Consider the following 57,500-nt stretch of genomic DNA (forward strand, 5'->3'; position numbering starts at 1 on the left):
GGGTGAATTCTGGGGGGGCGTGTGTAGTTTATCATTCATGTGATGTGTACATAATTCACCTGCATAGAGATGTTAGTCACAGCATTACCATACAGTGTTTATTCAGGTTATAATTTATGTTGTTACTAGTGTTTTGGTCTATGCGTTTACAGTTTTTCTCGATTGCTTAAGCATGATTTTCAAAACAGGGCCTGTGTTTTCAAAACACTACACACAATTAGCACAACAACACACCAAATTAGCAAAACACTACAGATCCTTTGCAAAATTAAACACGCTTGTAAAAACTATACACTTCTTTTTAAAAACCACACTTTGTTACCATATGAAACACACACGTTTCACATTACTATACTCTGTTTGCACGAGTTAAACTCTGCTGTGATAAACCTAAAACACTTTTAGCACTTCTACTTCCCTATGATTAGAGTAGGCTACCATCAACAAAGTACAAATATAATGTAAATTCACCAAACACTACACAAGACCAATGTTGCAGACTGAAGAAACTCATTTATTTCTCAACACGCCCAAAATGTTGACATGGAGATTCATAATACTGTAACAAAACGTCACTTTGCATATTGTAAGTTACTGTAAAAAAAAAAAACTAGACGTTGTCTCTTCTCCTAGCTGGATCTGGCCAGAGAATTTCATCAACATCGCAGGCAATGTTATCATTAGCAAGAAACCTTGGAAAGAAACGTCTTGAATGACGAATCCATCCTTGCATTGCTGGTACCTCCATCTGGTCACAGGCTTCCTCCATGGCTTGGATGAGGGACTTCAGCCTGGAGACAGAGATCATATACTTTCCACCGCCATGCCAAGAAAAACTCTTTTATAGTGTTGAGGAATGGAGAGTATGGTGGAAGATATAGGACGGTGTTAGCTTGGAGCTGATTGAGTGTTACAGCATTGTTGGCCAAAACCATGTTTACTATCTCCCTCTCTTGCTGTTCTGGGAACATAGGAGACATTTAGATTTAAAATAATTCCCCTTTGTCGTTCCTGACCCTCAATCTTATGTAGAAAACAAAACAGTATACAATACAGTAGTACAGTAAAAGGTAACAGAAGTGCTGATAGTGCATAGAATACAGTACTGTAAGTAGTTACTGAAACCGTGCAGATGTTTTTGATATGTTATTTTTACAATACCTATTTTCCAGTCAAAATGTTCTTACAGTATCACACTTGCCACTGTATATCGGCTTAGATTTGGCTGTTCTCGCAGTCCAGCCCCCCTCAGCGTCAGGCCGTGGTTGACAACGTGGTCAACCAGTGTTGCTCGGATCTCATTTGTCAGATTCGGTCCTCTTTGAGCACCTTCTTGTCTTCATATTCCTCTACCTTTACCTCCAGCATGGCCTCCTCCTCCTCCTCCTCCTCCTTGTCTTAGTCTTTCTCTGACTCTTTCCATTGTGCTTGAAGACCAATGAACTCACCTGCTGCTTTTTATAGCGCAGATACACCTGATTGGTGTGTCTACAATTAAGCAAACAAGTGTTTTCACACCTGATGACTGTGTTGAACCAATTGGTTGGACCGTGTGCTAATTTGACAGTCAGTGCTTTGGTATTGCAAGGAAGTGACTTCATGATGGATTTTTGTGTGTAATGTACGTTTAGTGATTTGAAAGTCACTGTGTGTAGAGTTTTGCAACAAGTGTGAGGTTGACAATGTGCTTATAGTTGTGCAAATATGGGCTGATGCTTTGCTTCTTGAGTGTAAGGTTTTGCTAATAGTGTACTACGTTTAATTTTAGTGTGTAAGCAATCGAAAAAAACTAATGTGTAACGGTCCTAAGTACGGTGACGTTTTTGGAGTCAGTTAGTTCTGTGATGAGAAGCGCGAGCGTCTTAACGTTTAGTTTGAGTTAACTGGTGGATTCAATAAAGGGACACACGTGTCCGCACCGTGAGAAGTTGTCGGCTCATCTATTTTCACGATTTCCACAATATACTGTTTAGTCTGGCATTTCGGACTGGTGTAATAACCGACAATCGTTAAAATCTAGAATAGATTTATTTTTAAATTCATCCTCTTCACTTCAATATGTATGCCCCAGCAGCAGAAGATATTACTGTAACGAGGCTGTAGCCACTGATGGATTAATTATGCAAGTTCATCTTAAGGTAACATATCAAATCACCCTACCCTCTTATAAATCTGTTTAAGGGAAATATTTGACTTTTTTTTTTACTCTCTCTCTTTCTCTCTTCTGCTCCGTCCCTCTCCTTTTTGCATTTGGACTTTGAGTTAAATTGCGTTTGTTAGATACGCTTTTTCTGCTCTCTAACTCTGCCGCTTACTGTCCGTGGTGCAGAAAACAGATGCGTATTAGGGTGCTTTCACACCTGTGGCCCGTTTGTTTTGTTCCGATTCAGGGGCTAAATCCATACAGTTGTTTCGTTTCTTGTTTGTGGGGTTTGTGTTCACAAGGCAACCGTCTGTACCGGTTCAAAGCTGTTATCAAATGCCATGCGCGAACCAGCTGCTCTCTGATTAGTCAAACAGAGACGTTCTATAAACCAGCCTGGACATTGCAGACAGCACAGATGTGGTACACTGTATATCAGTGGATGGGAAGAAAATTCTACTGATATTCGATGTGCCGCATCTTGTAAAATCTGTGCGTAACAACTTTAAAAATCATGGTCTGAAGGTTAGTTTCATTATTATCATTATCATTATCATTATCAGTGGGTCTGACAGTCCAGACTACATCTGGTCCAATCTTGTAAACCACACGAATAGTATCAAGCCACTTGTATCACACCAGCTTCTTTTCTCTTGTGTTACAGATAGGAGCCAGACAAGCCCAGTGGAAACAAATCTTTTATGATATTGACAGACAGAACTCTCTCCGCATGGCTCCAAAAATAACCAGGAAGCATGTATCACTGCCGCCTTTCACCAACATGCCAGTTCCACTTGCAACTCAAGTGTTCAGTCACACTGTGGCAGCCGGTAGGCAACTCATTTTTATTTTACTTTTGACAGCCTGATGGAACTTTTAAAATGTACAGAAATTTACTGAATCAACATATACAACATTTTTATGATGCATCTTACATTAATACAGCAATCAGAATTCAATCTGATTTTTGTTGGATCAAATTGTTATGCCTGTGTATTCTTACATTTTAAATGATATCTCTTCACCCTTATTACAATATCTGATGTAATAATCGTACAATCATAATTCAAGGTATTAATTATGACTATTTGAAATACTTACTGATCATCACAGATTAATTTTCCAATTTTTGGCAATGATTATTAGAGTCAATGTAGATGAAACTTCCTTCACAGAAGCTACTCCGATGACAATCCATGGCGCCGACCTCTTGGACCAGGAAGTGATCAACAGACGAGCGTCCTCATGGACAGCCTTCACTGGATCTCATCTTGGACCTTCAGGTTGGCTACAAAACATTACATATGGTGTGGTCAGAAAAAGGCAAAGGACAACTGACATTTTCCAAATTCTTGTCTTCAACAAACTGAGCAAACTGTACCTGTCCTCAGTAGAGTGCTGAAAACTCTGTAATATGTTACTACAGACCTGGATTCACTCCCCCTTGCCAGCGCGGCTTCATCCTCACAATCCGCAGTGTCATGTTGATTGTCCAGCAGCTGGGGAAAGAATTGGGAGAACTAAAATTCCTCTGTACAGCCAAGCTGAATCAGGACTGCCTTGAGGTAATTAATTAATACAATTATTGAATAGTAGAAATAGTGTGCAAGACAGAAGTAATATTATGTCCTCTAATAAGCCATCTTATATGTTATCTCCCCTCCCCCAAAGAATCTGTTCTCTGTGATCCGTGGCAAGGGTGGACACAGGTTCAACCCAACAAGCAGGGAGTTTGCCTGAGCCCTCAAAAGTGCCTCCATTGCAAATCTTACCAACAACATGGGGAGCAACTGCCTGTCTGATAATGGCACCCTTTTGCTCAGCACATTTCCTGACCTCAGACTTCACCTGAATCCCCCGACATCGTCTACCTCACAGGTATGCATCAACAAAAGTCACTTGTGTATGGCTGCCTGTCACCTGCCCATTGACAATAAATGTGCACATTTGCTCACCCTTTTACAAAACTGTACTTTCTCAATTTCATTTAGACTAGGAACCTGTATATTTGGTCAAACTTTCAATTAAACATACTATAAAGTCCTTATTGACACCTGCACAATGTATATGCATGTACATTCTAATAATTTCTAGTTTTTATTGTTGCACTACACCTTTACACGTGGGTACATTACTGCTGTGTCATTGTGATATATTAGCCAAATCCCCATGTCTTTCCTGGTTAAATAAAGGTAAAAAAAACACCCAGTTCAACCTGCTGTATATGATAATGCATGAAGTCAATAGATTAAAAAAATAATAATAAATGAGTCTAACTCATGCTTATATGTTACATAAAGTGTATTACAGAATGTGAAGAACCCACAGAGGAGATGGAGGTAATGACAGAGGAGATTGTGGTGTCAGACTGCATTCAAGGTGAAGTCTTGACGTTCATATCTGGCTGGTTGATCAGGGAGCTGAAGGAGGACCCACTACTCTCCTCCTGCGCCAGATGTGAGGAACTGCTGATCCATGTCAATCATGCCGACCACAGCTATGCTGCAACGCTTGGAGACTCGAATATTTTCCTTAAAAGGAAAAAATACACACATGAGGCCAAGTTAATTGAACCATCTAGAGTCTTTCAAGAAGCAGTGATAAAGATGGAGGCAAAACTACAAGAGTCACTGAGAGTGCACTGGGCAGAGTGCAGTCTCCGCAGGACTTTGAGGCAGGAGGTGGAAAACTCTAACGCTTTCTCTGTCCTCGCAGAAGCACACCCGGTGCAATTTGTTCTGCAAGAAAAAATAATGGACAAATACATCATGTGCAGGATTGGAGCAGAGTTAAGGAAGGGCAACAGGAAAATAAAGGAGGATAAGACGACAGCCAGGAGAAAACTGAAATGTTTCACCAGTTCGCTGTGAAATATTTATATTTCTGCTTTTCTATTGCAATGCTTGGTATGTTGGTGTCTCCAAGTCTTCCCTTAGCCGTCTTCAGCTTGTTCAGAATGACACATCACTCCGGTTTTATTTGCTCTTCACTGGCTTCCTGTTTCTTTTAGAATTGTTTTTAAAATGTTAAAAATGTTAAATCTAAAATGATAATCTTTGTTTTGCCCTCAATGGGCTTGCCCCTGTTTATTTATGTGAACAAGTGCTAGTTCAGAACTCCACTAGAGGCCTACGGTCCTCAAATCAGCTCCTGCTGGAAGTCCCTAGGACCAGGACTAAACTCTGAGGTGATCGGGCCGTATCGGTAGCTGGACCAGGACTAAACTCTGAGGTGATCGGGCCGTATCGGTAGCTGGACCAGGACTAAACTCTGAGGTGATCGGGCCGTATCGGTAGCTGGACCAGGACTAAACTCTGAGGTGATCGGGCCGTATCGGTAGCTGGACCAGGACTAAACTCTGAGGTGATCGGGCCGTATCGGTAGCTGGACCAGGACTAAACTCTGAGGTGATCGGGCCGTATCGGTAGCTGGACCAGGACTAAACTCTGAGGTGATCGGGCCGTATCGGTAGCTGGACCAGGACTAAACTCTGAGGTGATCGGTCCGTATCGGTAGCTGGACCAGGACTAAACTCTGAGGTGATCGGGCCGTATCGGTAGCTGGACCAGGACTAAACTCTGAGGTGATCGGGCCGTATCGGTAGCTGGACCAGGACTAAACTCTGAGGTGATCAGGCCTTCTCCGTTGCTGGACCAGGACTAAACTCTGAGGTGATCGGGCCGTATCGGTAGCTGGACCAGGACTAAACTCTGAGGTGATCGGGCCGTATCGGTAGCTGGACCAGGACTAAACTCTGAGGTGATCGGGCCGTATCGGTAGCTGGACCAGGACTAAACTCTGAGGTGATCGGTCCGTATCGGTAGCTGGACCAGGACTAAACTCTGAGGTGATCGGTCCGTATCGGTAGCTGGACCAGGACTAAACTCTGAGGTGATCGGGCCGTATCGGTAGCTGGACCAGGACTAAACTCTGAGGTGATCAGGCCTTCTCCGTTGCTGGACCAGGACTAAACTCTGAGGTGATCGGGCCGTATCGGTAGCTGGACCAGGACTAAACTCTGAGGTGATCGGGCCGTATCGGTAGCTGGACCAGGACTAAACTCTGAGGTGATCGGGCCGTATCGGTAGCTGGACCAGGACTAAACTCTGAGGTGATCGGGCCGTATCGGTAGCTGGACCAGGACTAAACTCTGAGGTGATCGGGCCGTATCGGTAGCTGGACCAGGACTAAACTCTGAGGTGATCGGGCCGTATCGGTAGCTGGACCAGGACTAAACTCTGAGGTGATCGGGCCGTATCGGTAGCTGGACCAGGACTAAACTCTGAGGTGATCGGGCCGTATCGGTAGCTGGACCAGGACTAAACTCTGAGGTGATCGGGCCGTATCGGTAGCTGGACCAGGATTAAACTCTGAGGTGATCGGGCCGTATCGGTAGCTGGACCAGGACTAAACTCTGAGGTGATCGGGCCGTATCGGTAGCTGGACCCAGGCTCTGGAATAAACTGCCCCCAGAAATGCGCACCATCACTAACTTTGGGGTTTTTAAATCCAGACTGAAAACCTGGTTATTTAGACTGGCTTTTAATACATAGTATTGATGTGAAATATTCTTAATTTAATTTTAATGGTTTTATTATGTTGTTTTTAAATTGTTTTGTTTTAATGTGGATTTTAATGGAAAACACTTTGGTCACCCTGTGTGTTGTAAAGGGCTTTAGAAATAAAGATTGATTGATTGATTTCGGGCAAAGAGATTGGAACGTCTGACTTCATGCACAATAAAATAACTGCTAAAATCCCATTGAATGTGTGCGCTTCCGTTTTCTCTATAAATATTTCGGATTCATGTTGTTTATAACAAGTTATCTCTGAATATAAAAAAATCTAATTTTATTATCTTTGATGGCAAAAAAAAAAAATCATACAAGGATTTATCTAAAATTACAATTGAGTCTACAGAAATGCCCCAAGTATCATCTACAAGATTTCTAGGATTAATTATTGATGAGCGTTTGTGCTGGAGAGAACAGGTTTATTGTTTGAGTAAGAGAATAAACAAATCTATTGGCATAATAAGTAAAGTTAGACACCTTGTTTCTAAGCAGTGTCTACTTACTCTTTATTACAGTCTTTTCTATCCTCACCTTTCATATTGCAATATTGTTTGGGGGAGTACATTTACAGCTACTCTCCATAAAATAAAATCTTAATTCTCCAGAATGGTTTTGTAAGACTTGCATCTCGATCTGTCTGGGATGCTGCTCCATTATTTAAAAAATCTACAGATCCTTACTATTTATGACATCAACAGTTACCAAATATGCATTTTTCTTTAAAAGATATTTTCCTCAGAAGGAAATGTTCCTGAGCAATTTAGTTCATACGTTACCACAAACTCTCAATTTCATTCTTACTCAACACGGCAGGCCCTAGCCCTACATCCGCTGAAATGTCTGGAATTGCTTTTCCCACTGTTAATGTTTCTTTTGTATTTCATATTCTGTGTTGCCATTTGTTCAGCATAATATTAATATTTTCATGATCATGTCTACAGTATTTTTTTTTATTTTCATTTCATTCATGTTCTGCATGCAATTTTTATGATACATTATTTATTTTTATGATTTTGTATCCTCATAACTTTATTGTTAAATGTTATTAGGTGGGGGCTCCTCATAAGCCTACTGGCTCGCTCGCTCCTCCCTGCACAGTTTCTTTTAACTGCACTTATTTGTGTAATGTTATTTTTATTTCATGTTATGTGCTAAATAAACTAAAACTAAACTATTATCTTGTTCAAAACCAAACGTAGCGTCAACGTTAGCAAAACCGTGTCAAAATTGTAAGCTAAAGTCAACTAAGGTTCGTGAATGCCCTCGCTACCTAATTTTCGTAATGCTAAATATGGCTGTTAGTTATGTAAATATCTAATATCAGCAAAAGAAAATGTAAATAGCCCACTTACCTCTACCGATAACACAACGCAACGTAACTAAAAGCCGCTGCCATGATCCATCCACACGTGGTTCTCCTCCTCCTTCTTAGGAGACAGGAAGTGAGGTCAGAGCGGCGACCACGCCCCTTTAGGAGACCGGAAGTGTATACCATTCCATACCATTGCCAGTAACGGTAATGCGCTATCTTGTGTATAGAGGATCTTTGGTCAAATGAACGCGGAAGGAGTTTCCTCTTCCGCACCCCGGGAAAAACGACACGCCCCTTTCGGCGCAAACCGCAGCCGTCGGCTTTAGGCTGATTTATGGTTCCGCGTTACACCAACGCACCTCTGTGTCGATTTAACGTGGAACCATAATTCAGGCTTTACCCATTCAATTATGCGCTCGGCTCAGAGCGGAGTTCAGCGGCGGGCCGGAGGACGCCTGTCGCAGCCGGGTTTGCGCTGAGCAAACCCTGCCCGAATTGAACATTTTTTAATTTCACCGTGCCGCGGGCACGACATCTCGGCACGTCCAATAAGAGAGAAGGGGGTGGAGGCTGCACCGACTCCTCTCCTTGCGCCGGTAGCACATACAGTGGGGAGAACAAGTATTTGATACACTGCCGATTTTGCAGGTTTTCCCACTTGAAAAGCATGTAAAAGTCTGTAATTTTTATCATAGGTACTCTTCAACTGTGAGTGACAGAAGCTATAAAAAAAATCCAGAAAATCACATTGTATGATTTTTAAGTAATTCATTTGCATTTTATTGCATGACATAAGTATTTGATCACCTGTCAACCAGTAAGACTTCCGGCTCTCACAGACCTGTTAGTTCTTCTTTAAGAAGCCCTCCTGTTCTCCACTCATTACCTGTATTAACTGCAGCTGTTTGAACTCGTTACCTGTATAAAAGACACCTGTCCACACACTCAATCAAACAAACTCCAACCTCTCCACAATGGCCAAGACCAGAGAGCTGTGTAAGGACATCAGGGATAAAATTGTAGACCTGCACAAGGCTGGGATGGGCTACAGGACAATAGGCAAGCAGCTTGGTGAGAAGGCAACAACTGTTGGCACAATTATTAGAAAATGGAAGAAGTTCAAGATGACGGTCAATCTCCCTCGGTCTGGGGCTCCATGCAAAATCTCACCTGGTGGGGCATCAATGATCATGAGGAAGATGAGGGATCAGCCCAGAACTACACGGCAGGACCTGGTCAATGACCTGAAGAGATCTGGGACCACAGTCTCAAAGAAAACCATTAGTAACACACTACGCTGTCATGGATTAAAATCCTGCAGCGCACGCAAGGTCCCCCTGCTCAAGCCAGTGCATGTCAAGGCCCGTCTGAAGTTTGCCAATGACCATCTGGATCATAGACATATATAAAGACTAGATGACTCGTCCGCGCTGCTGCCAATGGAGAGCGACGTCGTCACACGGCGGCCATCTTGCCACAGGAGAGCTCGCTCACTTCAACATTGTGTTTAATGGTGCCTGTACTGCTTAAACAACCTTAACTTGCTCAATTCTCAACAGATTTTCAAACAGTTTGGTCTGTTATGAACGTCAGAGATGTAGTTATGACACTGCATACTTGTGAATAATTATAAACATTGAAAAACGTACTTTTATATGAAAATAACCAGAAACAGATAGCTATGACATATTTATATTAAATCAATATTTCTATAGTATTCTTAGTAATATTTATATTTACATTATAACATATATACATGTATATTATTACCATATAACATGTGTGTGTATATATATATATATTATAACATGTTTATATATTATTACATTATGATGTATTTACATCATGACATAACATCTGTGTATATGTTATAATGTAAATATAAATATTACTAAGAATACTATAGAAATTCCAAATTTAATATAAATACCATGTCATAGCTATGTTTCTGGTTATTTTCATATAAAAGTACGTTTTTCAATGTTTATAATTATTCACAAGTATGCAGTGTCATAACTACATCTCTGACGTTCATAACAGACCAAACTGTTTGAAAATCTGTTGAGAATTGAGCAAGTTATGGTTGTTTTGCAGTACAGGCACCATTAAACACAATGTTAAAGTGAGCGAGCTCTCCTGTGGCAAGATGGCCGCCGTGTGACGACGTCGCAGCAGCGCGGACGAGTTATCTAGCCTTTATATATGTCTATGATCTGAATGATCCAGAGGAGGAATGGGAGAAGGTCATGTGGTCTGATGAGACTAAAATAGAGCTTTTTGGTCTAAACTCCATTCGCCGTGTTTGAAGGATGAGTACAACCCCAAGAACACCATCCCAACCGTGAAGCATGGAGGTGGAAACATCATTCTTTGGGGATTCTTTTCTGCAAAGGGGACAGGACGACTGCACCGTATTGAGGGGAGGATGGATGGGGCCATGTATCGCGAGATCTTGGCCAACTTCCCTCAGTAAGAGCATTGAAGATGTACCCAGGGGGCAAGGGGGAGTGTGCTGCATTTGCCCTGCTATAAAAGGTAGTCCACCACAAATAATACCTATGACCCAGTAGGAACACAACCTATATGGACTACCTGGCCAATTTTTTGCTGGAAATTCAATATGGCCACCTTAATATTGGCCACTTATCAAAACATAGCTTGGTGATAACTTTTGAACCAAATGGGCTAGAAATGCAAACTTGGTGTCTATTTAATGGTTTCAGAGCATGAGAAAACCATTAGAATACTTATTTTTATGATTGGGTGTATCTGGACCTTTAATTTGCATATTTCTAACACGGACGTCCCTGAAAAGGGGCTTTTCTATGCATTTTTCTAGTGACAGCTAACTGTTATGGCAAATAATCTGCTTTTTAAGCAATGTCAACACATTTGGTCAGTTTGAGAATTCATTTCTATGTTGTCAATATGGCTGCAGTCATAAATAACGTATGGAATTACATTTTAGCTCAGATTCTTTCTAGAGTTGTGGGGATGATTGCAGAAAAACAATATGAGAAAACGTCTACAATGTATCTTAAAGATTACATTTTAATAAACTAAATATAAGACATATATACGTAGACGCCGCATCGAGTGTTCTTGCCCGCTGCTGTGATACGTCAACGTCGCCGCCATATTGGATGTTCAAGACTGCGCTGTAAACTAATACAAGTAAATGGACTTATTTTCATAAAGCGCCTTTCTACAAAGAAATGTACGTTTTACGTCTCATTTATTCATTCACACACGCACATAATATATTATTATATTATAATATATAATATAATAAAACAAATTTTCTAATAACAAAATAACCTATTTGAACCATTTTTCAGACAATAAAATAACTGAAAAAAATTGAAAAATGGTTTTGTGACTTGAAATATTTTAAATGTTTATGTAAAATATGCTTTGTTGATGAGAAAACATGTTTCTGTATTTTTCTTATTTTTTGAGGGGGGATATATATTGTTTTTCGGCACTACCTTGTTCTCTATAGCTGATATAACATGAATTACTCCTATGTGGGATCAATAAAGTTCTTATTTTTTCCATCTGAGAAAATTAAATATATTATATTTGGTGGTAACTGTTTCCCAAGTATATTAGTGCGTGTTTGAATGAATAAATGAGACGTAAAACGTACATTTCTTTGTAGAAAGGCGCTTTATGAAAATAAGTCCATTTACTTAGTTTACAGCGCAGTCTTGAACATCCAATATGGCGGCGACGTTGACGTATCGCAGCAGCTCCATGGGAGGATACGTATGTCTATGGGTCTGACCCCTCAGGTCCGGCCAGAACCGTCCCGGTGGTCCCGGCAGTGAGAGCAGACCCACTGGGTCGGAACTTCCCGACCTGCAGGAGACGTAACAGTCCGACTTCCGTCCTGCTTTAGCTCGACTTGTGTCTGGTCCGAACGAGGCCGGACCCGGGCTGGTGTCGGACCCGGGCTGGTGTCGGACCCGGTTCTGGTGTGGGACCCGGTGTGGGACCCGGTTCTGGACCCGGTGCCGGACCCGGGCTGGTGTCGGACCCGGTGTCGGACCTGGTGTCGGACCCGGGCTGGTATGTAGTATACAGTATGTAGTATGTAATATGCAGTATGTAGTATATGGTATGTAGTATGCAGTATGTAGTGTACAGTATGTAGTATGTAGTATGAAGTATGTAATATACAGTATGTAGTGTACGGTATGTAGGATACGGTATATAGTATGCAGTATGTAGTATACGGTATATAGTATGCAGTATGTAGTGTACGGTATATAGTATGCAGTATGTAGTATACGGTATATAGTATGCAGTATGTAGTGTACGGTATATAGTATGCAGTATGTAGTGTACGGTATATAGTATGCAGTATGTAGTGTACGGTATATAGTATGCAGTATGTAGTGTACGGTATGTAGTATACAGTATGTAGTGTACGGTATGTAATATACGGTATATAGTATACAGTATGTAGTGTACGGTATGTAGTATACGGTATATAGTATACAGTATGTAGTGTACGGTATGTAGTATACGGTATATAGTATACAGTATGTAGTGTACGGTATGTAATATACGGTATATAGTATACAGTATGTAGTGTACGGTATGTAATATACGGTATATAGTATACAGTATGTAGTGTACGGTATATAGTATACAGTATGTAGTGTACGGTATATAGTATACGGTATATAGTATACAGTATGTAGTGTACGGTATGTAATATACGGTATATAGTATACAGTATGTAGTGTACGGTATGTAGTATACGGTATATAGTATGCAGTATGTAGTGTACGGTATGTAGTATACGGTATATAGTATACAGTATGTAGTGTACGGTATATAGTATACAGTATGTAGTGTACGGTATGTAATATACGGTATATAGTATACAGTATGTAGTGTACGGTATATAGTATGCAGTATGTAGTATACGGTATGTAAGATGCAGTATGTAGTATGCAATATGTAATATGCGGTATGTAAGATGCAGTACGTAGTATACGGTATATAGTATGCAGTATGTAGTATGTAGTATGTTGTATGAAGTATGCAATATGTAGTATACGGTATGTAGTATGCAGTATGTAGTATACGGTATGTAGTATGCAGTATGTAGTATGCAATATGTAGTATACGGTATGTAAGATGCAGTATGTATGCAATATGTAGTATGCGGTATGTAGTATGCAGTATGTAGTATGCAGTATGTAAGATGCAGTATGTAATATGCAATATGTAGTATACGGTATGTAGTATGCAGTATGTAGTATGCGGTATGTAGTATGCGGTATGTAGTATGCGGTATGTAGTATGCAGTATGTAGTATGCGGTATGTAGTATGCAGTATGTAGTATACAATATGTAGTATGTAGTATGCAGTATGCAATATGTAGTATACGGTATGTAGTATGCAGTATTTAGTATGCAATATGTAGTATACGGTATGCAGTATGTAGTATGTAGTATGCAGTATGTAGTATGCAGTATGTAAGATGCAGTATGTACTATGCAATATGTAGTATGCAGTATGTAGTATGCAGTATGCGGTATGTAGTATGCGGTATGTAGTATGCAGTATGTAGTATGCAGTATGCAATATGTAGTATACGGTATGTAGTATGCAGTATGTAGTATGCAGTATGTAGTATGCGGTATGTAGTATGCAGTATGTAAGATGCAGTACGTAGTATACGGTATGTAGTACGCAGTATGTAGTATGCAATATGTAGTATACGGTATGTAGTATACGGCATGTAGTATGTAGTATAGGTATGTAGTATGCAGTATGTAGTATGCACTATGTAGTATGCAGTATGTAGTATGCGGTATGCGGTATGCAGTATGTAGTATGCAGTATGCAGTATGTAGTATGCAGTATGTAAGATGCAGTACGTAGTATACGGTATGTAGTATGCAGTATGTAGTATGCAATATGTAGTATACGGTATGTAGTATACGGTATGTAGTATGCAATATGTAGTATGCAATGGCCCGGTTTCACAGACAAGGCTTAAGCCTAGTCTAGGACTAAAATGCTGTTTGAGCTGGCTTAACTTTAAGTCACTTGCACAGACATATCTTAAAATAGTCATAGATTTAGTCTGTTCTGGATTAAACAAAGCCAATTGCAAGAGGGTGGATTAGAGCTACTCTAGGACTAAATTGAAGTTTATATTAATCCTGCAAAGAGGCAGGTTTAACTTCGGCTTAGTACTTTTTGTGAAAGGGAGCACAGATGATTTGGGAGCATGGAGTATTTGGAATATCTAAATGAAGACCAATATTCGCTACAGAGGCCAGCCAGACAAATACTTGTGGACAGGAGTAATCCATTGAATCAGTTTGATGAAATAACTTTCCGAGACCGCTTTCGTATGTACAAAGAAGATGTACTGGAGATAATTACTTTGCTTGAGCCTAGACTTTCCTCCATGTCTCAAAGAGGAAGGCCTGTACCCAGTTCTCCAGGTGATTTGTGTGGTGTCAGCAAAGCAACAGCGTGTAGAATAGTTCACAATGTCTGCAGTGCCATTTGTGAACTGAGAAATCTGTACATTAAGTTCCCTGATGCTGCTGAGCAAGCCAACTATAAAGTGCGATTCTACGAATATGGGAACTTCCCAGGAGTGATTGTATTGATGGATGTCATGTTGAAATCAAGTGTCCATCAACTCCTGATGCTGAGGAGTAAAGGAACCGTAAGAACTGGTTTTCCATCAATGTTCAGGCTGTATGCATCCCAATTTAGAGTTTTCAAACATTGTTGCCCGTTTGAAGGGAGCAACACATGACTCAAGGATATTTCACAACTCTTCATTGTGTGCTCAGTTTGAGAGAGGGCAACATAGCGGAATACTAATTGGTGACAGTGCATATCCGCAGAGTTCCTATTTATTCACACCTTGGCCACATCCCACAACAACTGAGCAGCAAAGATATAACAGAGCTCATATTCGCACTAGAGGGATGGTCAAGCGTATGTTTGCAGTGTGGAAAAATCAATTCCAGTGTTTATGCAATACACTTCGTTTTGAGCCAAGAAGAAGCTGCAAGGTGATCATTGTTACAACTGTTCTGCACAACTACCTGAAGCTGCACAACTACCTGAAGCAGTATAATTGTCCTGACCCTCCAATGGAAGACCAGAATGATTCAGATGTGCCCATGCCAGTCCAACGAGGACTTGCACTCAGAGCTGCTTTCACATTGCAGTGCAATATTGCAGTGCAATAGTGTGCTGAAAAATTAAATGAGAAACTCAACCAAGGCTGTCCTAAAATTTAGGTTGTGGTGACTACAATACTCACACTCTTGTCAAGTGTATTTCATTACATTACATAGCTATCTCATGCATCTTTCTTTGAACAACTCTCTCTTCTAATTTCATATCCAATTCGACCTGTAGAATTCTCATTTTCATGTCATGCTCTTCTTTCAGATATTTCATTTTCTGCTCATGAACTTCTAAGGCTAACTTTTCATGCATTGACATCCTTTTTGGTCTCTGCTGGAAGGTGGTGGCAGCATCTTTTCTCTCAGATGTGGAGGGTGCACAGTCACTGTGCACTGGCTCTTCCACCAGGGTTAGAATAATTTCCTCTGGGAAAAGAACACTGTTAGATACAAAAGTGTGGTTACATTTTTATTTGCATTGAATTCACTGCAAATGGCAGCCCAAGCATTGTTCTTCTTATGTTCAACAGCAGCACTATGCCCTTTACTTTCAATAACAGCATGATTTCCCAAAATTTGTTTAAGTAGTTTTTTTTCCATACGTATAGTTCTTTGAGCGTTTCTTTTAGCTTCAACCATGTTTGGTGTCAAAATTCCCTCCAGCAAAACTGTCCTCAATTCCGTTCCAGGTTTTTATGAACACCATTAGGCTAACAGACTGTGCTCCCACTTAGGCTAATGAGGCGTTCTCATTTAAACTTACTCCAGGACTCCACAGTCTGGGACTAACTAAAACAAATATAAGCCACGCTCATGCAAGCCACTTAAATGACCTAGCTTTACTAGTCTGACTTAGGCCTACTCCTGGCTTGATATAAGCCTTGTCTGTGAAACCGGGCCAATATGTAGTATGCAATATGTAATATGCGGTATGTAAGATGCAGTACGTAGTATACGGTATGTAGTATGCAGTATGTAGTATGCAATATGTAGTATACGGTATGTAGTATACGGCATGTAGTATGTAGTATAGGTATGTAGTATGCAGTATGTAGTATGCAGTATGTAGTATGCAGTATGTAGTATGCAGTATGTAGTATACAGTATGTAGTATGCAGTATGCAGTATGCAGTATGTAGTATGCAGTATGTAGTATGCAGTATGTAGTATACGGTATGTAGTATGCGGTATGTAGTATACGGTATGTAGTATGCGGTATGTAGTATGTAGTATACGGCATGTAGTATGTAGTATAGGTATGTAGTATGCAGTATGCAGTATGTAGTATGCAGTATGTAGTATACGGTATGTAGTATGCAGTATGTAGTATACGGTATGTAGTATGCAATATGTAGTATGCAATAGCCCGGTTTCACAGACAAGGCTTATATCAAGCCAGGATTAGGCCTAAATCAGACTAGTAAAGTTAGGTAATTTAAGTGGCTTGCATGAGCGTGGCTTATATTTGTTTTAGTTAGTCCCAGACTGTGGAGTCCTGGAGTAAGTTTAAATGAGAACGCCTCATTAGCCTAAGTGGGAGCACAGTCTGTTAGCCTAATGGTGCTCACAAAAACCTGGAACGGAATTGAGGACAGTTTTGCTGGAGGGAATTTTGACACCAAACATGGTTGAAGCTAAAAGAACACGCTCAAAGAACTACTATGTATGAAAAAAAACTCTACTTAAACACATTTTGGGAAATCATGCTGTTATTGAAAGTAAAGGGCATAGTGCTGCTGTTGAACATAAGAAGAACAATGCTTGGGCTGCCATTTGCAGTGAATTCAATGCAAATGAAAATGTAACCACACTTTTTTATCTAACAGTGTTCTTTTCCCAGAGGAAATTATTCTAACCCTGGTGGAAGAGCCAGTGCACAGTGACTGTGCACCCTCCACATCTGGCATGGCATCCCAGAGAAAAGATGCTGCCACCACCTTCCAGCAGAGACCAAAAAGGATGTCCATACATGAAAAGTTAGCCTTAGAAGTTCATGAGCAGAAAATGAAATATCTGAAAGAAGAGCATGACATGAAAATGAGAATTCTACAGGTCGAATTGGATATGAAATTAGAAGAGAGAGTTGTTCAAAGAAAAATGCATGAGATAGCTATGTAATGTAATGAAATACACTTGACAAGAGTGTGAGTATTGTAGTCACAACCTAAATTTTAGGACAGCCTTGGTTGAGTTTCTCATTTAATTTTTCAGCACACTATTGCACTGCAATATTGCACTGGAATGTGAAAGCAGCTCTGAGTGCAAGTCCTCGTTGGACTGGCATGGGCACATCTGAATCATTCTGGTCTTCCATTGGAGGGTCAGGACAATTATACTGCTTTAGGTAGTTGTGCAGCTTCAGGTAGTTGTGCAGAACAGTTGTAACAATGATCACCTTTCAGCTTCTTCTTGGCTCAAAACGAAGTGTATTGCATAAACACTGGAATTGATTTTTCCACACTCCAAACATACGCTTGATCATCCCTCTAGTGCGAATATGAGCTCTGTTATATCTTTGCTGCTCAGTTGTTGTGGGATGTGGCCAAGGTGTGAATAAATAGGAACTCTGCGCATATGCACTGTCACCAATTAGTATTCCGCTATGTTGCCCTCTCTCAAACTGAGCACACAATGAAGAGTTGTGAAAAATCCTTGAGTCATGTGTTGCTCCCTTCAAACGGGCAACAATGTTTGAAAACTCTAAATTGGGAGTGCATGCAGCCTGAACATTGATGGAAAACTAGTTCTTACAGTTCCTGTACTCCTCAGCATCAGGAGTTGATGGACACTTGATTTCAACATGACATCCATCAATACAATCACTCCTGGGAAGTTCCCATATTCGTAGAATCACGATTTATAGTTGTCTTGCTCAGCAGCATCAGGGAACTTAATGTACAGATTTCTCAGTTCACAAATGGCACTGCAGACATTGTGAACTATTCTACACACTGTTGCTTTGCTGACACCACACAAATCACCAGTTTCACAATGAAAGGTTCCAGATGCCAAGAATCTCAAAGTGATCAGAACTTGGAGAGAACTGGGTACAGGCCTTCCTCTTTGAGACATGGAGGAAAGTCTAGGCTCAAGCAAAGTAATTATCTCCAGTACATCTTCTTTGTACGAAAGCGGTCTCGGAAAGTTATTTCATCAAACTGATTCAATGGATTACTCCTATCCACAAGTATTTGTCTGGCTGGCCTCTGTGGCGAATATTGGTCTTCATTTAGATATTCCAAATACTCCATGCTCCCAAATCATCTGTGCTCCCTTTCACAAACAGGACTAAGCTGAAGTTAAACCTGCCTCTTTGCAGGATTAATATAAACTTAAATTTAGTCCTAGAGTAGCTCTAATCCACCCTCTTGCAATTGGCTTTGTTTAATCCAGAACAGACTAAATCTATGACTATTTTAAGATATGTCTGTGCAAGTGACTTAAAGTTAAGCCAGCTCAAACAGCATTTTAGTCTGAGACTAGGCTTAAGCCTTGTCTGTGAAACCGGGCCAATATGTAGTATACGGTATGTAGTATGCAGTATGTAGTATGTAGTATACGGCATGTAGTATAGGTATGTAGTATGTAGTATGTAGTATGCAGTATGTAGTATGCAGTATGTAGTACACACTCAGTACGTTTACATGCACTAACAGGAAGTAGAATTGTTGCTTTAATAGAAGTTTTAAAGCCCATGTTTATTAGAACCTGCAGAAAACCAGGTTTCTAGACGCTCTGAAGAAGAATCACGACTTTCAGGGTCCAGTTGGACCAGGGCTGGTGTCGGACCCGGCTCCGGACCCTAAAGGTCCCTAAAGCTGTGTAATGCTTGCTGACCTGATATTCTTTGGCAGGTTTTGGTCGAGCATATCTGTACTCTTGCTCAGGTGTCTTAAGACTTGGTCCACTGTACCGGTCAAAGCAGAAGTGAATAATCTCTGTGCCGGCAGGCACATCATTCAGTAGCAGACTATGGTATCGCCCAGCGATTGTTCCAAACGTTTCAGCTTTCAGGAAAGACCAATGGCGTATGGCATACATGGCATCAACAACTACTGCTGTTTTTCGGTGTTCTTTAGGCAGGTCAGGGACGCATGCAACATTGGTCTCTTCTTTCAGGACCTTCACAAGGCGTGCCTTGGTACCTGTTCGCATCCTTCCATCTTCCTGGAAGAGGCAAGGGGGGAAGTCACTGCACTCGTGGTTGCCTATAAAGTCAACGATGTTGAGTTCTCCACCACTGGCTATGATTTGGGTCATGCGCAGGAGGGCAGTTATTTCATTGCTCTTGCCAGGTGCTGAAGATTTTCCCTTACACTTTTTGGATTTGGTGTTTTGCGTGTGGAAAGTGTTGAGCTTCATTATACTTGTCTTTTTCTGATCACTGGACAGTGACTCACACAATGCCTTCAGACCCAGTTCTTTGACACGGATCAAGTCATCCTTGACTGTACAATCAGCACACTGTCCCGTAGATATGTTGATTATGGATGGTGTTGTCACTGTAAACGGGTTAGTCTCCACTGCTGCCATGACCTTGACTACCATCTCTGCATCGCGGGTTACACAGCCTTAAACCAGACTCATGGTGTGGGCTGGATGAGTGGAGGTGGAGCATTGACTTCAGCTCTGCAGAGCCAGCTGCAGTGAGTGGTTTTGTATAGACCCATTTTGCCCGTAATACCATACATTATTTATTATGACTGCAGCCATATTGACATTGACAACATAGAAATGAAAGCTCAAACTGACCAAATTCAAGTTCACATTGCTTAAAAAGCAGATTATTTGCCATAACAGTTAGCTGTCACTATAAAAATCCATAGAAAAGCTCCTTTTCAGGGGTGTCCGTGTTGGAAATATGCAAATTAAAGGTCCAGGTACACCCAATCATAAAAATAAGTATTCCAATGGTTTTCTCATGCTCTGAAACCATGAAACAGACACCAAGTTTGCATTTCTAGCCCATTTGGTTCAAAAGTTATCATCACCAAGCTATGTTTTGATAAGTGGCCAATATTAAAGCAGCACAACGTAACTTTCAGCTTTTCTGAGTTTGGCGGCATCTTTTGGACAAAAGCTGTAGTGTTTTACCAGAAAGAACACTACGTTTCCCATGAGCACCAGCGCGTACTGCCGGAAAACTCCTGTCCCGTCGCGTGCATTTGTTTTGATAGAAGACGGGACGCTTTTCTGTTTCACCAAGTGAACAGAAAAAAAAGATGTTAAACTGCTGGAAAGGAACTGGAATTTACCGGGATACCTTAAACAAGGAAGTCAGGGAGCGGTATATGGAGAAAATAATGATTATTAACGGTCTGGATTAATATGAAATCATTACTGAAGACCCATGTGTTTCAATAAATTTGTATAATAGTACAACAAACAGTACATGTTTTGTATCCCTCTTACTTCTCTTTTCTTTTTTTTGACTGCTATATTATGTTGAAGAGGCTCCGAGGCGTGATTCATTTTGTTTTCCTCGTGAGATTATTTTTTTCCTCTGCAGCTACAAATAAGAGTTAATATTTTTTCCTCAACAAACTAGTTTTATCTGAAGATTGGGGTTAATTGCACCGCAGAGAGCTGCCCAGCAACTGCGTTTAGCTGGCAAAGTGGGGAATAAAACCCGTGTTTTGATCCGACGCCCGTCTGTGTGAGTGTTTGTGGTTTAAGGCTGATTTATGGTTCTGCGTTAAATCGACGCAGAGCCTACGGCGTAGGGTACGTGGCGACACGCACCGTACGTTGCGTGTCGCCACGTACCCTACGCCGTAGGTCTGCGTCGATTTAACGCAGAACCATAATTCAGGCTTTACTGTATGGAAGCCGTGTTTGGTCGTTACAGCCGCGATCCAAAGCGAGCCGACGACTCTTTCACTCTTTTACTTTGTTATGTCAGATACTTGGTCTCCGTGGTTCTGCCTCCGAGCAGGAAACCGTTGAAAAGTTAAACCATTAGGATCTTTTCCCCACGTCTGTTGTGTGGAGCTGCTGCAGCCACAACACAGCAACAGGTTCTGCGGAGTTCTGAGCTCCACGCCCCGCCCATTTTCGTCTCGACTGCGAATCGGGAAGGAGGGGGAAGTGACGTATGCCGTAAAGCAGTCAAAGTCGTAACGATTTGTAGTTTTTTAGTGTGGCAGGGTTCCTACCATGCTCCCCAAAGTTACATAGTGCCAGTGAAGGCGATACAGACCCCTCAGACCATGACAGAGGTGTCATTAAACCTGTTGGAAGTTGATGTACCATCACAATGACTCTGGAAATATGATATTAAGGTGGAAAAGTTACGTAGTGTCGCTTTAAGGTGGCCATATTGAATTTCCAGCAAAAAATTGGCCAGGTAGTCCATATAGGTTGTGTTCCTACTGGGTCATAGGTATTATTTCTGGTGGACTACCTTTTATAGAAGGGCAAATGCAGCACACTAAGAAAACAGGGGACTTGCCCCCCGGGTAATGGGTCGTGGCTGGGTCTTCCAGCATGACAACGACCCGAAACACACAGCCAGGGCAACTAAGGAGTGGCTCCGTAAGAAGAATTTCAAGGTCCTGGAGTGGCCTAGCCAGTCTCCAGACCTGAACCCAATAGAAAATCTTTGGAGGGAGCTGAAAGTCCGTATTGCCCAGCGACAGCCCCGAAACCTGAAGGATCTGGAGAAGATCTGTATGGAGGAGTGGGCCAAAATCCCTGCTGCAGTGTGTGCAAACCTGGTCAAGAACTACAGGAAACGTCTGATCTCTGTAATTGCAAACAAAGGTTTCTGTACCAAATATTAAGTTCTGTTTTTCTGATGTATCAAATACTTATGTCATGCAATAAAATGCAAATTAATTACTTAAAAATCATACAATGTGATTTTCTGGATTTTTTTTTTTAGATTCTGTCACTCACAGTTGAAGAGTACCTATGATAAAAATTACGAACTTCTACATGCTTTGCAAGTGGGAAAACCTGCAAAATCGGCAGTGTATCAAATACTTGTTCTCCCCACTGTACACATGAATGGAGTTGTGTCGGTTGCTGTGTGGATTCTGTTCTCACTACAAATAAAAAAAATTAACTGTTTCAGGTCTGGAATGGAATCGGGCTTAGACCACCTCTGCTACGAGATCTCGGCTCGCTTGTTTTGTGCCGTTTCCAAGCGCGATTGCTGTGTTCACATGTACCAAACGTTCAGATCTTTAGGGGGAAACACTCCCTGTTCTGGAACAACTGCTCCAAACGGGACAGAGGTGAAAGCTCCTTATTCAACAGTGCTGTCTCGTCAAAAGGCAGGAAACTAACAGTATGAATGGTTTACATGAACAATAATTCTAACATGATGGAATGCTCTTGGGTCCTCTAAGATTTTTTTGTTTTATTATCCTTTTCTTTATTTAAATCTCGAAAAAGTGTATTAAAAAAAAACTTCAAAAAAAGAGAAAAATCATATTTTCAGAACAGCAGTTTCAGATTCCCGTCAAGTTCAAGTGCTCTCAGGTCAGCGTGATCTCCGACGACTCGCTGGCATTGATCATCCTGAAGACTCCAACCTTCTCTCTCACGCTCCCTTTGCCTTCGTCTGCAGAGAAAAAGAAGGTTTTATTTCACCTGAAGAGAAGACCACCTGACAAATATCTGACGCTAACAGAACCCCAACGTGCTGCACTTGTGGACCTTTTCCTGCATTTGTTCACAAAATAACTGCCATTCTTCCACTTCCACCTGAGTGCCACTTCTGAGCACCGGTGCCTACACAGTCTGACGTTTATACTTGTATACTTCCGTTTAGTGATGCACCGATTGTTCGGTAACCGAAATTGTTCGGCCGAAAATGGCAAAAAAACACTTTCGGTGTTCGGTGGAATAAGTGGGAAAAAAACGAACAATTAATAACGGCGTTGTAATATAAATAGACTGGCCGCTCCGTAACTGTTGCGCACCACATAAATAGTTGGCCAACCAAAAACTAACCACATAACGCTCCCGTAATGGTTGCGCACCACATAAATAGTTGGCCAACCAAAAACTAACCACATAAAGCTCCCGTAATGGTTGCGCACCACATAAATAGTTGGTCAACCAAAAACTAACCACATAGCGCTCCCGTAATGGTTGCGCACCACAAAAATAGTTGGCCAACCAAAAACTAACCACATAAGAATTTAACTAACATTCACCAGCAGGTGGAACCAAAACAACATAAATCAATCTATTACAGGTGCGTTTAGATGACGAAATCAAACAGATAAAAGAGCGTGGAGTGAAGTGGTGCAAACATGTCAGCAGTGTGGAAGTATTTTAGAGTGGCAAAGAATAATACAAGAATGGCTGTTTGCAATGAATGTTCTGCTCAAATATCTAGAGGGGGCACATCTGCAAAGTCTTTCAGCTACAAGTTTTATTTATCATTTGAAATGATAAAAAACCCTGAGCGCTTTAATGCATTTTTATTGTTGTAAGGCCTATGTTACAATGTTCAGTAAGTTAAGCCTAACGTAAGCTCAAAGATGGCCAAAAAATGTATTTTGCTAATTTATTTATTTTAAGTTATTGTTCTTTGCTGGTATAATGTCTGCTGGAATATTTAAGAAATGCTGGGAAATTAAAAAATGTTCAGTTTTTTATGTTCAACAAATGTTTTCTACCTTGTAATTTTGTAAAAGATTTTTTTCTTTTAAAAGCCTAAATCATATTTATTTGATTTATACAATGGTGAAAAAATTGGCAAAATAAATGAAAAACTGCGAAGAACCATGTTCGGTATTGTTCGGTATTCGGCCAAGTGTTTATTATTATTTTCGGTTTCGGTTTCGGCCACAAATTTTCATTTCGGTGCATCACTACTTCCGTTATTGTTTGTGTCGCTCTGTAATTGCACCACCAACCACAAAGTGGCAGTGTTCAGCGGACAGCGCCCAACTTTCCTTTAGTTTACTTCCTGTATGCAGCTCAGGTGTAAAGGCTGAATTCTGGTTCTGCGTTAAACCTACGCCGTAGGGTACGCAGCTATGCGGGAGTCTCTCCGTAGCTATGCCGTAGCCTGACCTGCACCGCCCAAAAAAATGTAGCTACGACCCAACGCAGACCGAGAGGGCTGTGATTGGTTTGCTTGGTAGCAACGCATTTCCGGTTCCGGTTCTCTCTCGGTCGCCATTGTTCACTGTGACCGGAAAAGCCAGAAGCTAAACAAAGAATCAGCTAGAGACGACGATAATAAAATTGTTGTAATTCAGCCACATTGGAGGGTTTTCGAGCATGAATCGCCTTTTTTTTTTCTCTGGGAAAGAACTCAACCCTCTAGTGCTCTGGGGGGGGTACTGCACCATGGAGAAATGGAGTGACGGAGAAGTCTGAAGGTTCACGACGGCGTCACGGCGACGGCGTCAACTAGTTCAATATTTCTTATATTTGTACACACATGCCCATATATATATATATATATATATATATATATATATATATATATATATATATATATATATATATATATATATATATATATATATATATATATATAATTTGCTGCCCATTTCTGTACATAAATATACACAGATCTACCCATTCACCCAATAGTGTAATATCAGGCTCCTAAAAGCCACTAAACCCCTTCCTCTTTGTACCTTGTGAGAATCCTGTTTTTATATTTGTTTTTAAACTGGTTAATGTTTGGACATTGTTTTAATTCTGAATCCATTCTGTTCCATAGTTTAACTCCCCTGACTGATATGGAAGTTAGAGACACTGCTCACCCAGTAAGTCACTGCGATCCAGTAAAGTCTCCAGATCCTTGTCGCTGATCACCTTCCCCTTGGAAGTTTTCAGCTCCCTGAGAAGGAGAAAGGAACAGTTGAAGAGCCAGACATTCCTGCCGTACCTTCACTCTCAGCAGGGACCGGTTCTCACTTCTCAAGTCCTTTCCCTTGCAGCAGCTCTCGGAGCTCGTCCAGATCGATGCAGCTTCTGCTCTGGTTCAACTCTGCTTTCCCACCTTTAAACTTTTCTGTTGACAAAAATAAATACAAAAAAATTTAAAACTGTCTAAAATATGCAGCTTTTTTTTTCTTTCACAAAAAATGTACGAGGTGAAGTGAAGTGGTTTGACGTCAGAAACACGCAAAGGGCCAAAGGGTTGAGGAACAGAGAGAAGAGCAACAGATCTACTGTCGAGGTATAAAGATAAGATACACTGGCATCTTATTACTGCTGAGGGCAGCGAGAGAGGAAGGAGAGGGGAAGGAGAGAGGAAGGAGAGTATGGTGAGAGAGGAAGGAGAGGGCAGCGAGAGAGGAAGGAGAGGGCAGCGAGAGGGGAAGGAGAGGGCAGTGAGAGAGGAAGGAGAGGGCAGTGAGAGAGGAAGGAGAGGGCAGTGAGAGAGGAAGGAGAGGGCGGTGAGAGAGGAAGGAGAGTACGGTGAGAGAGGAAGGAGAGTACAGTGAGAGAGGAAGGAGAGAGGAAGGAGAGGGCAGTGAGAGAGGAAGGAGAGGGCAGCGAGAGGGGAAGGAGAGGGCAGTGAGAGAGGAAGGAGAGGGCAGTGAGAGAGGAAGGAGAGGGCAGCGAGAGGGGAAGGAGAGGGCAGTGAGAGAGGAAGGAGAGGGCAGTGAGAGAGGAAGGAGAGGGCAGTGAGAGAGGAAGGAGAGGGCGGTGAGAGAGGAAGGAGAGTACGGTGAGAGAGGAAGGAGAGTACAGTGAGAGAGGAAGGAGAGAGGAAGGAGAGGGCAGTGAGAGAGGAAGGAGAGTATGGTGAGAGAGGAAGGAGAGGGCAGTGAAAGAGGAAGGAGAGGGCAGTGAGAGAGGAAGGAGAGGGCAGTGAGAGAGGAAGGAGAGAGGAAGGAGAGTATGGTGAGAGAGGAAGGAGAGGGCAGTGAGAGAGGAAGGAGAGGGCGGTGAGAGAGGAAGGAGAGTACAGTGAGAGAGGAAGGAGAGGGCAGTGAGAGAGGAAGGAGAGGGCAGTGAGAGAGGAAGGAGAGTACGGTGAGAGAGGAAGGAGAGTACAGTGAGAGAGGAAGGAGAGGGCAGTGAGAGAGGAAGGAGAGAGGAAGGAGAGGGCAGTGAGAGAGGAAGGAGAGGGCAGTGAGAGAGGAAAGAGAGAGGAAGGAGAGGGCAGTGAGAGAGGAAGGAGAGGGCGGTGAGAGAGGAAGGAGAGTATGGTGAGAGAGGAAGGAGAGTACAGTGAGAGAGGAAGGAGAGTATGGTGAGAGAGGAAGGAGAGGGCAGTGAGAGAGGAAAGAGAGAGGAAGGAGAGGGCAGTGAGAGAGGAAGGAGAGGGCAGTGAGAGAGGAAGGAGAGGGCAGTGAGAGAGGAAAGAGAGAGGAAGGAGAGGGCAGTGAGAGAGGAAGGAGAGGGCAGTGAGAGAGGAAAGAGAGAGGAAGGAGAGGGCAGTGAGAGAGGAAGGAGAGGGCAGTGAGAGAGGAAAGAGAGAGGAAGGAGAGGGCAGTGAGAGAGGAAGGAGAGGGCAGTGAGAGAGGAAGGAGAGGGCAGTGAGAGAGGAAGGAGAGGGCAGTGAGAGAGGAAGGAGAGGGCAGTGAGAGAGGAAGGAGAGGGCAGTGAGAGAGGAAGGAGAGGGCAGTGAGAGAGGAAGGAGAGGGCAGTGAGAGAGGAAGGAGAGGGCAGTGAGAGAGGAAGGAGAGTATGGTGAGAGAGGAAGGAGAGGGCAGTGAGAGAGGAAGGAGAGTACAGTGAGAGAGGAAGGAGAGGGCAGTGAGAGAGGAAGGAGAGGGCAGTGAGAGAGGAAAGAGAGGGCAGTGAGAGAGGAAGGAGAGAGGAAGGAGAGTGCAGTGAGAGAGGAAGGAGAGAGGAAGGAGAGGGCAGTGAGAGAGGAAGGAGAGAGGAAGGAGAGTGCAGTGAGAGAGGAAGGAGAGAGGAAGGAGAGGGCAGTGAGAGAGGAAGGAGAGAGGAAGGAGAGGGCAGTGAGAGAGGAAAGAGAGGGCAGTGAGAGAGGAAGGAGAGGGCAGTGAGAGAGGAAGGAGAGGGCAGTGAGAGAGGAAAGAGAGGGCAGTGAGAGAGGAAGGAGAGGGCAGTGAGAGAGGAAGGAGAGGGCAGTGAGAGAGGAAAGAGAGGGCAGTGAGAGAGGAAGGAGAGAGGAAGGAGAGTGCAGTGAGAGAGGAAGGAGAGAGGAAGGAGAGGGCAGTGAGAGAGGAAGGAGAGAGGAAGGAGAGTGCAGTGAGAGAGGAAGGAGAGAGGAAGGAGAGGGCAGTGAGAGAGGAAGGAGAGTACAGTGAGAGAGGAAGGAGAGGGCAGTGAGAGAGGAAAGAGAGGGCAGTGAGAGAGGAAGGAGAGAGGAAGGAGAGGGCAGTGAGAGAGGAAAGAGAGGGCAGTGAGAGAGGAAGGAGAGGGCAGTGAGAGAGGAAAGAGAGGGCAGTGAGAGAGGAAGGAGAGAGGAAGGAGAGTACAGTGAGAGAGGAAGGAGAGGGCAGTGAGAGAGGAAGGAGAGGGCAGTGAGAGAGGAAAGAGAGGGCAGTGAGAGAGGAAGGAGAGAGGAAGGAGAGTGCAGTGAGAGAGGAAGGAGAGAGGAAGGAGAGGGCAGTGAGAGAGGAAGGAGAGAGGAAGGAGAGTGCAGTGAGAGAGGAAGGAGAGAGGAAGGAGAGGGCAGTGAGAGAGGAAGGAGAGAGGAAGGAGAGGGCAGTGAGAGAGGAAAGAGAGGGCAGTGAGAGAGGAAGGAGAGGGCAGTGAGAGAGGAAAGAGAGAGGAAGGAGAGTACAGTGAGAGAGGAAAGAGAGGGCAGTGAGAGAGGAAGGAGAGAGGAAGGAGAGGGCAGTGAGAGGGGAAGGAGAGGGCAGTGAGAGAGGAAGGAGAGGGCAGTGAGAGAGGAAGGAGAGGGCAGTGAGAGAGGAAGGAGAGGGCAGTGAGAGAGGAAGGAGAGGGCAGTGAGAGAGGAAGGAGAGGGCAGTGAGAGAGGAAGGAGAGGGCAGTGAGAGAGGAAGGAGAGGGCAGTGAGAGAGGAAGGAGAGGGCAGTGAGAGAGGAAGGAGAGGGCAGTGAGAGAGGAAGGAGAGGGCAGTGAGAGAGGAAGGAGAGTACAGTGAGAGAGGAAGGAGAGGGGAAGGAGAGAGGAAGGAGAGGGCAGTGTGGACTCTCACTCTTGTGGATGACCATCTGCTCCAGCTTCCTCTTGGCCGTGGCTCTCTCCAGGATCTTCTGGTCGATGGTGTTGGCCGTGACCAGGCGGTACACCACCACCGGCCTGGTCTGGCCGATGCGGTGACAGCGGTCCTGAGCCTGCAGGTCTGCCTGGGGGTTCTGAGACAGAGGACGAGTCAGCACACACACCAACGGAGGCTTACCTTTCCTGACAAACTCACACTCACTGCGTGATGGGAAGTTTCATTCAGAATTAAAATTAGATCCCATTTAAAATGAGTGAATATTACCACGTAAACCACCTAATTTCGAATGAAAATGGCCATTCCGAATTAAACTTAATTCCGAAGTGGCTGGTTTATTCCGATTTTTAATCCGAATAGAATTAATTCCGCGCTCATTCCGCTTTAAACGGGACCTTTACATCACTGACTACATCAGTGTTGGAAATTCTGGGCCATTTGAAGCCTGCTGGCAAAGTTTTATGGTCCACGCATGAGGAAATGCAAGCTCAGATCCCCCTGGCGTATTCATTCCTTTGTTTTTCCTCATTCCATCAGGAAATAAGTTATGCAGTTGTACTATATTAGAAAAGGGCTCATTGATGAGTGTACAGAGAACACACAGCTTAGTGGTGATACTTGTACCCACCCAGTCGCTGTCAAAGATGATGACGGTATCTGCAGCTGTCAAGTTTATTCCCAGTCCTCCGGCTCTGGTGCTCAGCAAGAAGAGGAACACTTCTGGATCTTTGGAAAATTTGGTCATCTGACGGAGAAAAAGAACCGAATGAGAACCAGAAGACTCAAGAAACAACCAGCAGGAAAACAAGGGCTCTCAGGGGACGTCCTGGTCCTTCCCCGTCTCTGCTAACGACGCAGAGACAGCAGGACATGAGCAGAACAGGCTGGCGTTGTCCAGTGCTCTTCAAACCTACATTTTCATCTCTGTCAGCGTAGGACATGCCGCCGTCCAGCCGGCTGTACTGGAAGCCGCGCAGGTAGCAGTAATCCATCAGAAGATCCAGTATGGATGTCATCTGACTGAAGATCAGGACCTGGACCAGGACAAACAAACACACAAACAGTCACAAACAACAGTACTATATGGCTTAAAAAGTAACTCCATCGTGTACCTTTTGGGATTACTAAAGTTTCACTGAACTGAAATCAATCATTTATAGTTAATGTACAGCAACACTATATCTGTAGATGCAGTTTTCAACAACTCAGGAGGTAAAGAGGAATGTTCTAACATGAAATGACAATAACACTGCTAATTTCAGTGGCTATTGCAAATTAGGTACTGTTGATCCAATAATAATAATAATACTGGGGAAAAACAGTTTCCTGGACTTGCTGCTGTCAGACGCCCTTTAAATGAAGCCTGTTTCTCAGATTACTTCTCAAAACTACAATAGTTCCAGGGTGATTTAAATATATTTGGTATCAAAATGAAGACAATACAAGTGAGATAAGAGGAGAGGTATAGTTTTCAGAGCACATGTGACCAGACTGAACACAAAGGTGAGCAGGGTTGGCTGCTCAGCAGTGCCGGGGCTCGCCACGTTCACTGAAAACCAGACTTTTAGCTTTATTAACTTTATATGTACTGATAAAACTTAAAATGCTTGATCACTTAATCCAGAAGATGTGGTGACTGGGGTTCTGGCTCACCTTGTGTCCTCTTTTCTTCAGAGCAGGCAGCAGTCTGTCCAGGATAAGAAACTTCCCAGAGCTTTGCACCAGCTGCTCATCGATCTGAAAAAAGGCTAAATGTTACTGGAAGTAAGAGTCTATATATATATATATATATCAGAATATAAGCTATAACAGTAAAGTTGAGGAGGGAAGTGGAGTTACCTTGAACTGCTGTGTGGCCGGGTCCAGGGGGTACTCCACCAGGTACGGGTGGTTGCAGCATCTCTTCAACAACATGAGGATGTTCTGCAGCTTCAGGTGGATCTGAGCATCAAGTGGGCTCTGAACCTCCAGCCCGGAGGTGGAGCTGCTGCAGAACAGAGAACACAAACCAAACAATGCACAGGTATTCCGGTGTGACCGTCGCTGGGCCCAGCACTTGTTTTCACACCAGGCCATGTTGTTAAGCACGCCTGTAATCACTTGGTCATTATAGTATGTGACTGATCACCTGAGGGTGTGATCACCAGCAGACTGCAGTGAATAGACGGACAAACCTTTTCTGACGTCTCCCATAGTCCGTAAATATTGGCTTTGAAGCCCAAATGAGGCGTTCCCACCAAGTAATCCAAAAATGGATCAAGGTGAGCATTTTAGCTCGGCCGTAAATCGTGACAACCACTGCTGTTAACCAAGTTACCAATGTTCTGACTGGAGCAAGTCTGCAGAGTCCCTGGGTCCTTGTTTCCAGATGACTCTGCGTCACTGCAGACAACACGTGGCTCGTTCCCGGCTCACGTCTTCAGCCCCGTTCACACAGAGGGCACAAAGCAGCGGCTGCCGCCGGCTTTCCCAATCATTGTGTATGTGCTACCGCGGTGCAAGAGCAGTGGGCTCTGCCGCCGAGATCGGCAGCGCGCAAGAGGGTGCCTGCCGCGGCGTTGCTGCCTGCCCGAATTAGAAACTTTTTAATTTAACGTGCCGCGCTGTGACGACATCTCGGTGTGTCCAATAGGAGAGAAGGTGGTGGAGGGTGAAAAAAACTTGCAGGAGAATGATCTTGGCTGTGAGTCTGTGTGAGGAGCTGTGGGATACAAGACTGCAGGACTATAATGACCTCAATAAAAAGGGACAAAAGTGGAGAGAAATCTCCCAGAATTTGGACATAGAAAAAAACTTTTTCCGGTCGCCTAGCAACAAATATGTGGGCGATGCGCGCCTTGCTCCGCTCCGACTCTGCGCTCACACTGCACCCACGCGGCAGTGTGCGCGGCACAAACCGCGCCTTATGTGAAAGCAGCTTTTAACAGCACTGTTAAACACATGAGCCACTTCCGTTCCAGCTCCTTCCCAGCAGGGAGCTGATCCCAGAGGCCCCGGGGAACACGTCACCATCATGGTGATGCTGACTCAGTGGATCCACAGAGGATGCAGATGTACGATGAAGGTGTGTTAAGTGTGAAGAGTGACTTGAGCCTGCGGTTCACTGACCTCTCCTCGGACTCCTTGCGGACCCTCTCTAGATATTTGTCCAAGGCAAACGGCGTGTCAGCCTCATCATCTTTGTAATCCACCACCTTCCGACTGCGGCGCTTTGGTCTCCCACTGGGTGTCAACTCGACAGACGCCTCCACCTAAAACAGATCACAATCATCCTGGATAAACAACCATTTATGGAGATCAGGCAGAGACCAGAAACATAAAGGCTGTTACCCACAAGTCCTTCAATCAGGTGAAACTGCAGGCATAAACCTGCACTTCTTCATACTATTTATTTGTATCACATTGTCACACATCGTCCTGATCATGGTGTTTTTATGGGATTCAGGTGACAAGACCTGATTCTTCAGAGAATCATGACAAAACATTACAAAAAGATGTTTCTATGAGCCTTTAGGATCTTTTAAAATTGTTTTTGTAATATATTTTTAATGTATTAAAAATATTCATTCATCACCCAGATCTGCCATGTCCTGATCAGGTGTAGCTTTGTCCCAACAGCTGCCCCCCCCTGACGCACACTCACGTACCTTTTCCTGGCCCAACATCTTGCCAATGGTCTTGTTCACCACAGCAGTGTAAAAGGCCTCTTGCTTGGGTGTCAGGGGTGCGTAAACCACGATTTCTTTCTTCGGAGGGACCTCTAGCGTCACATCTGACTTTAGCCTCCTCAGCAGGAATGGAGTCAGAATCTGGGACAACAGAAAACTTTTCAGAAATGTCGTTTTTTTTAAAAAAAAACATCAACAGAAATATAAAACTGACTACTGAGAAGAAACCATCTACTTGTCAACTCACTCAAACTCTATCTAATACTTGGGACACACCTGGATCTGAGCTGCAGCTGCAGTTCACAAACTACGTCACTGCACTGTCTTTCTGATAACCCCACCGGTTCCTGTTCATATTCGCTACTGCACCGCGCTACTGCACCGCGCTACTGCACCGCGCTACTGCACCGCGCTACTGCACCGCACTTGTTATAAATTCCCTTATAAGTAAGCCGATATCAGAATATAAGCTGTTAATTTGTTAAATATAATTTATATTGATGTTGATTTAAACAGGTTAATATTTTCATTCAGGTACGTTCAGTTCAGTCTGTTGGAGTCAGGCCATTATCGGGCAGCTAAGTCCAGGTTCGGGGTCCTCAGAACGTCGTGTGTGTGTGCTCAGAGTAAAATGTGTGTAACTCCAGACTGGCTGCAGAAACTTTATATAAAGAAAAGTCAAACGGCAAAACGGTGTCTTTATTCCCTAACCGGAGTACGTCCACGGGTGTCCCAGCACATCAGTTTCATCTTATAGTTCTTCAATAGTACTACTGCACCTTAATACTGCACCGTACTACTGCACCGTATTACTACACTACTGCACCGCACTACTGCACCTTAATACTGCACCGTACTACTGCACCGTATTACTACACTACTGCACCGCACTACTGCACCGCACTACTGCACTACTGCACCGCACTACTGCACTACTGCACCGCACTACTGCACCGCACTACTGCACCGTATTACTACACTACTGCACCGCACTACTGCACCGCACTACTGCACCGCACTACTGCACTACTGCACCGCACTACTGCACCGCACTACTGCACCGCACTACTGCACCGCACTACTACACTACTGCACCTTAATACTACACTACTGCACTGCACTACTGCACCGCACTACTACACTACTGCACCGTACTACTGCACCGCACTACTACACTACTGCACCGCACTACTACACTACTGCACCTTAATACTACACTACTGCACCGTATTACTACACTACTGCACCGTATTACTACACTACTGCACCGTATTACTACACTACTGCACCGTATTACTACACTACTGCACCGCACTACTACACTACTGCACCGCACTACTACACTACTGCACCGCACTACTACACTACTGCATCGCACTACTACACTACTGCACCGCACTACTACACTACTGCACCGCACTACTACACTACTGCACCGCACTACTACACTACTGCCCCGTACTACTACACTACTGCACCGTACTACTGCACCGCACTACTGCACCGCACTACTGCACCGCACTACTACACTACTGCACCGCAGTACTGCACCGCAGTACTACGCTACTGCACCGTACTACTGCACCGCAGTACTACGCTACTGCACCTTAATACTGCACCGCACTACTACACCGTAATACTACACTATTGCACCGCACTACTGCACCGTAATACTACACTACTGCACCGTAATACTACACTACTGCACCGCACACTACACTACTGCACCGCACTACTGCACCGCACTACTACACCGTAATACTACACTATTGCTCCGCACTACTGCACCGTATTACTACACTACACTACTGCACTACTGCACCGTACTACTGCACCGCGCTACTACACTACTGCACCGTACTACTGCACCGTAATACTACACTACTGCACCGTGCCACTGCACCGTAATACTGCACCGCACCACTACTGCACCGTACCACTACTGCACCGTACCACTACTGCACCGTACTACTACTGCACTGTAATACCGCACCGCACTACTGCACCGCACTACTGCACCGCGCCACGCCACCGCACCACACCGCGCTACAGCACCGCACTGCTGCACCGTACCACTGCACCGTACCACGCCATGAGTTTGTAGAAACGTTAACAGCAGATGGAAAGCTGCAGGCGATATGTTACAAGGACCCCAGGGGACTGTAAAGTGAATAAGTAAGACAACCAGAGTTTATATACACACCAAAATGTGACATATGTGTCAGCTCTGTAAGAATGGGACATTTATCTTGAGCCGTCTTCAATAAACAAATACCCAGCTTAAAACAGCTGGATGTGGGGCAGCGGAGTGGTTTTAGTTTCATTCAGTTCCTCGCTTAGAGACTGGTTTTGTGGCAACCAGTTTCAGTTTTACTAAAACTCAACTCAAAAATTACCATTTTTTTTTATAAATTTTATCGTGCTAAGTGAGAAAGTAATGTTTTTTCCTCACACAAGTCGTTCCAGAAAGAATGGTGATTTATGGAGGAGCACTTAGTTTTAAAAAAAAGGAACGTTTGTTGTGTGTGTGATTGAGTGACTTCTCTCGTTCACCTGCTACATAATGAATAAAAGGAGTCAGTTGCCTAAAGTGACTCTTTTTCGATCAGCAAAATATTCCTTTTTCAGATGAATGATCAACTCGTGGGCTTAAAAACTTTTGTGCAACCCATCAGTAGTTAGACCAGCATCAGTGGGCTGCCGTTTCTCTGGCGCCCAGGCAGCAGTTGTAACGTTAAGGGCCTTGCTCAGGGGCCACAGTGGTTCTAATGCCAACCCCGGGACTGAACCTGGGTCCTCTGCAGCTGCCAGGCTACCCCCAGTACTCCAGTTGTAAAAAAGAAAATCGGGGGGATGGTGGATTTTATCATACGGGGACAGATAATTTGTGCTGATTACAAATAATAATATATTACAAATAATAGCACTGACCAAAACACCTGCAGAAATACATCAAAACACAACAATAAAAAACTGTTTTCTGAACTTATCAATATGACTCTGTCCTTCACAGGATAAGTGAAATGGATCACTGTAAAAACTCAAAATATTAACAAGATTATTTGTCTTATTTCTAGTTAAAATGTCTCATTTTAGTAAAAAAAAATCTCATTACACTTAAAACAAGGCTCATCACTGGAAAAAACTTTTCACCTGTTTCAGGTATATTTGCACTTGAAATAAGTAGAAAAATCTGCCAGAGGAACAAGATTTCTTTGCTTGTAATGAGAAGACAAATCTTGTCCCACTGGCAGATTTTTCTACTTATTTCAAGTGAAAATTTACTTGAAACAGGTGAAAATTGTCAAATAAGTTATTTTTCTGGTGATGACTCTAAATGTTGAAATAGCAGTAAAAACACATTCATTGATGAAATGACATAAGGGATGGAAAGGGGGGATGGCAGTTTTACAGGGGGGATGATTTGGACCATTTTTATTTCAGGGGGGATGATTTGGACCGTTTTCATTTCAGGGGGGGATGATTTGGACTGTTTTTATTTCAGGGGGGGATGATTTGGACCGTTTTTATTTCGGGGGGGATGATTTGGACCGTTTTTATTTCAGGGGGGATGCCATCCCCCCTCAACTCCAGTACTGGCTACCCCTACCACCACATATGGAGAATGGACTGACTGACTTTATGGTAAAAAAGGTATTACCCAGAAGATGGCTTATGATGCTACTACTAAAGCAACTGTAATAAATAGCTACACTCTGTAAGGCTGAGGAGTTGATGCTGCATGCAGGGACGCTGCCTTTCATTTGCTCACCACGGTGAGTTGCTGGAGAACTGACCTGGTGCAGCATCCCGAGGACGTTCTGCTCACGCTCAGCAACCACCACATCCTCAGACTCGCCAAGGGTGTTGATGTCAAACCACGACTCAAAGCTGGGCAGCAAAAACATCAACGAGAGCTGACATTAGCATCATCATCAGCACAAACAACCCACATGGCATAAACTCGGCTGTTTCACGGCATTACAAAATCAGAATCAGAAATAGGTTTATTGCCAAGTTTGTTAAACACACACAAGGAATTTGTTGTGATTTGTGCAATGCAAAGAGCAAATATATAATGAAAAGAGAAAATGTACAACATGAAAAACTCTGCTGTTGGCTACCGAGGGGAGTGTAAGACCTGCAACCATATTTGTGGTCATATTTATATATTCGTATTTTTGAGACATTTGTTCTGTAGGTCCACAAACAAATAGCTCAGTGATCCATTGCAAATTTCCCCTATGTGGGACTATTAAAGGATTATCTTATCTTATTTGCAGAGCACCATCCAGTAGATGGCGCTGTTGTCCAGTAACCATCTACAGCAGTGGTCCCCAACCTTTTCTGTACCGCGGACCGGTTTAATGTCTGACAATATTTTCACGGCCCAATCTAAAAGGTGTAGTTGATAAAAACGAAATAAAATGACAAGATCAGCATTAAAAACGGTTGCATTTTCTCTATAGTAACAATAACAATAATAATACATCATTTTTTAACAAATAAAATAATGGAAATTGTAAATTACCTTTAATATGCAGATTTCTTTAAATTTGTTTTTATGTTTGTTTTCTAATTAACGTTATTTAAAGCCAGGCTTTTATTTTATTTGTTATATATTAAGGAGACCGATATTTAGTGCTTTTATTTTGAAGGCGTCTCGCCAAGACCTCGTAAACATCCGGCGCTTCGGACTTTAATGGTAAAAGTTTAACGGCAGTAGAAAGTGTGTCTGAAAGACTAAACTAGTGTTGGGAATGCTAAAGTGGTGCCTAACTGACACAGAAAGCACCTGCTGATGAGGATTTGTTTTCTTTGCAAATTTTATGCCGTATTTATGTCCAGCTTGAGTTTTGTTGCCATGGTTACTCGTGTATTGCAGTTAACGGTAGCCGACAGAGCAGCTGCGTCGGTCTGTATTTAAGTTAAATGAAACTTATATGAATGTAGAAAGACTAACTCTATTTTATTTTATTCCTTTATAGCTCTTACGGTGTGTTTGCCGTGTATTTACATCCAAGGAATAAAAACATTGTAACCATCAGTTTGAGAGTCAACCATCATCAGTCGGGGCTACAGAAATTATTTTTTCTCTCTGTGCGGCCCGCTACCAAATGACCCATGGCCCGGTACCGGGCCGTGGCCCGGGGGTTGGGGACCACTGATCTACAGGACTGTCTCAGAAAATTAGAATATTCTGGGAATCTTGCATTACAGAAAATAAAGAACTTTATGACAATATTCTAATTTCTTGAGACAGTCCTGTATAGCTCGCCTTAAGTAGCTGACAAGGAAGGATTGCCGATTACATATTTTGTCACCTTTTTTTTCAAAAATGATTTTTTGCCTAAATCATCTCTTCATAATGCTTAAGTTTAAGATTCCCAGAATATTCTAATTTTTTTAGATAGGATATTTGAGTTTTCTTAAAGGAGCTGTATGTAAGAGCAATAATAAAACGAATCATAAAATGACCCCGATATGTCAACAGACATTTAAAAATCATGTTCATTTCAAATACTTATGTCACTGACAACAGCACTCAAGCCAGGATATTCCAGTTTAAAAAGAGGAGTTGCAGCCCTCAACTGATGTTTATGTTGTCATTTTTTGTTTTGGCCTGAAGCTCCACCCTCCACCTATCTCCCAATCACCAAGTCAGTATTGTTTCTGAAGCTCCACCCTCCACCTATCTCCCAATCACCAAGTCAGTATTGTTTCTGAAGCTCCACCCTCCACCTATCTCCCAATCACCAAGTCAGTATTGTTTCTGAAGCTCCACCCTCCACCTATCTCCCAATCACCAAGTCAGTATTGTTTCTGAAGCTCCACCCTCCACCTATCTCCCAATCACCAAGTCAGTATTGTTTCTGAAGCTCCACCCTCCACCTATCTCCCAATCACCAAGTCAGTATTGTTTCTGAAGCTCCACCCTCCACCTATCTCCCAATCACCAAGTCAGTATTGTTTCTGAAGCTCCACCCTCCACCTATCTCCCAATCACCAAGTCAGTATTGTTTCGGCATCCGGGTTGCCAGCTCGGCTCTAATTATGGCAGCCATGGCAGCCTACGTTCCTGCTGCATTCTACAGCCTACCTGGCAACCTGTGGTCGGGGGGAGGAGGGGGAGGGTACACGCCGCTCAACAATATTTTGAAAGTGACTGCAGTACCAGTTTTGGCCATTTCTTACAGACGGCTCCTTTAAGCTGTAAGCCATAATCAGCAATATTAAAATAATAAAAGGCTTGCAATATTTCAGTTGATTTGTAATGAATCCAGAATGTATGACATTTTTGCAATACAGAAAATAAAGGACTTTATCACAATATTCTAATTTTCTGAGACAGTCCTGTATTTGTTGATCACTCTCGGTGCATTAACAGTTATCTATGAGACTAATCAAACTCCACACCCCACACAGTTTAGACTGACGGATGATCATCTTCTAAATCAAGTTTTCAAATGTAAAACTATAGAACTCCTCACATGAAAGTTAATATTATTTAAGTGTTTAATGTAAGCATTAGCGGTACTGTGATGAATGAATAAGAATCACCTCTTCAGGTCATCAAACACCTCTGGCAGGAGGAAGTTGAGCAGCGACCAGAGCTCGGCCAGGTTGTTCTGGAGGGGCGTCCCCGTCAGCAGCAGCTTGTTGTCAGTGGGCAGCATCTTCAGCTCCTGCACCAGTCGACAGTTCAGGTTCTTGATCCTGTGACCCTCGTCCACGATCAGATACTTCCACTGGAAGTGCTGGAGCAGAGCACACGTGACAGTCTTAAACAACATGCATGTGAACAAACACTTGAGAGGTTCAGCCAGGACTAATAACCTGAGATCCTACCTGAAGAAATCTCCTGTCGATCATGGAGATCTCAAAGGATGTGACGACGACAGGACACATGCCCAGTGGCCCCTGAGGCCGGCGGATCTGCTTCCTCACCTTGGCCCTCTCCGCCTGGGGGCCGTGGTAAAGCAGCACTGACACCTGGGTACAAACGGGAACCTGGTTAGACTTCTGGACCGGGTGCTAACCGTCGTACAGCTCGGTTCCACGGGGAGGGAACGTGTCGTGGTCCAGCGGGTGTTAACGTCGTTCAGCTCGGTTCCACAGGGAGGGAACGTGCCGTGGTCCAGCGGGTGTTAACCGTCGTCCACCTCGGTTCCACAGGGAGGGAACGTGCCGTGGTCCAGCGGGTGCTAACCGTCGTACACCTCGGTTCCACAGGGAGGGAACGTGCCGTGGTGCAGCGGCTGCTAACCGTCGTACAGCTCAGTTCCACGGGGAGGGAACGTGCCGTGGTCCAGCGGGTGTTAACGTCGTTCAGCTCGGTTCCACAGGGAGGGAACGTGCCGTGGTCCAGCGGGTGTTAACGTCGTTCAGCTCGGTTCCACGGGGAGGGAACGTGCCGTGGTCCAGCGGGTGTTAACGTCGTTCAGCTCGGTTCCACAGGGAGGGAACGTGCCGTGGTCCAGCGGGTGTTAACCGTCGTCCACCTCGGTTCCACAGGGAGGGAACGTGCCGTGGTCCAGCGGGTGCTAACCGTCGTCCACCTCGGTTCCACAGGGAGGGAACGTGCCGTGGTGCAGCGGGTGTTAACGTCGTACAGCTCGGTTCCACGGGGAGGGAACGTGCCGTGGTCCAGCGGGTGTTAACGTCGTACAGCTCGGTTCCACAGGGAGGGAACGTGCCGTGGTCCAGCGGGTGTTAACGTCGTACAGCTCGGTTCCACAGGGAGGGAACGTGCTGTGGTCCAGCGGGTGTTAACGCCGTACAGCTCGGTTCCACAGGGAGGGAACGTGCCGTGGTCCAGCGGGTGTTAACGTCGTACAGCTCGGTTCCACAGGGAGGGAACGTGCCGTGGTCCAGCGGGTGCTAACCATCGTACACCTCGGTTCCACGGGGAGGGAACGTGTCGTGGTCCAGCGGGTGCTAACCATCGTACACCTCGGTTCCACGGGGAGGGAACGTGTCGTGGTCCAGCGGGTGTTAACGTCGTACAGCTCGGTCCCACGGGGAGGGAACGTGCTGTGGTCCAGCGGGTGTTAACGTCGTACAGCTCGGTCCCACGGGGAGGGAACGTGCCTTGGTCCAGTTTTGAGGAGCTGCGCCATCGTCGGATCTCAACAGAAGCGTGTCAAAAGTGCGTTAGCTAGCGGTGCATCTAGGACATTGGCCACGGTTACATGATGTTTTTTAATTCGGAATTAATTATTCTGAATTAAATAATTCCAAATTAACCTTTTTTTTCCTTTGAGTTTACATGGAAATAGTCATTCTGAATTGAGGTTTACATGGAAAACACGTTTGATGGTCTTTCTCCAATTCCTCTACAGGTCTGGGGGTTGGGAAGGTTCTGATTGGATAGGGGGGCGGACCGGAAGTTAAACTACCGGAAGAAAAACTAACTTAGCCACTACAACTTTGAAAAGCTCAACATTTTGATGTTTGTCTAAAATGGTCTCTGCTCTTGACCAGCGTTTACTGCGTGCTGCATCTTGAAACTTTGTTTGGAAAACCAGCCCAGTGGAATATAATATATAGCCCATGGAGACAGACGGGCGAGGGAACGAGCAGAAAGAAAGACCGGAATTAATTTAAAGAGGAATGAGTTTATACATGATCGAGGAATTATTCTATTCAGATTTAAAATCGGAATAAACCAGCCACTTACTTCAGAATTAAGTTTAATTCGGAATGGCCATTTTCATTCGGAATTAGGTGTTTATGGTCATTTTTAAGGAGCTTGAGGCCGGATTGAGGCAGAATTTATGAAAAAAATTCGTATACGTTTTAATTATTCTAGTAATAATGTCAGATGAAGCGTTCCAAACCAAAAAGAACGATTCCTCTAGTGTATCTCTCCGTTGCCTTGAACAGGCTGTGTGCTGCAAAATGTGCTGCAATTCGGTCCCGAATTTCCCGCGCTGGGCTGCGGATGTGACGTCACATGACGCTGCATGCACGTTCTCCCCGTTCTCCCGTGCCGGCTTCACTGTTGGCTGCAGTACCCCCGACGGCCGTCGTGGTGAAGGGTGGCGCTAGAGAGTCTCATTTCTTAAAAGGAGCCTCATGCTCCTTTAAATCAGATTTAATTTTAATTCTGAATGAAAGAGGAATTAAACATCCCATGTAAACGCACTGATTAGCACTCTACCCAAAGGTTTTGTGGCTCTAGTCGGCTCAGCATGCCACGCTCTTATCTTGTCATTTCCAGAACTAGATGTAAAAAAAAGGGCGAGGGGCATAAAATCCATGAACTTCCACATCTGTGGTTGAGAGGTAACGGCAGTTCCCTGGGGGAGAGAGCTTTACCTCTGGTGTGAAGCGCTTGAATTCACTGATCCAGTTGGGCAGAGTGGAGAGAGGGGCCACCACCAAGAAGGGGCCCAGAACTTTCTTCTCAATCATCATGGCGATGTGAGCGATGCACTGGATGGTCTTTCCCAGTCCCATCTCGTCAGCCAGGATACCGTTGATGCCGTTCTCCCACAACATCTACCAACATAGGAACAACACAGGCTGGTGCTCAGTATCAGCTGCTCACCACGCAGCATCCAGGAACTGCTCCTGCTGGAACTAAAGCTGCTTTCGTCAACGAAAATTACCACTAAATATCATCATCAACGAACCTTCATCGGCTGAGGAAAATGAGACGAGACACAAGGAAAATGTCATGTGACGATAACGATAATTAGATATATAATACAATATCATAGGGTGGTATAAAAGAGGTATAAAAACGAGACTAAAATGTAGATTTCAAAATAAAAACTCTGCTAAAATGTGTCTTCATTTTCGTTGACCAAAACGAGACGAAATGTTCCAACAAAGATCCTTAATGTCCATGTTTTCAGTAGTTTCCTCTGGTTTAGTTCTGCTGCTGGGCGATGTCACGTCCTGCCACTGGGATTAATAATATATATAATATTAATAAGTATTGAATTCAAATCTTGAACCTGGAATAGGGCTGCAACGATTCGTCGACGTTGTCGACAAAAATCGATAATCAAAATTGTCGATTACATTTTCAGGTGGGTGTTTTTTTCTTTTCCAAAACTGATAATGTAATATTTGACAAATAATGTAATATATATGTTCATTTTCAGTCCAGAGTTCTACATTTTGTGTTTTAAGTATCTAAGAATGTTTTATACGCTGGATTTGAAACACCAGAATGACTATTGGGTTAAATTGCAGACTTTGAGTACCATGTAATAAATTCCCAATAATGTAATAAGGTATTATATTATCGGTAAAAATGTTATTACAATATCTGATATTTTATTACATTATTGGTGAAGTTATTACATTATTGGGTTTTATTACATTTTCGATTGAGTTAAGTGCAAATTTTATTACATTTTCAGGCATTATTACATTTTCAGGAAATGATTACATTATAGGGTGAAATGATTACATTATAGGGTGAAATGATTACATTATAGGGTGAAATGATTACATTATAGGGTGCTACAAGGAGAGGCGGCACTGCTAAAATGCTCAGACTTTTAGTCGACTGAAACTTGACACGACTAAAAGGAGAATGAACGTGACTAAAATGATAGCTGGACCCCAGAACTGGACTAAAACCGGTTCTAGCTGGAACAGAGACGGCTCTGAGGTGCAGGTGTGAGGAGAAAGAGGGAATGGTTCCTGCTCACCCTCAGCCACTCGATGCCTTCGATCTGGTACCACCTCATGACCCCTCCGGTGACGAGCTGGGGCTGCGGGACAGGAACCGGCTGCCCGTCCACCTTCCTGTGAGGATCCAGGAGATACTTGGCATTGTCTCGAACCGTCTCCGACAACCGGTTCTTTATGTCTTGGTTGGAGTCGCTCATCTTTTCAATGTCCTCGGCTTCCAGTTTCTTCTGAGCTGGAACCTTGTTCTAAAAGTCACACGCAACACACATTTATTTACAAGTTGAAATTGTTGAGTCCTATAAATATTTAGGCACTATTATTGACAATAAACTGTCATTTGGAAAAAATACAGACTCGATATATAAGAAAAGCCAGCAGCGCCTTTTTTGTCTTCGGAAACTTTCTAAATTCCAGGTGGATTCTTCCCTGATGACTATGTTTCATCGTTCTTTTATCAAATCTGTTATCACTTTTTCTTTTATTTGTTGGTTTCAATCTTTGAAAGTCAAAGACAGAAACTTGCTCAATAAGGTTGTCAGTGTAAGCAGTAAAATCATCGGGTCGGCTCAACAAACTTAACAAGAACTTTATAACAAACAGCTGATCTAGAACTCCATGTTGTCTGATTCCAACATCCCTTAATAAGCAGTTTCAGTTTCTACCATCAGTTACTGCTCAGAAAAACAGATATAAACACTCCTTTGTTCCTCTGCTATTGTTCTTTTGAATGCCGGAGGAAAAGGTAGTGGGTGAAAAAGCCTTCCCTCTTAAGCTTAGGTCTGTACTATGATGTGTAACCTATTGTAATTTATTATGTATATTTACCATTGTGTGCTTCTCCTCTAGCGAAACTAATCACCCCCTTGGGGACAAATAAAGTAATTGATTTATTGATTGATGGCTCTACCTTGATTTAACAATCTATTTTAGCATTATTTAAACAGAAGATGTTGCTCTTGACAGGGAAGTTTCACACCAGGTGCTGTGACATAATTTGATTATGAACCGTACATACTAGCTATTATATTCAAAATATAACCTCACATAATATTAGGAGGCAGTTATAAGACATGTCATACTAATCTGGGATGAACTGAGAAATCTAAATAGTTTGTGTATTATCATATTTGTGTTTGCCAGCGGTTAATGAGACCTGGACCAAGACCAAAAACCGTCCCCAGTAAAAGTAACTATCAGCTACTATACCGACGATACACGTCTGTAACCTCATTGGTTCATCACAAACCAACATTATCTGATGACAGAGGTGCAGGTGAGAAGCAGCAGCGAGTAGCTCTGTGTGAACGGAGCTGTGTGGTTCAAACACTCCACAGCTCCTTCTACATTTTACAATCGGTAGAAAAGTGCAAACTGAAGCAGAAGGAAAATTACCGCCTCCTCCTCTTCCTCCTCCTCCACTTTTGACTTCTTGGCTTGTGATATAATTTCCTGGAAGACAAACAGCAAAGAGAAGACTCAACAGATGAGCAAATGTCAGAGATGAACAGCAGATGAAATGTGGAGTCAGACTTACTTCCACCGACATGACATCTGCTATTTTGTAATCTTCATCTCTCTTCCTCTTCTTTTTATCTGGTCAGATAAACAGATTTTACATTTGTGCTGATCATCATTTGAAGACTTAAAGAGCATATTGCAGGTTACGGTTTTTTCAAAAATTATACCTGACCTTATATGAAAATGACTATGTGAGAAGTTAATGTAGGATTTAATGTTTTACAAGACATAAGGGCACGTATTCAGAGGAAAAAGTGGCTGATTTTAGCAAAGCTCCTACAAACGCTTTTTTTTTCCGAACACTGCGTCATATGACGCAGCGGGAGGGAGACGTCTCCACAGCTCTGCTCCATCTAACTGCGCAGACCCCGTCCACATGTAGCCGGGTATCTGCTAAACCGAAGATATTTTCCTACGTTTGGACCTGTCATCCACATGAAAACGCAAATAAACGAATGTTTAAAAAAACTCCGGGCAAAGTGAAGATTTTTTGAAAACTCCGTTTATGTACCGTATTTTCACGACCATACGGCGCACCCTCAGTTTTGTGTGTAATTTTTGGTTTTAAAAACACACATACGGCGCACCGACCCCAAAGGCGCCGTCTACTGAGACGGAGCTGCACACACGCGCGCTGCAAAACACACACGCGCTAAAAATAGAGCGGAAGCAAAACTTAGTTTGATATTTTATTTCACTTTTCACATCAATCAAACCCTTCAAAGGTTCATATTCTGTTTCTGCATTAAAGAATTAAAAAAAACCACGGGTCGCTGGCACCGCACATAAACCTGTCTCAGCCACCAGCCCTTTTCATTTCACTCTGGCTGGAAAAGTCTGTTTAGGCAACGCTTTTCTTTTAAAAATCACCATAGCCGGCAGTTTCTGTCCATCAGCGTGGCAGGCAAGCACAAGAGTAAATAAACTTTTCATACCCCGTTGTGCTGCGGATCCCGACCGCAGCGGTCCCGGCTCCCGCTCCGCCCGCCCCCCGCGCTGGTCCCGGGTCCCGCGTCCCGGGTCCCCCGCGCTGGACCGGGTCCGCTCCCCGTCCGCTCCCCCGCGCTGGTCCCGCTCACACGCGCGCATGTCGGGATCTGGTACCGGGTTGTATCCGACAGGAGCTCCGCTCCGCTAATTCAGCTGCGCCAGTCCGCAAGCACCACATAAATGAGAATGTGTGTGTTTCTCGCCGCGAAAAACACACACACGCATGTCGGGGACTCCGGTACCGGGTTTGTAACCGACAGATTTGGCTGTAAATCTTGGAGAGGGAAGCTGATCAGACCTGGGACAGACCCCAGAAATCTCTGCTCGCAAAGCGGGCGGGAACCAGGTCGACCGGACCCCGCTTGGGGAACCAGGAAGTCGGGCTGGAGCATCGCGGCTTTAACCGGGGAAAGTGACCGTTCCGACCGGCCGGGACCGGAGGAGCCCACATGCACTGGTAGCAGGGACTCCCGGGGAAAGAGCACCGGCATTTCAGCCGGATCTGCCCCGGGGATGCGGCGATCGGACCCCGCAAACCCACGGCAGGTGCATCCTCGGTTCCGACATGCAAAACACACACGCGCTGCAGAACAGCACACACAAGTGTGCTTATTTAAAAATAGAGCGGAGCAAAACTTAGTTTGATTGTATTTTATTTCACTTTACACATCAAGCAAATCCTTTAAAGTCTTCATCTTCTGTTTCGCATTAAACAGCTCAGTGGAGTCTCATTCACGTCGCAACTCACGGAGGCTTCACCCGCCCCTTCTCTTTTTACCGTTCTCATGGTGGGCGGCCTTACATTACCGTAATTCAGGTAATAGACACGGCGCACCGTTTCATAAGGCGCCCGGCACATTTATATAAAAAAAAAAAAAAAAAAAAAAATTATGTGCGCCTTATGGTCGCGAAAATACGGTAGATGCGTGTAGACAGAGACAGAGAGTTTTGCGTTTTCGAACATCACATTATGCTCCAAAACAACAACAAATCTGCTCTGAGTCTGACGTCTAACGTGCGACCTTTCTTTACTACAGAACTACGGATGATCCACCATCTGTTCTCCAAGCTATTTATTAAATAAATGGTCTCTGCTCGCCTCTTGACCACCGTTTACTGCGTTACACCGACGCAGAGCCTACGCCGTAGAGTACGCGGCAGCGTGCAGCCCTACGCCGTACCCTACGGCGCAGGGCTGTCGATTTAACGTGGCAGCTCCGTGGTGGGACACAGGGGGAAGAACAAATGATCTACAGGTTTGGAATGCTTATGAACGTGGTCGAAAACGCAGATCTTCGGTTATGTGTGGAAGGTTTTTTTTTTTTTAACAACAATGTAATGTGGATACAAATTATTTTATAAACGAAGGGGGGGAAATATTCGGTTTTAAAAATACCCGGCTATTTCGGATGCATTTAATCAGAAAAAAGAGAAAATAATAAGCTTGTTCTCTGTTTAGAAAGTACAAACGTAGACAGATTACAAGTACTCACCCATTTTTAAGGAGTTATTTTCGGAGTTTCTTTCAGGAGCGCACGGGCGGGTGCTGCAGTGAATAAAGGCGGATTTATGGTTCCGCGTAAAAACGACGGCGTAGCCTACGGTGTAGGGTACGCGGCGCACGCAGCGTTCGGTGCGTCGCCGCGTACCCTACGCCGTAGGGTCTGCGTTGGTGTAACGCGGACCCATAAATCAGCCTTTTAAAAAGTTTAAAGAGTTTCAGCTGTTAATCAAAAGAACGTGGGGGGCCTAACGGGTTCGTAATTATAAGGCTGTGGCCCGTCATATTGGTGTGAATACACATTCACAACCTCTTCAGTGTCACAACTAACATTAAGATCCATTATTTTTCCTATTGTTGAAATTCACCGCGCTCCCTGGTGCCACGTCACTTCCGGTTCAGCCTTTTCAGATGCGGAAGTAAAATACTCTCACAAAAACAACTCCGGAGGTCACTGTAGTATATATTTATGTGTATTTCAATGAAAATTCAGTTCCTACATTATTTTCCTACACATTGATTCACAGGGGTCTCCAACCTGCAATATGCTCTTTAAGGACACACTGTGGTGTTGTGAATGTTGTTCATTTATTGTCAAGTTGCATTTAAAACAAGATCAAATCAAAGATCAGCTCACCTTTCTCAGACTCACCACTGCTGGTATTTGGGATCTAAAAGGATAAATATACTTCTATGAATATAACTAGATGGTATTTTTATGCCAAGCTAGTTTAGATTTTAAGTCAAACTTCCCTCACCTTCTTGGTCTTCTTCTCAAACCTCTCCTTCTTGAGTTTCTCCTGAAACAGTGAGAAGGGCATGTGTGTTAGCACCTGCAGCGACAACACCACCTGCTGCTCTCAACACTCACATTCCTGTACCTCATTCTGCTGCTGCTCCATTTTGGTTAGGAGAAATTTAGAATAGATGTTGCTCTTTTGAAGCAAATGCTGCAGTCGTTTGTAGCGCAGGTCATGCGAGTCCCTCTCCCACGACTCCCGGGCCTTGTGGGGAGAAGAATATCACATGAATGCATGAACGCTGCTCGTGTGTCCAGAGAATGAATGCATGAACGCTTCTGGTGTGTCCAGAGATGCCTGGACTAAGACCAAACAGGGGAGGGAAATACGAAGCGTCTGGAACAACAAAGTGTTGATTCGTTAACCTGCACAAGAACCTTTGGAGGAAAGTTTTTACTTAAATCAGCTACTTTGACGTTGCGTTTACACTCCTTCATGCTCCAGACCAGCATTTCATTTCATCCATTTTTGTTAAATAAATATTCAAAGTAGAAAACTTTTTGCACACCGGATTTGCAGAAAGGTGCGTCGGAGGAGGAAAGCTGCAGCCAAATTTAAAAAGAAAACTCAAGGCTTGAAAAAGGTCTATGACCGAAACGTTGGCCTAATAAACAAGTGTACGGTGAGAAGAAGGTGTGCGGGAGTTTTCTTGTTAAATAAATATTAGGGGTGTAACAATATATCGTTCCACGAAATTTTGCGATACAAAAACGTCACGAAACGTGTCGTGGAGGTGACAAACCGTATCGTGATATTGGATTATTAATATTAATCTATTGTGTTGACTAGTAACGACCACGCCTCGACCCGCGGACCAAAATCTTCCTCCGCTCAGAAGAAACTAGTACCGTTTTGGTCCCGATCACGGGACTCTTGCAGGGTTTTGAGCTCTGAACATTTACTCATGTAAGGCTGGTGTAGAGTTAAGCCTTACCTTATTAAATTAAACCTTTTTGGGGTGGTGAGTAGGATAAACACGGGGACAACTTCTGCCGAGTTCCAGTGTACTTTAATGTCCCTCAACAGTGTAGGATTTTAGAACATCAACACAGCACCTAGTGCCGTACTGTGGCGTATCACTCCGCCCAATCTAAAACAGACTAATCACTACAGATAAACTGACTAGTGTCATTATAGTCCCTGATTTACATCACAATATAAAGAATATATTTATAAAATAATGAACCCTGAAATACCAAAATAACCTTCTTAACAAAAATAAATCTCCTCTTACACTTATAAGGTGAGCATGAATCAATCTGTTTTATGATGTAAAATTGTATGTATTTAATTACTTTTATCTATTTATTTAATTTTAGTTGTTACATTTCTGGAAAAGAAAAAAGTCAAATCATACATGAGAGAAACTATTCAGTTTGTGGCAAAATATTTGTACTTGTATGAAACTGAAGATGCATAATGCAAACCTGACATTTACTTTTAGTTCAGTTTGTGGAAAATGGTTGGCCTGGCTTTCTCTTTAAAACTTAAACAGTTATAAAGCATTACAAACTGGAACAATAGGGCAAACGCACAGCATTATTTTGTAATTTGTGTCTTTCAAATAAAAGACCATTTATTCCAGTGATATGTTCCTCATTCAAGTTTGTTAAAAAAATACTGCTATAATATCATATCGTTATCGTGACCTCAATATCGTGTATCGTATCGTGAGATTAGTGTATCGTTACACCCCTAATAAATATTGAAACGGTGTAATATGTCAAGTGTCATTGTCACCTATGGGAGGTAGTAGTTACATCATTTACAGATCCTGCTCATTTTTATTATAACCTGACAGGTATCAGCTTAGAACAGGAAGGGTATACTTTCTTTTTCCTCATAACTTTGTAGTATCATTATTACAATTATTATTGGCATCATCTGAGAAAAACGCAGCCAAAAGAAGTGAAAAGTAACGCACCTTTGTCATCATCTCTCTCTCTTTCCTCTCCCCTTCCTCCATCAGCTGTTTCTCTTCCTCTTCCATCTCCTTGGTGATAAGCACTTCGGAAACGTTTTCCGATTTCACAGTAAAATCTTAAAAGGAAAATCTAAATTAACACCAGCAGCTGGGAGGCCGTTTGAAAAAGTCCACACAACTATCATTATTTTTACATTTAACAGAAATTGTCCTCGTATGGCACTGCTATTCATGTAAAACTCAAACTAAAAGTTGACAGTGAGAACGTGAGGGGACTGACCGGCGGCGGCCGGGGCCTCCATGGCTGTTCCCAGCGGCTGCTCAGATTCATCAGGCTTGGGACACTGAGGGGAAGCACTTCGAGTTTCGTCCTTTACACTGAAGAGACAAAAAAAAACAAAAAAAAAAACTCACCTTTCACCTTTGACACACAATTTTATAAGAGTTAAAAAGGTGATTCAGTATAAAAATATAAAAACACGTCCTGTGCTTGGGGGCATATATCCAAGTGTCTGAAGAGACGGCACACTAAAGAAACTGGAGGCAACATAACCTTTTACATTTTTGGGTAGGGCTGAACGATTTTTGAAAATAATCTAATTGCGATTTTCTTCCTCAATATTGCGATTGCGATTTAATATGCGATTATTTTTTCAAGGTCCTGTTCTCATGTATTTTTCAAATACACAAGCAATAAATCAGTCTGTTTTATAATAAACAATGTCAGATTTATTTAAAGCACAGCAATAAACAACAATAAAGAAAACAAATCTGTGGCTTTACCTCTTTAACACGTGTTATGGGTCGTTCTCTGAACCCAATCGCACGACACCAAACCGGGTTAAACTTTAGCCAAAACGAGGCGTAGTTTAATGGAATAACACAGAAAAACTCCCACAGGGAACAAAAAAACCTTCCTCACTGGGAAGTCAGAACTTTTTCACAAATAATTTAAAAATCACAGAAAAAAAAACACCAGCAAACTAACAAACAAACAAACAAACCAACAAAGCTTACAGAGTTAACAAAACAAACCAGCAATGAACAAGTGGCAGCCCCGCTGTTTAAGCTCTCATCCTGATGAGCTGACGGGCTGCATGTTCAGGCTCACAGCGCGACTCAAGGCTGATTTATTGTTCCGCGTTAATTCGACGCAGAGCCTACGCCGTAGGGTACGCGGACCGTACAGTGCGCGTCGCCGCGTAACTTACGCCGTAGGCTCTGCGTCGATTTTACGCGGAACCATAAATCAGGCTTCACAGCGCGACTCCACTGTCTGCCGGTGCGCGCCCGGCTCGTCGCCGCGCGCAGCTCCATGCCACGCCGACTCCGCGCTCATATATTTAATCAATTTATAAAGCCCATATATTTATAAAGACCCACCTGGCCGAGCCCTAACACTGAGGCCGTGGTAGATTTAGGTTACACGCGGACACGCAGCACTGTTGACTTTTTTTTCCTGCCGGCAACGTGACCAGGGATCACGTGACCAGGGATCACGTGACCAGGGATCACGTGACCAGGGATCACGTGACCAGATCACGTGACCAGATCACGTGACCAGATCACGTGACTGGTCAAATCGCAGCCTTTGCGGTCATAGACATATATACGTATATATGTCTATGTTTGCGGTTAGAAAATCTCTTTTATCACATCGCGATATTATCGCAAATGCAATTAATCGTTCAGCCCTATTTTTGGGTTCCCTAAAACCAGTCACACACTACAGGACTACGGGACAAATCAGCAAAAACCCGTTTGTGATGCATGTCAAAGCTGTGCTGCATCATGTCGCTGGTCATGCCATCTCATCACCACGCTTTAAACAACTCTTACCCCTTTTACACCAAGCTGGTTCCAGGGCTGGTGCTAGTGCTGGTGCTAGAGCCGATTCGCGGTTGGTTCTAAGTAAGAACCGTTTGCTTTTACACAAGCTGGTGCTGGCCAGAGAGCCACGTCATCACGTTACTGTATACGTCACCACCACTCCCCCTCGTTTTCATCCCCACCCTGATCAGGAAGCGGAGAGCCAAAAGCTGTTTTCATTTCAGCTGTAGCGCTGTTAATATGGCACTTTATTAAGTTTTAATATTTTTTCAGGTAAAGTAACCTTTAAGATCCCCTACCTGGGCTCAGTTTATCCAAATAACGCCTGTTAAGAAATTTGCTCTGAAAATTTCGGAATTTCTGGCTGACTGCCGGCTCTGGAGCTGATTTATGGTTCTGCGTTAAATCGACGCAGAGCCTACGGCGTAGGGTACGGCGTACGGCGCCCGTCGCCGCGTAACCTACGCCGTAGGCTCTGCGTCGATCGTCACACCATATGAGGAAGCAGACAGTTAAAAGCTGTTTTAATTTCAGCTGTAGCGCTGTTAATATGGAACTTTATTAAGTTTTAATATTTTTTTCAGGCGTAAAAGTAACCTTTAAGATCCCCAACCCCACGTCAGTTTATCCAAATAACGCCTGTTAAGAAATTTGTCTCGAGAGCCGGCAGCCCCGGGGCACAGCAGCTCCTCTCCTCTCCTCTCCTCTCCTCAGGAGCTCCTCTCCTCCTATGTAACCTACGGCGTAGGTTACGTAACATACGCCGTAGGCCCTGCGTTGGTGTAACGCGGAACCAGAACCGCGGGCTGGGAGGCGTCCCCGCGGGCCAGGAATTTTTATTAAATAAATGGATCGAGCGTTGAAGACGGCGGTTAAGTTAGCAGACTCTTTTATTATGACATCCATTTATTTCATAAAAATTCCCGGCCCGCGGGGACGGGCTGGGAGAGGGCTCGGACGCGAGGCTGCGCTCCATCGGCGAGCACGGACCCCGCCGACGTTACTGTTGATGGATTGTACCGTAGACCACAGCTGCTTCTGTTTTACATTCATTATTAAATAAATTGATGTAATAATAAAAGAGTCTGCTAACTTAACCACTGTCTTCAACGCTCCGTTGTTTAAAAACGGCGTTCTTCCGTGTTTATTCTGCTTTGGTTGTTCAGTAACACCGTCCCCAGCCCCGCCCCCAGCCCTTGATGTAAGCACGTAGCCCCCGACGTAACTGGTTCTTTGAGCTGGCCCAGCAAAGACTTGGGGCTGGTGTAGCACCAGTTTTGAGAGCCAGGAGCCGGTGCTTAGGCTGTGTAAAACCAAAGAACTGGTGCTAAGTCTGGCTCTAGCCCAGAACCAGCCCTGGAACCAGCTTGGTGTAAAAGGGGTATCTGTGATCCTGCAGAGCTGCAGGGGTTAAAGGTGGAGCTGAGTGTGTGATGCTGCAGAGCTGCAGGGGTTAAAGGTGGAGCCGAGTGTGTGATCCTGCAGAGCTGCAGGGGTTAAAGGTGGAGCCGAGTGTGTGATGCTGCAGAGCTGCAGGGGTTAAAGGTGGAGCCGAGTGTGTGATCCTGCAGAGCTGCAGGGGTTAAAGGTGGAGCCGAGTGTGTGATGCTGCAGGGGTTAAAGGTGGAGCAGAGTGTGTGATCCTGCAGAGCTGCAGGGGTTAAAGGTGGAGCCGAGTGTGTGATCCTGCAGAGCTGCAGGGGTTAAAGGTGGAGCCGAGTGTGTGATCCTGCAGAGCTGCAGGGGTTAAAGGTGGAGCCGAGTGTGTGATCCTGCAGAGCTGCAGGGGTTAAAGGTGGAGCAGAGTGTGTGATCCTGCAGAGCTGCAGGGGTTAAAGGTGGAGCAGAGTGTGTGATCCTGCAGAGCTGCAGGGGTTAAAGGTGGAGCCGAGTGTGTGATCCTGCAGAGCTGCAGGGGTTAAAGGTGGAGCCGAGTGTGTGATCCTGCAGAGCTGCAGGGGTTAAAGGTGGAGCCGAGTGTGTGATCCTGCAGAGCTGCAGGGGTTAAAGGTGGAGCCGAGTGTGTGATCCTGCAGAGCTGCAGGGGTTAAAGGTGGAGCAGAGTGTGTGATCCTGCAGAGCTGCAGGGGTTAAAGGTGGAGCAGAGTGTGTGATCCTGCAGAGCTGCAGGGGTTAAAGGTGGAGCTGAGTGTGTGATCCTGCAGAGCTGCAGGGGTTAAAGGTGGAGCAGAGTGTGTGATCCTGCAGAGCTGCAGGGGTTAAAGGTGGAGCAGAGTGTGTGATCCTGCAGGGGTTAAAGGTGGAGCCGAGTGTGTGATCCTGCAGAGCTGCAGGGGTTAAAGGTGGAGCAGAGTGTGTGATCCTGCAGAGTTGCAGGGGTTAAAGGTGGAGCAGAGTGTGTGATCCTGCAGAGTTGCAGGGGTTAAAGGTGGAGCAGAGTGTGTGATCCTGCAGAGCTGCAGGGGTTAAAGGATAGCAGGTCAGAAATTCCATTAAGACCTCCGGTGACCTCGGGTGGGAAATTTAAATGTTTCCATTTTACAATAACGAAGCGTGTACAAAAGCTGAGTTTGGGAGTTTAATTTGCATTTACAACTTAAATCCAAAAATTGAGTACTTGTTCCCAGAGCCGGATTAAATAAATGCACTACACTAGGCAGAATCCCCTCCATCCATGTTATTTATGGATTGAAATCTTAAACTTACCAAAGTTACTAATAAAAGTTAATTCACATTTTACATAGCATAGTCATAGACAAGTTGTTTATTTGTATTCCAAAATAAGTCATGTGTTGTATATTAAACAGTCTATCAGACTATTTTTTTATTTTTATTTATAGGTTATTACACCGCTCTATTAAATGCTATTAAATTATCCTTATCTTATCGATTGCGAGTGTCATTGATAAGGCAGTAGTACCAGGAAATCACCAATAGGTGTCAGCATTGCTATGTAAACAGAGCAAGTATGTTGTAGGATATTGCACTTTGCAGAAAATCTTAATTAATCTAAAGGGAACACAACTCTTGTTTTAGACCCCCTTCCCCCAAACCAAAGCAAACAGTCGGAAGACAATTAAATCAAATTAAATCAAACATTTCCAATGACTTCACGTTTATCCACCAAGAATTTACTTTCTAATGTTCAGATTCAAAGTGTAGATACACTTCATATATGTAGGCCTACAACTTCTGAGACGAAAGGGTTGAAAGACAAATAAAAATGGTCAATGCAGGTAATCTATCTTTTAAATGCTCGCTGGTTAACTCTTAATTTATCTATTTAACGCTAGAAATGTTTGCATAACTTACCTTGTCATTGTAGACAACAGAGAAGAGTCTTGGCTAATGATGCAGGTTGAAGGAAACGTTGCGTTTACTCAATTAGAAGTTACACAAGCAGGTTATTCAAGCTGCCATTAGATAACCCTTTTAAATAGTTGACCGTCAAACTACCTGCCTGACTGTTATCAAAACAGTTTCCAAGGGTGTAAGACAGCAGCAATGTATTCAAAAAGTGATATTGCAGGAAAAACTGTACAAATACGCAACACACAACTCGCTCGGAATCCACGTTGGTGCTGCGGAAGGACCAGATGTGTTTAACACGGACCAGCTGGAAACACCACACACATATCCGGCCGGCATCTTTCAAAATTAAAGTCCGTTTTCAACACCACATTCAAAAATATGTGTTTAGTCGTTGCCACACTTTATTTTGAAGGCAAAAAAGTATCTTTTCCGGAATTCTCTACATGCACTTCACGCCCGTGGGACCTCCGCGAAGGGCGGGGCTATAACATTTCGCGCCACTAAGGACGAAACCATAACCTTTGTAATAGGGGGTGAAATGAATAAACCAGATACGGTTTTAATTCAGAATTTTATTGGTACGGAGAAAATATATTTATATAATATTCGTTTCTACACTTGAAAAGCGAAATATCTTTAAAAGCACTGGTACTATCCATGTTACAAAACGTTTACAAGAGTTACCCCCCCTCGATGTGGAAAAGGCCATCTGAGTGAATCGGGTAATTCCCGCGATTGATGCTCCACATAGTGTGTGTGTGTGTGTGTGTGTGTGTGTGTGTGTGTGTGTGTGTGTGTGTGTGTGTGTGTGTGTGTGTGTGTGTGTGTGTGTGTGTGTGTGTGTGTGTGTGTGTGTGTGTGTGTTGTAGTAGTAGTAGTAGTAGTAGTAGTAGTCAGTACTCGAGTTGTAAAATAATAGCAGTGACCAAAACACCTGCAGAAATACTGCAGGAATGACATAGCAGCAGTTAAATGCAGCCTTCTGTAAGCTTTAAATATCCACTGGGCTTACATCAAATACATCAAAACACAACAATAAAAAACACTTTTCTGAACTTATCAATATGACTCTGTCCTTCACAGGATAAGTAAAATGGAGCACTGCAAAAACTCAAAATCTTAACAAGAATATTTGTCTTTGTCCGAGCACCTTCAGTGCGAAGGCCCTATTGTATCTGTAGGAATTTTTCTTTCTTTCTTTTTTCTTCTGACGAAAGGAGGGCTTTTTTGCCCCCCTAAACGTGCCCAAAAAGTCACCAAATTTTGCATGCAAGTCAGGCCTGGCGAAAAATTTGATATTTAATGGTTTGCATTAATGGGCGTGGCAAAATGGCTCAACAGCGCCCCCTTGAAATCTTTGTGCCTCAAGCCCCAGAATGCAGTATGTCGTACACGCACGAAAATCGGTACACACCTGTATCATGGCGCAACTGAAAGAAAAGTCTCTTGGCGTCATGCCCGAAACCGAACAGGAAGTCGGCCATTTTGAATTAGTTGTGTCATTTTGGCGAAATTTATGCCATTCCTTGAAAGTTAATTCAGCCCGAACCGTAACGTGCCCCCAAGTGTGTTATACATCAAAATGTGCGTCTCCATCCTGCGACTACACGCATTACTTTTCTCTTTCAAAAGCGTTACCGTGGCGATGCTAGACGCCAAAAAGCGCGGCCACCCTTCATCTGGTTGGTTCAGACAGAAAAAACTTTGCGCCTCAAGTATGGAGCCAAATCAGGGCCAAAAGTTTTGCTAATTTGAAAATAAAATTTGAACCTGAAAATTTTTTTTTACAGTTTCAGTTTTATTTTTTTCAGTATCAGATCTTTTTTTCAGTTTCAAATCTTTTTATTTCAGTTTCAAATCTTTTTATTTCAGTTTCAAATCTTTTTTTCAGTTACAAATCTTTTTTTTTCAGTTTCACGTCTTTTTTTTTCAGTTTCACTTCTTTTTTTTTCAGTTACAAATTTTTTTTTCAGGTTCAGACTTTTGGCCCGGATCTGGCGTGGGGGGCGTGGCATCAACTGAGAGGGGCGTGGCATCATGAGTGACAGCAGAACAGAGAAGGCGGGGGACGTTCTTCAGTCATGTTGCCTTCAGGAATCGTAGGTTGCAGAAGTTATCAGTAGAAGTATGATTCAACACTGTATATACACCATATTCACGTGATTGGCAGTGGAAAAAACTGATATTAGTGACACATTTCTGTTTGAAAGGCTGTTTTAGACCGTACTTGGCACCAATCGCAGTATAAAAGCAATAATCTATGCCAGACTGTACAGTTCAACAGCCACACTTTAAAGTTTGACATTTCCCACTTCCACATACTACCAAGTACGGTCTAAAACAGCTTTTTAAACAGAAATGTGTCACTAATATCAGTTTTTTCCACTGCCAATCACGTGAATATGGTGTATATACAGTGTTGAATCATACTTCTACTGATAACTTCTGCAACCTACGATTCCTGAAGGCAACATGACTGAAGAACGTCCCCCGCCTTCTCTGTTCTGCTGTCACTCATGATGCCACGCCCCTCTCAGTTGATGCCACGCCCCCCACGCCAGATCCGGGCCAAAAGTCTGAACCTGAAAAAAAAATTTGTAACTGAAAAAAAAAAGAAGTGAAACTGAAAAAAAAGACGTGAAACTGAAAAAAAAAAGATTTGTAACTGAAAAAAAGATTTGAAACTGAAATAAAAAGATTTGAAACTGAAAAAAAAATCTGATACTGAAAAAAATAAAACTGAAACTGTAAAAAAAAATTTTCAGGTTCAAATTTTACTTTCAAATTAGCAAAACTTTTGGCCCTGATTTGGCTCCATACTCAAGCCCCATAATACGGTTTGACGTACATGAACGAAAATTGGTACACTCCTGTATCATGTCGCAACTAAAAGAAAAGTCTCTTGGCGCCATGGCCGAAACCGAACAGGAAGTCGGCCATTTTGAACATTCTGAATTAATTGCGTAATTTTGGAGCAATATATGCCATTCCTTCGAGAGTTAATTCAGCCCGAACCGTATCGTGAACCCAGATGTGTTATACATCAAA

General features: G+C 43.5%; 1 protein-coding gene across 1 annotated transcript; it reads right to left on the reverse strand.

Annotated features, from left to right (window-relative positions):
* Positions 1-22,058: 22,058 nt before the first annotated feature.
* hells (helicase, lymphoid specific) lies at positions 22,059-54,719 on the reverse strand. The gene is made up of 23 exons (XM_061744567.1): positions 54,453-54,719; positions 49,630-49,727; positions 49,350-49,465; positions 47,507-47,629; positions 47,384-47,425; positions 47,263-47,296; positions 44,151-44,209; positions 44,009-44,065; positions 42,634-42,861; positions 41,285-41,467; positions 38,813-38,956; positions 38,525-38,721; positions 35,761-35,854; positions 31,943-32,104; positions 31,404-31,546; positions 30,135-30,282; positions 29,949-30,032; positions 29,210-29,329; positions 28,924-29,040; positions 28,272-28,431; positions 25,100-25,196; positions 24,946-25,022; positions 22,059-22,775 (listed from the first exon to the last, which is right to left on the reverse strand). Exons 1-23 carry the CDS (start codon positions 54,458-54,460, stop codon positions 22,690-22,692), a joined length of 2,577 nt encoding a protein of 858 aa, XP_061600551.1. The 5' UTR covers positions 54,461-54,719; the 3' UTR covers positions 22,059-22,689.
* Between the last annotated feature and the right edge of the window lie 2,781 nt (positions 54,720-57,500).

Source organism: Cololabis saira, chromosome 17, assembly GCF_033807715.1.
Source record: "Cololabis saira isolate AMF1-May2022 chromosome 17, fColSai1.1, whole genome shotgun sequence".
NCBI lineage: Eukaryota > Metazoa > Chordata > Actinopteri > Beloniformes > Belonidae > Cololabis > Cololabis saira.

Bases quoted from the DNA above. Each gene is read 5' to 3' on its own strand.
- hells (XM_061744567.1), bottom strand. The intron at 44,066-44,150 runs GTAAGTCTGACT...TTTGTCTTCCAG, and splicing joins CAGATGTCATGTCGGTGGAA to GAAATTATATCACAAGCCAA. The intron at 41,468-42,633 runs GTGAGCAGGAAC...CTATGTTGGTAG, and splicing joins AAGGCATCGAGTGGCTGAGG to ATGTTGTGGGAGAACGGCAT.